This window comes from Bubalus kerabau, chromosome 7 (genome assembly GCF_029407905.1).
Source record: "Bubalus kerabau isolate K-KA32 ecotype Philippines breed swamp buffalo chromosome 7, PCC_UOA_SB_1v2, whole genome shotgun sequence".
Taxonomy (NCBI): domain Eukaryota; kingdom Metazoa; phylum Chordata; class Mammalia; order Artiodactyla; family Bovidae; genus Bubalus; species Bubalus kerabau.
The window spans coordinates 111,729,358-111,793,346 of NC_073630.1; the positions used below are offsets into that span (position 1 = coordinate 111,729,358).

Genomic DNA, 63,989 nt, shown 5'->3' on the forward strand with positions numbered 1-63,989 from the left:
ATCCATGGGGTTGCAAAGAGTTGGACATGACTGAGCACCTTTCACTGCACTTCACTTCACTTCAAGCTTAACAATTCCCTTCTTACAAAATGTTCCTTCCAAAAGGCCATTGAAAATATAAACAGCCTGCATTTACCACGTATGTGTGTATGCTCAGTCCCTCAGTTGTGTCTGACTCTTAGTGGTCTCATGGACTTTGGCTCACTAGATTCCTCTGACCATGGAATATTACAGGCAAGAATACTGGTCTGGGTTGTCATTTCCTACTCCTGGAAATTGTCCCAATACAGGGATCAAATTGTGTCTCTTGTGTCTCCTGCATTGGCAGGTGGATTCTTCACCATGGTGCCACCTGGGAAGCTCCTTGCATTTATCATAGTATTTCATTTTTTTAAGGCAAAAAACATCATAAGTTTGGGATGATAACAATAGACAGGGTGTATAAGAAAACCCCTATCTAGTTTTTCTATTGCTTCTAACTCTACTACTTCTCAAGTACGAATGATCTCCATCTCTCTAGGAAATAATTTAAGAATTAAAGGATGATTTTAAGCTTTTCCAGTGGTGCAAAAATCACATCAACACAGTGTTATTTCTGATCAACACTAAAAAAAGAATAAGTTGTCATCTCACTCTACACATCACATCTATTTATGCATCTCTCATACAAATCCGAAAGCATATTCTGTCATCATGTTAAGTTCACTAAATAAGAATGTACCGAGGAGCTAAGGGGAAAGACAGCTGCTTTCAAAATGGACAATGCATGGTGCTCTGCTTTATGTTACAAGATGGATTTCAAAAGTGTAGACTTCAGTTGGAACTCCTTTTTCTTCCTGTTGAAGCCCCTGAGGGGCCATATCAGCATGCAGAAATGTTGTTGATTTCTCCTGTTTACATGTTTTTCCCCCACCATTTGGGATCTCTCACTCTACAGCTGCTAAATTATGAATGACTTAGCTTGCAAAATAAGATGTTTGTAGTCTTGACTCTGCCCATCACACTGACTGCACCTCGTCTTACTCTCTCCATCACTTTCAAAGCTTGGGACACATGGGCAGAATCCTAGGATGAGTCAAACCATCTTTCACCTGATGGTCCCTGTGCATGTTGTTCTGTATGTTTGAAATACCCTTCCTCTGGGACCTCACATAGGTAACTTTCATTTTTATTCCCTCATGTTAATTTCACCTCATCTGAAAAAATCTTGACCTTCTGAAGTAGGGCCCAGCTCTTTTCTCTGTCATGTCTCACTGGCCCGTCATAGCAGTAACATTTGTGATGACGATTCCACATGACTGTTGGGGCAACACAAATACCCTGATAACAGTCCGCTACACCCACTGTTCTATTCACCTCATTTTGAAGTTGTCATCTCTTTAAACATCCTTATTAAGAACAGAACACACATTTTTGGTTCTAGAGTTATAAAACAAAGCATACAAGCACTTGCTATTTTGTCCTGGATGTTTTGGTTTTGGCATCTCTGTCAATATGAAATAGCAATATCAATCTCCTTTTGTCTCTTATGACATACTTATTGGGCCACTACCCTTATCCTTTGCTTGAACTCACAAAAAAGAAAGCAAATCATGAAAAACTCACCATCGTGATTCACTTTCCAAGCATTTCTTATGGAGCTATTTATGAAAACACCAACAAATAAATGAACACTCCTTCTTCTAATATTAAATTTAAAAATGTATCAGTGATATATTTATAACTTTATGGGAAAATACAATAAATAATTTAATAAAGGTTCCGTGAACGTCCTGAAGATGACAAAGCTTTGGGCAAATAATCAGTTATTGTATTCAAACAGTTCTTTTCAAAAAACATCTGAGTATAGGTAGTTAAATAGGTCAGCTGTGCCACTGTGCGGCATGTGGGACTTTATTTCCCTGACCAGGGATTGAAGCCCAGTCCTTGGCAATGAGAGTGCAGTGTCAGAAGCACTGGACCACCAGAATATTTTCTGTAAATTGTTGTAGAGCACAGAAAGTCATTTACCAATTCATTTTTCTAAATTAGGATAGCTCTGATATAAAAGTTACTAAAGAGATCACACATACATGACTGCAAAGTAAACAGTGAAACTGTTAGTCAGTCAGTCATGTCTGACTCTTTTGAGACCCCATGGACTGTAGCCTACCAGACTCCTCTGTCCATGGGATTCTCCAGGCAAGAATACTGGAGTGGGTTGCCATTCCCTCCTCCAGTAGATCTTCCTAACCCAGGGATCGAACCTGGGTCCCCTGCATGGCAGGCAGATTCTTTACCATCTGGACCACCAGGGAAGCTCCTCAAATATAAGCAGAAGTACACAGCTACAAGATGTACACAAATACAAGATGTACACAACTGCAAGTAAGGCTCAAACCCAGTCATATAAAGGCACCCAAAAGCCAGCAGTAAGTTAGATAATTATCTTCTATGGGTTTGCTTCTGCATCTGTAAATTCCAGATGGTAATATTTACCACTCAGAAGTAGTTATAAAAAATACCTGCAATCAAATTGGCACTCTATAATTGAAAAAGAATTTGACCTGCATTAACTTCTGACCTGTGCTTAGTGCTGTGTGTGTAGCAATGTTCACTCCTAGAAGAGCAGGGTTACCTTCAGCCAAGGCAGCTGACCTTTTCCATTAAATCACCCTCTGTCCAGATGGGCTGAGAGTGAGAGTTCCTTGACACAAATTTTCATTTTGTTGTTTCCTTTGTTTAAGAATAAAGGAAGGCAAATATCTTTGGTGTATGAAAGTGCATCTCTCAAGGAGGGGAGGGAGTTAGGCTTCCACCAGGGCTTATTTTTCTAGTTATGCACCTTGAAGTTCTTTGCCCACAAAGGTCCTCTTGCTGGCAAAAGCAGCGTACAGCATGGCATGCAAAATTATGTTCTTCTTAACCTGACTTTGTAGTTCATTTCTAAATCAAGCCCAAGCTCATTGTGAAAGGAAAAACAGTCAAGGTGAGCGATTCTGAAAACAAATGTGAATGGTGTCTTTCTTTATCCTCTGGCCTTTCCTGAAGTCAAGATGGTAGTTTTAGGGCTTTTATTACACCACTCATCATCAGGAAGTTCTGGATGCTAAATTATTTTATGAAAGTCCCTGGGTTATACTCCTATGTAATATGTCACTTTAATAGCCTCTCCTAGCTTTTACAAAAGTAGTTTTTAGCATTTGCTTTTTCACTTATTTATTTTCATGGGAGGGAAGGGAGTAGGTGTGGATTGCATAATAGATGATACATGAACATTATTAAGCACAAAGAAAAGGCAACAAAGGTATTGTTGACACTGAAAATACATGCATACGTTTATGAAAAACATTGCTGCAAGAGAAATGAACATTAGGAGTTCCCCTCAACATTCTCTATGGTCTTCTTTTGTTCACAGTGGGAGGACAGAGGGCAAAAACAGCCTTACGGTGCATCAGCCATGTTACATGCCAACCAACTCTAGCATGTAATACATACATATATTATTCATTCATTCATTCATTCATTCATTTTGGCTGCACTGGGTTTTCACCGCTGTGTGAGCTTTCCTCTTGTTTCAGTGAGCAGGATTACTCTCTAGTTGTGGTGCACGGGCTTCTCATTGCAGTGGCTTCTCTTGCTGTGAAACACTAGCTCTAGAGCACAGGCTCTATAGTTGTGGTGCACGGGCTTAGTTGCCCCAGGCGTGTGGAATATTCCTGGACCAGGAATCAAACCCCTGTCTCCTGCATCAGCAAACGGACTCTTAACCATTGAGCCAATGCAGAAGTCATCACACATATATTTTTTTTAACATTTATTTATTTATTCATTTTTGGTTGCACTGAGTCTTTGCTGCACACACGGGCTTTCTCTAGTTGCTGCTCTTCCCTGTGGTGCTGTTGCAGAGGAGAAGCCAATTATGACTATGTTGGAACTTCTTTGACTTGCTTTTAGTTGCTTTTGTTATTATAATCTTACAGAATGGTCTGCCTCAGAGAGTCCTGCTCTTCTGTCTGACTGCTAAACTGAAGTGCCTTGTTCAGAACCCTGCCCACCTAAAGATGGCAGGAAGGAAGAAATGAACACATCTCCTGCCTGAGGCTTGCCATTCTAGAAGATGCTTTGCAAGATGTATGGCCTTTTTACTTTGTTTCCTCACATGCCCATTTCTGATCTATAAAAGAACCTGGCATCCAGACTCCAGTAAGATGGTTATTTTGAGGTGCTCAGCAGCCATCCTCTTCGTCAGCTGGATCCCCAAATAAAGTCTCTTCCTTGCCTCAATCCCTAGTTTCTCAGATTCATTGGCCTGTGGTGGGGCAAGCAGTGCAAGCTTGGATTGGTAACAGAGTGGGTGCTTCTCTTGTTGCAGAGCATGGGCTCTAGACTTGCAGACATCAGTAGTTGCAGAGTGCAGGTGATGCAGGTTCAATCCCTGCTCTGGGATCCCACGTGCCACGGGACAACTGAGCGCATGTGCCGCAACCACTGAACCAGCATTCCAGAGTCCCTGAGCTGCACTCTAGCATTTTAAAGGTGTGATTTAGATTAAGCTTTGCAAAAATGCTGTGAAGTTGTCAGATGCTTATATTCTGTCTATGAAAGAATAAACAATACACCTATTTGTTGGAGGAGGTCATTGAAGGGATGTGATGGCTAGTGACCCTTGAGCCAGATATGGGCAATCAGAGGCTTCCCACCCTCTCCCCAGCCTTGGAATGTACATTCCTTTCACCATTCCCTTTGCCAGAGCCTTTTCAGGGATGCAGAGCTGGAAAAGTGAACAGTAATGTATGGGTGAGATGATGTGAATTGAATATGTGACTGAAGTCAGTTAAGAAGAATTAGTCACTCAGTTGTTTCTGACCCTTTGGAACCCCGTGGACTGTAGCTCATCAATCTCCTCTATTTTCCAAGGGATTCTCCAGGCAAGAATACTGGAGTGGGTTGCCATTTCCCTCTCCAAGGGATCTTCCAAACCCAGGGATTGAACCCGGGTCTCCAACATTGCCAGCAGGCTCTTTACTGCCTGAGTCAGTGGGAAGCCCAAAGAAGTCAGTTAAGCCTCTATATAAAATTTAAGTTTCTCTCAGGTGTGAGACCTACTCATCTTGATGCCACCTAAGATAAGTCCTGTATGTAAGTTCCCTTGCTTGTTAAAATTGCTACCTACCAGTCTCGAGTGACCTGCCTCTTTCTTATACAGAGTGAAGTAAGCCAGAAAGAAAAGCACCAATACAGTATACTAACACATATATATGGAATTTAGAAAGATGGTAACAATAACCCTGTGTACGAGACAGCAAAAGAGACACTGATGTATAGATCAGTCTTATGGACTCTGTGGGAGAGGGAGAGGGTGGGGAGATTTGGGAGACTGGCATTGAAACATGTATAATATCATGTATGAAACGAGTCGCCAGTCCAGGTTCAATGCATGATACTGGATGCTTGGGGCTGGTGCACTGGGACGACCCAGAGGGAGGGTATGGGGAGGGAGTGGGGAGGAGGGTTCAGGATGGGGAACGCAGGTATACCTGTGGCGGATTCATTTCGATATTTGGCAAAACTAATACAATATTGTAAAGTTTAAAAAAAAAAAAAAAAGACCAGTCTCAAATTTTACCCAGGAAACTCTTGAGGTTGCCACCTAACACAACTTACATTCCCAAATCTGTGCAGTGCTATAATGTACTATTAATCATTTTCTTTGCCCGGGGGCATGGTTCTATCCCACTCTGACTTCCTGAAGCAATCCTGACAGTTTTAAAAAATCCATGTAGACTTTTCTTTCCAATTATCTTCCCCTATTGTTACCCAGGAAGCAAGCTTCATTACTGAAATTCCAGGGGGTCCACATACTTCTAGATGGAGACCACAAGAGAAACCAATACCAGTGTGATGAGCGTTGAAAAAAGTTTAATTGTGATTCAAAGTAAAAAACAAACAAACAAACAAACAAAAAATTCTTACAAGGGAATCAAAATTTACCCTCAAACCAGAGTCATGAGAAGCAGATTTTAAATCTAAGATCAGAAGTAAAAAAAAAAAAAAAGTCAAAGAAAAGTGAGTAAAAGCAAGTAAGAGTGATTGCATAAACACCTTGGACTATTATTTAGATCTTACTTTTGCCCTTCATAAAGAAGATTTAGCTCTCTCCGTTTTTAAAACTTAAAAACTGGAAAGGGTCATTTAGCCTTGACAAATACAATGAATATGGGGACATCAGCTTGCCCGCAGGACATCAGGTTTTTCCTCACTCCTGCGGTGATAACCCAGCCCTGAATATTAGATGGTGCCTCAGTTTTCTGACTTGTCCATAGATTCATCACAGATGCCCTTCTCTGTAGCTCTACACTCTACGTTAGGATTCTGACAAATACTATCTCAGAGTTGCACTGCAGAAGCCTATCAGCAACATTTGATTTTCAGATTCATATTAATTTGCCCAGCCAGTTCTAAAAATGGATTTAGTTCCAACATCCACCTATCTGAAATTTATATAAATTTAAATCAACAGGCCACAAATATCTTGAAAAATGTCTGCTATATTGTAATACTTGCCCACTTCCCACAAAACAGAACTGGCTGAGGCTGAATTCTAGCTGACCTCTTCATAAAGGGTATGTGTGCAAACTCTGTGACATCACTGTCCTTCTCAATCCCTTTGCAACAACTTGTCTGCATCACTCATTTGCTCTAGCTGCCTGATCGCTATGAGAATTTGATTTATTGATTCCTCTTTCAGGAACATACCTTGCCTCTGGCTTTCATGCACACAGACCACCTGGAATCATGCCACCACCACGCCCTGACTTTGAGTACTCTTAAAGTCTGCACATGACTGCTGCTCCATCCCACCTAGTGGACTGGGAATCACTTTAATAAACCACGATCTGCAACATGCCCAGTTCACTGCACCAACTAAGCTTCCTGACACCCTTCAAAATGGTCATTGTGTCTCATCCATGCCATCACCTCCTCTGAATGCTTTTCTTGTCTTTGATCACCTTGGTTTATTTTCACCCTGACTGGCTGGTGTAAAGTCTCACTATGAGGGTCCTCCTCTTCTCAACCACACATATCAGAAGATTAATTTGCTGTCTACTTTTAAGAAGAAAAATGCGTACTGATACTCAGACAAAATTATGCAGGTGAGCCAGAAATTGCAATTACTACTTCACTGATCCCACATTTTATTAAATTCTTTGACTGGCAGACAGGAAACCTTTTCTTTTGTTCAGTTTAGTTCAGTCGCTCAGTTGTGTCCGACTCTCTGAGACGCCAGGCCTCCCTGTCCATCACCAACTCCCGGAGTTCACCCAGACTCATGTCCATTGAGTCAGTGATTCCATCCAACCATCTCATCCTCTGTCATCACCTTCTCCTCCTGCCCTCAATCTTTCCCAGCATCAGGGTCTTTTCAAATGACTCAGCTCTTCGCAACAGGTGGCCAAAGTATTGGAGTTTCAGCTTCAACATCAGTCCTTCCGATGAATACCCAGGACTGATCTTTAGGATGGACTGGTTGGATCTCCTTGCAGTCCAAGGGACTCTCAAGAGTCTTCTCCAACCCCACAATTCAAAAGCATCAATTCTTTGGCACTCAACTTTCTTTATAGTCCAACTCTCACATCCATTCATGACTACTGGAAAAACTGTAGCTTTGACTAGAGGGACCTTTGTAGGCAAAGGTTCTGTTCAAGTCCCCCAATTATATCCCTTTGAAATTTGTTCTTTTTTTCAAGTCCCCAATTATATCCCTTTGAAAATCTGGACAATCAAACAGAGAGGCAGATATTCAAATGTAGAGAAATCATTCACTTGCCAAAGGTATTAGGATATCTGGTCTTCCCTGTTAAAATTAAACTGCAATGTTCAACAAATATTAACTATCTAATATAAATAAATATTTACTTAAGTCAAGTTTGTGAGTGATAGCTTATCCAACCCTCAAAATCCCCACATTAATCCTTTCTGACATCTTTCCTAACACTTATTTTAGTAAACAACATTTTCCTCAAGCTTTCCACTTAATGATGGGAAGCGTATATCTCACATAGTATGTCCTCAGTAAATTCTTGTCCAGAAAATTAATGACTATCAATAGGATTACCATGTAATCATGCTATATTCAATATCAAGGAGGCTGAATAAATAGCCACATAAGGATTCTATGTCTTTTTTTCAGATCTGACACACCCATTCTGCAGTTCTTGAAAATACTTGCCATAAATAACTCAGATGCATCTCTGGTCCACCACTGCAAAGTTCCTGGGCAAATACAGTTGTACACTGACCTAATGTGTGTGTAGTTGATGTATGGGCTTCCCACATGGTGCTAGTGGTAAAGAACACACCCGCCAATGCAAGAGACAGAAGAGATGAGGGTTCAATTTCTTGGTTGGAAAATCCCCTAGAGTAGGCAATAGAAACCCACTCCAGTATTCTTGCTTGGAAAATTCCATGGACAGAGGAGCCTGGCGGGCTGCAGTCCATGGGGCCACAAAGAGTTGGCAATGGCTGAGCACTAACTTTCCTTACGTGAAGCTGAGGTGCCAGGTTGGAGATGGGTCATCATTCATGAAGATTGAACATATACCCTACATCAATAATTATTACATACTTCTTTTATAGGATGACTATATATTCTGCTCAGTTACTAAAAGTGGAAGTAAAAATGACCTCTCTATCACTCACTATTCACCTAATCAATTAATGTACACTCCCTGTAATACCAGTTTAGTCTCTGTGGGTTTAGTGATTTCAGTTCTTATAGGGGAAATATTTTCACCTGGTAATGCTGTAGAAGACCTATTGAACTTTAAGATATGGCCATCACTTGATTATTCCAGGCTCCTCATGCCAAAAGACTATTATGCAAGGAAAGGTCCCATCATACTGCTAGGAGTAATGGGCCCCAATAATGAAGATGTTGACTTTTCCAACATCTTGACAAATGAAAGAATATATCAGTTGGCACTCCAGCAGTAGAAACATCCTCATAATCAGTTGTAATGATAAATGGCCAAAGTCTGAAATAGGCATTGATTGAATTGAAAGTCTCTCGGTTGTGTCCAACTTTTTGCGACCCCGTGGACTATACAGCCCATGGAATTCTCCAGGCCAGAATACTGGAGTGGGTAGCCTTTCCTTTCTCCAGGAAAATCTTCCCAACCTAGGAATCAAACCCAGGTCTCCTGTATTGTAGGCATATTCTTTACCAGCTGAACCACAAGGGAAGCCCAAGAATACTGGATTGGGTAGCCTATCCCTTCTCCAGCGGATCTTCCTGACCCACAAATTGAACCAGGGTCTCCTGCATTGCAGGCAGATTCTTTGCCAACTGAGCAATCAGGGAAGCATGATACCCAAGAATTCAAGCTCCTCAAGGTTCAAGGTCTGGGTTGCCCCACTGCCAGGGTCCAGCCCCGGTGGATCCAGGGAATTCGAAGCAGGGATGGCATCGTCGAGGATCAGGAAACAACTGCTTAGTTAAACATTAATTAAGGATATAAAGAGTAATAGAATAAGGATAGCTCAGTGAGAAAATTTAGTGGAGAAAAGAGGCTGAAATAAGGATAGCTCAGTGAGGAAATTCAGTGGAGAAAAGAGGCTGAATAATTTAGCCAGAAGGTGAGAGAAAGAACAACATGGGGAGACCAAGTTTCAGTGAACAAGGCCCGCACTTTATTTTCCAAAGTAGTTTTTATACTTTAAGTTATGCATAGAGGATAATAGGGGAAGGGGTAGAGTCATGCAGTAAGCTAGGCTTTCTTCCTGCAAACTTATCATATGCAAAAGTTTAGGTGATTTGCATCATCTTCTGGCCCGGAGGCCTGTTAACATTTTAAGAAATTTATTTTTCTCTAAAGGTGATTATTCTAAAATCAGGCACCACCCTCCAAAAGCATTAGATAAAGTTGCATTCCTATAGGGCAAAGGTGTGGTGGGCTGTAACAAGAAAAAGAATTAACTCAAGGGTCCAACGTTAAAAACATTAAAGCTACTACTTACACCAATTATATTAATCAATACACTGCCAGGGACACAGCAGGTGAGGGATATGGAGACTTAGAAGCAAACATTGGCCCAACAAGTGAAAAACCCTTCACCAATACAATTTCTAATCAATCTTTTAACTGCTCAAAAGAATCTGTATTCAGACAGTTTAGAACATCTCATGCCTCTCACAGTTGTGAGGCTCTGAGCAATCACATGTGGCCGGAAAAACCTATTCAGGCAGGCTAGAGGACTTCCAAAGGAGTTTGTAGGTTGAAGCACTATCACACCCAGGAACTTTATTAACTGGAGCTATAAGTTAACTCTTTTTTCAGAGAGAGGTAGTGGGGGACAGCCCCCCATAAAGTCAGAGGTGTAGGCGAGAGCACAAAGCAGAAAGTAGGCAGACTCTGGTTTTGGGGGTAGATGCTCGAGAATTTCCAGGGTGACTCCTGAGGCTCGATCCCGCCTTTGCATATGCCGAGCCTCCTTCCTCATGACCTTTGCCATGGGCGAAGCTCCTGCTCCCGGCACCCAACCAAGCCAGTCACCTAGAAAAACAGAGGTGCTCACTGAGCTGGTAGAATATGTGGCAGAGGAAATAAAGGATGGGTATCAATTATAATCTCAAGATCAACATCAGCATCAAGACCTGTGGTTTGTCCTTCTACCTTATAATTTCCCATGATAGAACACCAATCAGAATCCTGGTGATGCTAATTTACATATGCGGTAAATTTACTGTAAGAAGCAAATGAATGTGAGAGCTACAATGCCTATGTATGCCTAGTTTCTAGGGAAGCAAAACACCTTTTGGGGGGCACAGGGATTGAGGGCTGATATCATTGCAGTAATATCTGAGTTTTATTTAACACTGTATGGAAAAATAAAGGAGCAGCATAATAATACTCTTCCAAGTCTCCAGGTTTCTTGGTGTCCTGAAATTCCAAACTGAACTCTTGCTTAGAAAGAACTAAATAATGCGTCTTGCCTACCCTAAATAAAAGGACATGACTCATGAATTTTGGCATTTGCTAAATGAGCTCTTCCTCAATTTCTTCATCAATAAAATAATAAATTGGATCTAGAAAATCTCTAAGAATCTTACCAGTGCTATATTTTTATAATTCTAATAAAATCACCAAGAATTGGAAGTCGCTTTAAGATGTGAAGAAGAAAATAGATTACATATCTCTTTATATGCCTTGTCAAACTAGCTTCTACATTAGTTGCTATCTATTAAGTTTATGACAGTGAATAATCCCAAAGAATCACTGAATCTCTCATATTTGCTTCTAAACCATCCAACAAGATTATTTTACTACTAAAACTATTTTGCCCTCTAATTATTACAGGTAGATTATTTTCTATAGTCTTACCACCTTCCCCTAAGCCCTGTCATTTGTAAATCAATCACTGTCTAATTTTTTTCAAATGTATTTTTGGATAAATTAAAGTTGGAAACAATCAATCCTATATTATTATAAGTGAAAGATGTCAACACGTTTTATTTCCTGTGGATCACTAACATCTGTGATAAAAAGTGTGATGATTTTTGCCATCAAAATGACAGCTAGTTGGCAATGAATGACATTACTGTCATGTCATTTCGACAAGATATGGTCCATTTTGTCAAACTGGAAGAAGAGAATGGTGACCCCTTGATGCCTATCACATGGGTATCATTTTCTGTTCAAACTGCCAGTTATTTCAGATCTTCTCTCCCAAAGTCAGGAGCATGGAAAAAGTTATAGTTGAGCATGATCCCCTACATGCATGCATGCCACATCGCTTCAGTCATGTCTGACTCTTTACGACCCCATGGACTATAGCCTGCCAGGCTCCTGTGTCCATGGGATTTCCCAGGCAAGAATACTGGAGTGGGTTACCATACCCTCCTCCGGGGAATCTTACCAACCCAGGGATCAAACCTGTGTCTCCTGCAGCTCCTGCACTGCAGGCAGATTCTTGACCACTGAGCCACCAGGGAAGACCATCCCCCACATAGCAGGCATGAATTGATTTGGGGAGTGGGAAACCTGACTTTAGATAGCTCTCCTGCTCCTGTAAAATCTACCCAGGCATCTTGAAAACATCACCCAAAAGAAAGTTGGGTGTTCCAACTCTGCCAAAACAAAGGCTCCAAATTTAGGTTTTCCCTCTTTGTAACACCAACTGCTATCTGCAGTTGTTTTGGCTTTGAACATTTTTGGCCTCACGTGTTTGGCTTGATCTATACTAGCACAATGTGCTTGATAGAAGAATTGTCATTCTTGCTTCCAGCAGTGACCATTTTCTCAGGAATGCATTTAAGCTCCAATCACTCTGGGCCATCACCTCTCTGTAAATAGTTCTTACTTCTTTGCTAACTCTCCACCTCCAGTTATTTCAAAGGTTGCACCACAGGATTATACCCTGAGCTGCACTGTCTAGATGGGGTTATGTATGAAGCACACTCATATTTCTTTTCATTTATTAAAGACCTTGGCTGCTGTCTCCATAATCTTTCTCCCCACCACTATGTGCATCACAATTTGGACTTGCTGATACATGAACAGATAACTCATACACCACCAGGCTTCTCAATGTTTTTACCTCTTCTATTTTTTTTTCTTTCTGATTCTACTATCTCATATGGATCTGTCTCACGTCTAGATCTTATACCATGAATAAGGGCACTCTCTCATACCATAATTTCATAGTTCCCTCTCTACCATCCCAGTTCACCTATTTCAGAATGCCCATCAAGGCAATGTTTACCTCTATAAATACATGAACTCCAAGAGAATGCACTGGTCATAACAAACACCTTCTTCCAACAACTCAAGAGAAGACTACCCATGGACACCACTAGATGGTCAACACCGAAATCAGATTGATTATATTTTTTGCAGCCAAAAATGGAAAAGCTCTATACAGTCAGCAAAAACAAGACCGGGAGCTGACTGTGGCTCAGATCATGAACTCCTTATTGTCAAATTCAGACTTAAATTTAAGAAAGTAGGGAAAGCCACTAGACCATTCAGGTATGACCTAAATCAAATTCCTTATGATTATACAGTGGAAGTGAGAAATAGATTTAAGGGACTAGATCTGATACACAGAGTGCCTGATGAACTATGGATGGAGTTTGTACATGACATTGTACAAGAGACAGGGATCAAGACCATCCCCATGGAAAAGAAATGCAAAAAAACAAAATGGCTGTCTGGGGAGGCCTTACAAATAGCTTTAAAAAGAAGAGAAGCAAAAAGCAAAGGAGAAAAGGAAAAATATAAGCATCTGAATGCAGATTTCCAAAGAATAGCAAGGAGAGATAAGAAAGCCTTCCTCAGGGATCAATGCAAAGAAATAGAGGAAAACAACAGAATAGGAAAGACTAGAGATCTGTTCAAGAAAATTAGAGATACCAAGGGAACATCTCATGCAAACATGGGCTCGATAAAGGACAGAAATGGTATGAACCTAACAGAAGCAGAAGATATTAAGAGGTGGCAAGAATACACAGAACTGTACCAAAAAAAAAAAAAAAATCTTCACAACCCAGATAATCAGGATAGTATGATCACTCACCTAGAGCCAGACATCCTGGAATGTGAAGTCAAGTGGGCCTTAGAAAGCATCACTATGAACAAAGCTAGTGGAGGTGATGGAATTCCAGTTGAACTATTCCTAATCCTGAAAGATGATGCTGTGAAAGTGCTGCACTCAATATGCCAGCAAATTTGGAAAGCTCAGCAGTGGCCACAGGACTAGGAAAGGTCAGTTTTCATTCCAATTCCAAAGGAAAGCAATGCCGAAGTATGCTCAAACTACGGAACAATTGCACTCATCTGACAGGCTAGTAAAGTACAGCTCAAAATTCTCCAAGCCAGGCTTCAGCAATACTTGAACCGTGAACTTCCAGTTATTCAAGCTGGTTTTAGAAAAGGCAGAGGAACCAGACATCAAATTACCAACATCCACTGGATCATCGAAAAAGCAAGAGAGTTCCAGAAAAACATCTATTTCTGTTTTATTGACTATGCCAAAGCCTTTGACTGTGTGGATCACAATAGACTGTGGAAAATTCTGAAAGAGATGGGAATACCAGACCACCTGACCTGCCTCTTGAGAAACCTGTATGCAGGTCAGGAAGCAACAGTTAGAACTGGAAATGGAACAACAGACTGGTTCCAAATAGGAAAAGGAGTACGTCAAGGCTGTATATTGTCACCCTGCTTATTTAAATATACGCAGAGCACATCATGAGAAATGCTGGGCTGAAAGGATCACAAACTGGAATCAAGTTTGCTGGGAGAAATATCAATAACCTCAGATATGCAGATGACACCACCCTTATGGCAGAAAGTGAAGAGGAACTACAAAGCCTGTTGATTGATGAAAGTGAAAGAGGAAAGTGAAAAAGTTGGCGTAAAGCTCAACATTCAGAAAACTATGATCATGGTATCTAGTCTCATCACTTCATGGTAAATAGATGGGGAAACAGTGGAAACAGTGTCAGCCTTTATTTTGGGGGGCTCCAAAATCACTGGAGATAGTGATTGCAGCCATGAAATTAAAAGACGCTTACTCCTTGGAAGGAAAGTTATGACCAACCTAGAGAGCATATTCAAAAGCAGAGGCATTACTTTGCCACAAAGGCCCGTCTAATCAAGGCTATTGGTTTTCCAGTGGTCATGTACGGATGTGAGAGTTGGACTGTGAAGAAAGCTGAGTGCCAAAGAATTGCTGCTTTTGAACTGTGGTGTTGGAGAAGACTCATGAGAGTTCCTTGGACTGCAAGGAGATCCAACCAGTCCATCCTAAAGGAGATTAGTCCTGGGTGTTCATTGGAAGGACTGATGCTGAAGCTGAAACTCCAATACTTTGGCCACCTCATGTGAAGAGTTGACTCATTGGAAAAGACTCTGATGCTGGGAGGCATTGGGGGCAGGAGGAGAAGGGAATGACAGAGAATGATATGGCTGGATGGCATCACTGCCTCGATGGACATGAGTTTGAGTGAACTCCTGGAGTTGGTGATGGACAGGAAGGCCTGGCATGCTGTGATTCATGGGGTCGAAAAGATTTGAACACAATTGAGCAACTGAACTAAACTGAACTGAACCCTTTCTTTGAGTAAGGCAAGGCTGTGATCCACGTGATCAGTTTGATTAGTTTTCTGTGATTTTGGCTTTCATTCTGTCCTCAGATGGATAAGCTCATTGCAGCTTTCTGATAGGAGGGACTGGCTGTGGGGGAATCAGGGTCTTTTTCTGATGGGTGAGGCCATGCTCAGTAAATCTCTAATCCAATTTTCTACTGATAAGTGGGGCTCTCTTCCCTCTATTGTTTGGCCTGAGGCCAAACTATGGTAGGGGTAATGGTGATAACCTCCTTAAGAAGGGCACTATTGTATTTAGTGACCCTGACCCTGTGGCAGGCCTCTGTCAACCCGCACCTCCACCCGAGACTCCTGGACATTCACAGGCAAGTCTGGCTCAGTATCTTGTCTAACTCAATGAAACTCAAGTTCAGTTCAGTTCAGTCACTCAGTTGTGTCCGACTCTTTGTAAGCCCATGAACTGCAGCATGCCAGGCCTCCCTGTCCATCACCAACTCCCAGAGTCCACCCAATCCCATGTCCATTGAATTGGTGATGCCATCCAACCATCTCATCCTCTGCTGTCCCTTTCTCCTCCTGCCCTCAATCTTTCCCAATTAGTCCTTATCTAAATCAATGAAACTATGGGGAAGATTGAAGGCAGGAGGAGAAGGGGATGGCAGAGGATGAGATGGTTGGATGGCATCACCAACTTGATGGACATGAGTTTGAGCATGCTCTGGAAGTTGGTGATTGACAGGGAAGCCTGGCATGCTGCAATCCATGGGGGTCTCAAAGAACCAGACACAACTGAGCTACTGAACTGAACTCAACCATTTCTTTACTGTAAATCAACTCCTCCTTCTTTCTTTCCCTCCCTAGCCAGTATACATTCTAATGTAGTTAACTCTTTACAAATATCCTGTTTCTTTTCCCTCTTCCTCTTTTATAAATTAAAGGAGCTAACTTTCCTCATCCAAGACTTCTCACCATGTCAAAGGTCATGATTCTCTTGATTATCCTCAGATAGTACATTTTTAAGGCTTTTTTCCAACTATATGGGATGCACTGTTTAATATATATTAGCTTGATTTCCTTGCATTTCCAAACTGGCAATCTTTTTATTCTTTAGTATTCCTATGAAAATTAAAGAAACTAAATGAAAAAGAAATGGTATGGAAATAGATATGTTAGTTCCCATTTGGAGTATAAAAAAATGTTTATCAAATACTTCAGATTTCTATGTTTGTGTGACCATGTTTCTGGACTTTGTTTTGCTTTCCTTTTGCTTTGGCTTTTCACTCTTTGCTTTTGCCTTTAAATTCTAAATCTTGAGTCATATTGCAGGCTTTGATGGTTAGTGATGCATGTCAACTTGACTAGGCTACAGTGCTGAGTTGTTTGGTCAAGCATCAGTCTAAATGCTGCTATGATTTTCTTTGAAGGTGCCTAACATCTAAATCAATAGACTGCGATTAATGAGGATTTGCCTACAAAAAGTGGGTGGGTCTCTTCCAAATAGCTGAAGATCTTAAAAACAAAGACTGAGTCTTCTTAAAGAAGAATTTCTGGCTCAGTGAGGCTGAAACATAGAGAACATACCTGAGTTTTCAACCTGCTGGCCTGCCCTGTGAATTTGAGATTTGTCTGCCCCACAATTACACAAGTCAGTGTTGTTTCTGTGTTTTAACTGAAGGATAATTGCTTTACAATATTGTATTCATTGTTGATTTCTGCCATACAACATCATGAATCAGTCATAACTATATATATATCTCCTCTCCTTCTTGAGCCTCCCTCCCGTCTCCCCCTCATCCTTCCCCCCTCCCCCAGGCCATCACAGAGTTCCAGATTGGACTCCCTGTGTTATGTAGCAGCCAAGTGGTACTCTTTACCAAGTGGTAAAGAATCTGCCTGCCAATGCAGGAGACATAAGAGATGCAGCTTCAAATCCTGGGTCGGGAAGATATCTTGGAGTGAGAAATGATAACCCACTCCAGTATTCTTGCCTGGATAATTTCATGGGCAGAGGAGCCTGGCAGGCTACAGTCCATGGGGCTGCAAAGAGTGGGACATGATTGAGTGACTGAGCACTCCCACTAAGTATCACTTTACGCATGGTAGTGTCTATATGTCAATGCTACTTACTCAACTCGACCCACTCTCTCATTCCGCCCCTGTGTCCACAAGTCTGTTCTCCATGTCTCTGTCTCCATTCCTTCCTTGCAAATAGGTTCAGTACCATTTTTCTAGATTCCATATATATGCTTTAATGTAAGGAGTCAGTGTCTTAATATCAATTCCTTTCTTGTTTTTCTCTCTTTCTCTATAATCTATATTTATCTCTATCTATGTATTTTATGTTCTCTGGAGAAACTAGACTAATTCTCAAAGGCAAAAGGTATAACAGGACCTGAGCTTGATTTCTTTCAGGACTGGAAGGCCGTGAGAGTTTGTCTTATCTGGTTACAAGTCCTAATTTAAAAAGCATAGCATATTCCAAGGTTGTTCTAATGGTGGAGCAGAGGTTTCCGATATTCTCAGATTGGCAGTGAGACAGCATACGGTAAATGAACTGAGCTATCCAAATGTTAGAAACATAGCAGTAAGGAAAAGGAAGCATGGACTAACAAAGAAGTAAGTACTAAGATGCATAATTCAGCTAGAAAAGAAAAGAGATTGATGATTACAAAATATAGTAGAGATACCTAGAATAATTGACAAAAATATCCCTGTAAAGGTGAGACTTGATAGGACCATATTTGTATATTTCATCAAATTTTCAATCAGCTTTTGTTTAAGACAGCACCAAAATTTCCAAAAGTCTAATTAGTTTGAAAATTAATGACATTGCCATAAATTATATGTTGCAATTCATTGTAATAGCTAGCTTATTGGTTTCCTATAATAGTTCATTAAAAATTGCATTACACTCCTTGATCTATTAATATCAGGGTCAAGTTTATATGTATATTTTATCTAAGAAAAATTCCAATTCTGTTGTAGCCAAGAAAATAAAAAAATAATTAAAGTCTCAGAAGGTTTCAAATAACTTTTAGACAGATAATATTATACTATTTTAAGTAATAAGGCAAATGATTTGGGGTTCTGAATTTGGGTATCTGCAAAGACAATTAATAGCATATGCAAAAAAAAAAAAATGAAGGCAATTTTCTCCGAGGAAAAACTGCTCAGTATTTAAAATGAAGAAACCCTCACAACTGTCCTTGAATTAAGATATTTTCTACCAAGCCATGGATACAGTCAAGCTTAGAAATAAAAAATGATGTTTGTAGGAAATAGCAAAACAAAGTGTTAAAACATTAAATATGCATAAATATTGCAGAATCTCACTTCTAAATGTATTTACATTTTACTGTATTATAGCTGAACATTTATACTGAAATCTTTTCTCTCAAACTTCATTAACAAAAATTGCTGCTCTGCTTTGAGGATACAATGTGATTATAGACATGAAGTCATTATGTAAGTTATAAAGTTGGATGATGGCAGTGAAATAAAAGAGGGAAAAGAAAATATTGAAAGGTAAATGGATCCCAATAAACATTTTAAAGAATACATTAACAGTAAATTTACAGGATAAACATGCCAAAATGAACTTGAATACATCAAGTGTGGGAGAGAGTATATAGAGAACGTGTTACTCATATTCATTGCTGATGAGTCTGAACCCATACAAATAATAGCAAGGCTTTTATTTTAACCCAGTAATGCTATCTCTTAGTGTCTACTTAGGGATATAGTCACATCTCTGCAGGAGTCACACGCAAAGGTATTCATTTAGGTTTGATGGTAAGTATGCAAAAGCTAGGAACAATAGCTAAATAAACTGTTTCTATCAAAGAGTATATATGTTTGGAATAAAGTAGCACTTTAAATGATGAGGTAGGTCTACATACACAGACATGCATAAATCTCTGAAAATAATTTCTAGGAAAAACTAAAAGTGATAAAGGTGCCCAGGTATAAATACATAAAATATACATACATATGTATATATATACATACATCAGTTCAGTTCAGTTGCTCAGTTGTGTCCGACTCTTTGCAACCCCACGAATAACAGCATGCAAGTCCTCCCTGTCCATCACCAACTCCCACAGTTTACCCAAACTCATGTGCATTGAGTCCGTGATACCATCCAGCCATCGCATCCTCTGTCGTCCCATTCTCCTCCTGCCCCCAATCCCTCCCAGCATCAGGATCTTTTCCAATGAGTCAACTCATTGCATGAGGTGGCCAAAATATTGGAGTTTCAGCTTCAGCATCAGTCCTTTCAATGAACACCCAGGACTGATCTCCTTCAGAATGGACTGGTTAAATCTCCTTGCAGTCCAAGGGACTCTCAAGAGTCTTCTCCAACACCACAATTCAAAAGCATCCATTCTTCAGCACTCAGCTTTCTTCACAGTCCAACTCTCGCATCCATACATGACCACTGGAAAAACCATAGCCTTGACTAGATGGACCTTTGTTGACAAAGTAATGTCTCTGCTTTTGAATATGCTATCTAGGTTGGTCATAACTTTCTTTCCAAGGAGTAAGCGTCTTTTAATTTCACGGCTGCAATCACCATCTGCAGTGATTTGGGAGCCCCAAAAAATAAAATCTGACACTGTTTCCACTGTTTCCCCATCTATTTCCCATGAAATGATGGGACCAGATGCCATGATCTTCGTTTTCTGAATGTTGAGCTTTAAGCCAACTTTTTCACTCTCCTCTTTCACTTTCATCAAGAGGCTTTTTAGTTCCTCTTAACTTTCTGCCATAAGGGTGGTGTCATCTGCATATCTGAGGTTATTGATATTTCTCCCAGCAATCTTGATTTCAGCTTGTGCTTCCTCCAGCCCAGCGTTTCTCATGATGTACTCTGCATAGAAGTTAAATAAGCAGGGTGACAATATACAGCCTTGACATACTCCTTTTCCTATTTGGAACCAGTCTGTTGTTCCATGTCCAGTTCTAACTGTTGCTTCCTGACCTGCATACAGGTTTCTCAAGAGGCAGGTCAGGTGGTCTGGTATTCCCATCTCTTTCAGAATTTTCCACAGTCTATTGTGATCCACACAGTCAAAGGCTTTGGCATAGTCAATAAAGCAGAAATAGATGTTTTTCTGGAACTCTCTTGCTTTTTCCATGATACAGCAGATGTTGGCAATTTGATCTCTGGTTCCTCTGCCTTTTCTAAAACCAGCTTGAACATCAGGAAGTTCACGATTCACGTATTGATGAAGCCTGGCTTGGAGAATTTTGAGCATTACTTTACTAGCATGTGAGATGAGTGCAATTGTGGGGTAGTTTGAGCATTCTTGGGCATTGTCTTTCTTTGGGATTGGAATGAAAACTGACCTTTCCCAGTTCTGTGGCCACTGCTGAGTTTTCCAAATTTGCTGGCATAGTGAGTGCAGCACTTTCACAGCATCATCTTTCAGGATTTGAAATAGCTCAACTGGAATTCCATCACCTCCACTAGCTTTGTTCATAGTGATGCTTTCTAAGGCCCACTTGACTTCACATTCCAGGATGTCTGGCTCTAGATGAGTGATCACACCATCGTGATTATCTTGATCATGAAGATCTTTTTTTGCACAATTCTTCTGTGTATTCTTGCCACCTCTTCTTGATATCTTTTGCTTCTGTTAGGTCCATACAATTTCTGTCCTTTATTGAGCCCATCTTTGCATGAAATGTTCCCTTGGTGTCTCTAATTTTCTTAAAGAGATTTCCAGCCTTTCCCATTCTGTTGTTTTCCTCTATTTCTTTGCCTTGATCGCTGAGGAAGGCTTTCTTATCTCTTCTTGCTATTCTTTGGAACTCTGCATTCAGATGCTTATATCTTTCCTTCTCTCCTTTGCGTTTTACTTCTCTTCTTTTCACAGCTATTTTTAGGGCCTCCCCAGACAGCCATTTTGCTTTTTTGCATTTCTTTACCATGGGGATGGTCTTGATCCCTGTCTCCTGTACAATGTCACAAACCTCCTTCCATAGTTCATCAGGCACTCTATCTATCAAATATAGGCCCTTAAATCTATTTCTCACTTCCACTGTATAATCATAAGGGATTTGATTTAGGTCATACCTGAATGGTCTAGTGGTTTTCCCTACTTTCTTCAATTTAAGTCTGAATTTGGCAATAAGAAGTTCATGATCTGAGCCACAGTCAGCTCTTGGTCTTGTTTTTGCATACATGTGTATATATATAAACTATAATAGCAATACTATCTTGGTCAATTCTGGGTGCTATAACAAATTATCATAAACCAGATAGCTTAAATAACAAATACTTGTTTCTCAAAATTCTGGAGGCTAAAAGCCCAAGATTAAGATTTGTATATGATTTTTCCTGGTTCATAAGCTTCTTATCATGTCCTCACATAGGAAAAGGAACAAGAGAGCTCTCTGGAATCTTTTTTAGACAGGCCACGAGGACCCTACTCTCATGACTTAATAACCTCCTGATGCCATCACATTGGAGAGTTAAGATTCAACATATGAATTTTGAGGGGAGGGGATACACAAGCATTTAGTCCACAATGCTACTGCTGCTAAGTGGCTTCAGTCGTGTCCGACTCTGTGCGACCCCATAGACGGAAGCCCACCAGGCTCCCCCGTCCCTGGGATTCTCCAGGCAAGAACACTGGAGTGGGTTGCCATTTCCTTCTCCAATGCATGAAAGTGAAAAGTGAAAGGGAAGTCACTCAGTCGTGTCCGACTCTTAGCGACCCCATGGACTACAGCCTCCCAGGCTCCTCCATCCATGGGATTTTCCAGGCAAGAGTACTTGAGTGGGGTTCCATTGCCTTCTCCGAATACCTGTATTTCTGGCACACACTTGCACGCATGTGTGTGTGTGTGTTTGCAAACATGAAGTACAGTGATTGCTAATAATGGTTATCTCTGAGGTTAGGGATTATATTAATATTTTGAACATACATCCAAGTCTGAGAAGCAAGAGAGGGTCAAGGTGATTATGGCAGATTGGGTTCTTTGGAAGTAAACACTAAAACAGAATTTTGGCTCCAAAGTCTGTAGAAATCCTCAACCAACCCTTCAAGGTGTTCTGCAATGTGGTTGACACCTCTGAATTATCCTGTCTTGGGCTGTATTCCTGGGGTCATCCTCAGTCACTGGACATGGGTGAACTTAAAAAAGTGTATGACTTCTTTTCACCTTGCTAATAGTTTCCTTTGATGTGCAGAAACTTTTAAGTTTAATTAGGTCCCATTTGTTTATTTTTGCTTTTATTTCCAATATTTTGGGAGGTGGGTCATAGAGGATCCTGCTAGATATCCATCAGCAGATGAATGGATAAGAAAGCTGTGGTACATATACACAATGGAGTATTACTCAGCCTTTAAAAAGAATACATTTGAATCAGTTCTAATGAGGTGGATGAAACTGGAGCCTATTATACAGAGTGAAGTAAGCCAGAAAGAAAAACACCAATACAGTATACTACTGCATATATATGGAATTTAGAAGGATGGTAACAATAACCCTGTGTACGAGACAGCAAAAGAGACACTGATGTATAGAACAGTCTTATGGACTCTGTGAGAGAGGGAGAGGGTAGGAAGATTTGGGAGAATGGCATTGAAACATGTGTAATATCATGTATGAAACGAGTTGCCAGTCCAGGTTCAATGCACGATACTGGATGCTTGGGGCTGGTGCACTGGGACGACCCAGAGGGATGGAATGGGGAGGGAGGAGGGAGGAGGGTTCAGGATGGGGAACACATGTATACCTGTGGTGGATTCATTTTGATATTTGGCAAAACTAATACAATTATGTAAAGTTTAAAAATAAAATAAAATTTAAAAAAAAAGTGTATGACCTCAACTGAGCCAGCTCTTAATAGAGAATTTAGCCTTAATGTTTGTAGTTTTTAAAGGCGAATGCTTTCATATGGTGTAAGCAGTAAACAAATACAATAGCCTTTTCAAAATCAACATATGGAGAAAGATATGTATGTGTATGTGTATGGCCTAATAAAAATTACAAACCATTGTGATAGCAATAGCTATATCTGTAGACTGGAAAATTACACGTGATTTTAATTTTTTCATTGTGCATTTTAGTGCTTATAAAACAGCATTCAACCTATGCAATAATATCAGAAAAACAGTGTTTTTTGGATATTTTGTCTGCTTGTGTGAAAAACATCTAGACTAAGTGAGCAGCAATCTAAGAAGAAGTATAAGTGGTACAGTGTGGAGGTCTGGATGAGCAGGAAACTTCTGACCATGTTCAACCTGGAGAGGCCTCCACAGGCAGGTGGCCAATACAAAGTAGGTGTGGCAGCCACCAAGCCTCAGGATGGTACTGAGGGACAGAACTCAATGCTGAAAGGGAAAGTGAGGGTCTAATTTGAGCCAGGGATGTCTCCATTTTATTATCATTGTGATAATGTGAAGTAGACAGAGCTTTGTCCTAGGAGCAAGGAAGAAGTACAACCTCACTGCTCACCTAAACACAGGGACACTCAATAGGGCTTTTTTGCCCGCTCATCCTTCACTCTGCACCACCCAAAGGATAAATGTGTAAAGCTAAAAACTTGATAGACTTTACACAAGAAAATAAAGGAAAACATTTCTACATGGAAGAAAACCAATATTTTTATATTGGGGGAGCACATTTGTATTGGCCTTATCTGTAAATGGCTCAGTCCGCTCTTCCCTTTTAACCTACAAGTTCAATTCTGGTAACTGAAATCTGTGCAGAATGCTACTGAGCCAAGCAAAGATTTGTTGTTGCTGTTGTTCAGTCTCTCAGTCACGTCCGACTCTTTGTAACCCCATGGACTGCAGCACGCCAGACTTCCCCATCCTTCACCATCTCCTGGAGTTTGCACAAACTCATGTCCATTAATTCAATGATGCCATCCAGTCATCTCATCTTTTGTCATCTCCTCTCCTCCTGCTCTCAATCTTTCTCAGCATCAGGGTCTTTTTCAATGAGTCAGTTCTTTGCATCATGTGGCCAAAATATTGGAGCTTCAGTATCAGCATTTGTCCTTCCAATGAGTATCCAGTGTTGATTTCCTTTAAGATTGACTGGTTTGCTCTCCTTGTTGTCCAAGGGACTCTCAAGAGTCTTCTCCAACACCACAGTTTGAAAACATCAGTTCTTTGGTGCTCAGCCTTGTTTATGGTCCAGCTCTCATATTCATACATCACTACTGGAAAAACCACAGCTTTGACTATAGGGACTTTTGTCAGCAAAGTGGTATCTCTGCTTTTTAATACACTGTCTAGGTTTGTCATAGCTTTTCTTCAAAGGATCAAGTGTCTTTTAATATCATGGATGCAGTCACCATCCACAGTGGTTTTGGAGCTCGAGAAAAGAAAATTTGTCACTGTTTTCCATTTTTTCCCATCTTTTTTGCTATGAAGTTTTGAGACTAGATGCCCTGATCTTAGGTTTTTGAATGTTGAGTTTTAAAACTACGTATATTTTCATAAATAATTTATTTATGAATTTATTTCATAAATTGAAATGTATTTTAAGATGTGTTTTTGCAGAATTGATTAACAGATTCCATGAAATCCCTATCAAAACTAAGTCAGCCTCTTTTGAAAATATAGACAAGTTAAGTCTCAAATTTGCATGGGAATGCAAAAGGCCAAGCATAGCCAAACAATCTCAAGAAAGAAGAAAAATGTTGGTGGACTTTTACTTCCTGATTTTAATACTTACTATGAAATCCTAATAACTCAAAACAATGTGGTATTACCTTCAGGATAGATAATAGATCAACAGAATAGCACAGGGAATTTTGACTGACCCACATAAACATACTCCACTGATCCTGACAAGCTACCATTTCAGTGGGAAAGAGGAAACTTACGGTTAAGCCAATGCTTCTGGAACAAGAGCATATCTGCATTAAAAAAGAGAAAACCTCAAATTCTATGTAACATGATTCAGAAAATAATAATTCAAAATGGATTATTACCTGACCTAAAACCATAGTCAAAAATCTTCTATAATAAAAAAAAAAATAGGAAAATATATTTGTTATATTGCAGTAGGGAAGGATTTGGGGACAGATCCAAAAAAAAAAAAAAGCACTAAATGTAAAAAGAAAAAAAAAAAGAATGTTATGTTAAGCTTCATCAAAATTAAATTTCTTTTCTTTTTTTGAAGTTTTATAAATGATAGACAAATGAGACTTGGAAAATATTCTCATTATGTATCTCCCTGTAAGTTATCAATAAAAATATAAATAATTATAATAAAGAGTCTGACTCCAGTTTTGATGTTTGACTGCTGAAAGTTTTAACCCCTCCCCAACTCGCTTCCTCGGCTGCAACCCCACTATAGGACATGCTGATGAGAAAGCCCAGATACTTCTCCCTTGGTGCTTGCAAGTAGTTCATTGTGCTAGGGCATCATCAGTCCAGTCCCACCTTCTCACCATCATAAACCCCAAGCCAGTCTACTTATCTTGTCCTCTCAAGCCATTTTGGATCCTGCTCTGACCTATTTAGAGAGTCTCTACTTTTCATAAATCTTCTCAGACTCTCTGAATACATGTGTGGTATCACCAAACCAACTTTTCTGTCTAGCCCATCCTCAACTATAAAGTATGACTACTATAAATTGATGGGGGGGTGGGGAAAGGCAAAGGATTTGAAACAGACACTTCTCAAAAGAGTAACAGATGTAAAGATTTTAAATATCTTGAGTCATCAGGGAAATGTCAATTTAAAGCCCTTATAAAAGAACTCCACATACTCACCTGAATGACTGAGATTTAAAAAGATCAATAAAAGCAAATGATAATAGGGAAGTTAAAAAAAAAAAAAAGAAAGAAAACTAGAATACTCACGAATTACTGGTGAGAGTTAAAATTTTATAACCACTTTGGGAATCCATTTGACAATTTCTTAGATCATTTTCCAAAGATCTATCCTATGACCCCAAAATATCATTGCCAAGTATTTGCACAAGAGAATATAACACCTAAGATCAGAAAGTATATTTACACAAGAGTTTTTTTTTTTTCTTATAGCTGCCTTATTTATAACACTCTTAGATTTTAAAAAAAGTTATAAACACATTTGTATGTTCATACAATTAACCAATAGATAGGAATAACTCTTCACACAGGCAAAAACATAGGATAATCTCAAAGAAAAATATTACATTAGGAAACTAAGTTAGACAAAAATAAGATACACTCTGAAATTTATGGTAAGTCCCTGTAGAAGGGTCACAATGGAAATCCCTGTATTTCTTGAGCCTAACCATGCTCTATACTTTAGAGAAAGGCATATATTTTGATAAACAATCCCTAGAATGCTACTGGGTCCTTGTAGAGATGGAAGACATGATTATAGTATACCAAGTGATGATGGCTATCATTTATAACACTTCAGAACTGCCCATCAGGAGTTTTGTCCTATCACCCCCAACAAGTCAAAATGTTGTGTGGCTCAGCACCATCCTATACTATATAAGTACATAAAAAATAGTATAAGAACAGATCCCAAGTATTACTGGAGGACACCACAAGCTTCATTAACATGCTATCCTGTTCACTTGGTACACCTACTAACCAAGATAATTGACCAGAACCTTCTTTCTATACACAGCTGCATAGGGTGTTGATAAAGGAGAAAAAGTGAAGACTCACTAGTACATGGGTTAATTCATTAAGTATGTGCTGAAAATGGACAGAATTCCATTATATCCATACCTAGACTTGAACTTTAAAAAGTGGAGAGAGGACATAGCAAGTATTCCCAGCAACTAGAAAACTAGAAGCTACAACTTCCAATGTATATTTTGGATTCTTTGTGTCTGGGGTCCAAAAGGTAAGAATAAGGGCCATGATCTGTGAATAAGACATGTGCAGAAAGTCTGGGCTGAGATGAGTATTATAACCAAGTACTTAGCCACCTCTAGGAATGAGAGTGCATATGACCCTACCAAATAGCCACTGAGATTAACAAAGAGGAGAGCTTAGGGCAAAGGGAATGTATGATAGTGGAAGAAATTGATGAATACCAGTTGCAGCCCAAAATCAATTAAATAACATGCAAAGGTCAGTACTGGGTCCCACTAACCTTCCAAGTTTGGCTCTTTTCAGAAAGCAAGACCAACAGAACATTGAAGGAGCTTTTCCCCAAATGTTTATGAAGCCATGGTGGATACACATAGCACAAGGAATGGCCTGCAACAGACTCGGTACAGCCTGTATCAGTACAGCTTGTACTGTTTGGATCACTCTTCAAAATTACAGTCTGCTCAGGGTGGGATAGTCCAGGCAATCTGATCAAGACTCTGGAGCAATAATCTACCCTTGTCTGCCCAATCCAGGATTCTTCTAACTGGCAATTTTGTCTGGAGCTCCCTGTTGATCTGGCAGAATATCAGATCTGCATCTCAACTTGATTAGATGTAGGTCTGATAACCATTGCCTAATCTTCTATTTTAATAGATTTTTTGGGGCTCCAAAATCACTGCAGATGGTGACTGCAGCCATGAAATTAAAAGACTCTTGAGAGTCCCTTGGACTGTAAGGAGATCCAACCAGTCCATCCTAAAGGAAATCAGTCCTGAATATTCATTGGAAGGACCGAAGCTGAAGCTGAAACTCCAATACTTTGGCCACCTGATGCGAAGAGCTGACTCATTTGAAAAAACCCTGATGCTAGGAAAGATTGAAGGTGGGAGAAGGGGACGGCAGAGGATGAGATGGTTGGATGGCATCACTAACTCAATGGACATAAGTTTGAGTAAACTCCAGGGTTGGTGATGAAAAGGGAGGCCTGGCGTCCTGCAGTCCATGGGGTCACAACAAGTCAGAGATGACTGAGCGACTGAACTGAACTGAATCTCCAAAACCCTTTTTGTAATGCTAACTTATTCCCTCTGTCACAGAAATTTCAAGTGATAAAGATATCTTTGTAGGTATAGATTTTTTAGGATGCAAAAAATGATCTATTTATCATCTATCTACTTATCATACTTACCATAAGCATATATTTATGTGTCTATATGTCTATGTATATATTTTATTTACTGTCCTACTCAGGAGACTCAATTAGATGTAAAAATTCTGCTCCTCAAAAGATTTAGTGCATGGGGATGAGGTGGGGGGGGCATGAATTGGGAGACTGAGTGACATATATATATATATATGTATATATATATCAGATTAGTCAGTCGTTCAGTCAAGTCCGACTCTCTGAGACCCCATGAATTGCATGATGCCAGGCCTCCCTGTCCATCACCAACTCCCAGAGTTCACCCAGACTCCTGTCCATCAAGTCAGTGATGCCATCCAGCCATCTCATCCTCTGGCGTCCCCTTCTCCTCTTGCCCCCAATCCCTCCCAGCATCAGAGTCTTTTCCAATGAGTCAACTCTTCGCATGAGGTGCCCAAAGTACTGGAGTTTCAGCTTTAGCATCATTCCGTCCAAAGAAATCCCAGGGCTGATCTCCTTCAGAATGGACTGGTTGGATCTCTTGCAGTCCAAGGGACTCTCAAGAGTATTCTCCAGCGCCACAGTTCAAAAGCATCAATTCTTCGGCGCTCAGTCCTCTTCACAGTCCAACTCTCACATCCATACATGACCACAGAAAAACCACAGCCTTGACTAGACGAACCTTTGTTGACAAAGTAATGTCTCTGCTTTTGAATATGCTATCTAGGTTGGTCATAACTTTCCTTACAAGGAGTAAGCGTCTTTTAATTTCACGGCTCCAGTCACCATCTGTAGTGATTTTGGAGCCCAGAAAAATAAAGTCTGACACTGTTTCCACTGTTTCCCCATCTATTTCCCATGGAGCCATGGGACCGGATGCCATGATCTTCGTTTTCTGAATGTTGAGCTTTAAGCCAACTTTTCCACTCTCCTCTTTCACTTTCATCAAGAGGCTTTTTAGTTCCTCTTCACTTTCTGCCATAAAGGTGGTGTCATCTGCATATCTGAGGTTATTGATATTTCTCCCGGCAATCTTGATTCCAGCTTGTGTTTCTTCCAGTCCAGCGTTTCTCATGATGTACTCTGCAGAGAAGTTAAATAAACAGGGTGACAGTACATAGCCTTGACGTACTCCTTTTCCTATTTGTAACCAGTCTGTTGTTCCATGTCTGGTTCTAACTGTTGCTTCCTGACCTGCATATAGGTTTCTCAAGAGGCAGGTCAGGTGGTCTGGTATTCCCATCTCTTTCAGAATTTTCCACAGTTTCTTGTGATCCACACAGTCAAAGGCTTTGGCATAGTCAATAAAGCAGAAGTAGATGTTTTTCTGGAACTCTCTTGCTTTTTCCATGATCCAGAGGATGTTGGCAATTTGATCTCTGGTTCCTCTGCCTTTCGTAAAACCAGCTTGAACATCTGGAAGTTCACGGTTCACATATTGCTGAAGCCTGGCTTGGAGAATTTTGAGCATTACTTTACTAGTGTGTGAGATGAGTGCAACTGTGTGGTAGTTTGAGCATTCTTTGGCATTGCCTTTCTTTGGGATTGGAATGAAAACTGAGCTTTTCCAGTCCTGTGGCCACTGCTGAGTTTTCCAAATTGGCTGGCATATTGAGTGCAGCACTTTCACAGCATCATCTTTCAGGATTTGGAATAGCTCAACTGGAATTCCATCACCTCCACTAGCTTTGTTCATAGTGATGCTTTCTAAGGCCCACTTGACTTCACATTCCAGGATGTCTGGCTCTAGGTCAGTGATCACACCATCGTGATTATCTGGGTCGTGAAGATCTTTTTTGTACAGTTCTTCTTGCCATGTCTTCTTAATATCTTCTGCTTCTGTTAAGACCATACCATTTCTGTCCTTTATCAAGTCCATCTTTGCATGAAATGTTCCCTTGGTATCTCTGATTTTCTTGAAGAGATGTCTACTCTTTCCCGTTCTGTTGTTTTCCTTGATTTCTTTGCATTGATCGCTGAAGAAGGCTTTCTTATCTCTTCTTGCTATTCTTTGGAACTCTGCATTCAGATGCTTATATCTTTCCTTTTCTCCTTTGCTTTTCACTTCTCTTCTTTTCACAGCTATTTGTAAGGCCTCCCCAGATAGCCATTTTGCTTTTTTGCATTTCTTCTCCATGGGGATGGTCTTGATCCCTGTCTCCTGTACAATGTCATGAACCTCATTCCATAGCTCATCAGGCCACTCTATCTATCAGATCTAGGCCCTTAAATCTATTTCTCACTTCCACTGTATAATCATAAGGGATTTGATTTAGGTCATACCTGAATGGTCTAGTGGTTTTCTTTCTTCAATTTAAGTCTGAATTTGGCATAAGGAATTCATGGTCTGAGCCACAGTCAGCTCCTGGTCTTGTTTTTGCTGACTGTATAGAGCTTCTCCATCTTTGGCTGCAAAGAATATAATCAATCTGATTTCGGTGTTGACCATCTGGTGATGTCCATGTATAGAGTCTTCTCTCGTGTTGTTGGAAGTGGGTGTTTGTTATGACCAGTGCATTTTCTTGGCAAAACTCTATTAGTCTTTGCCCTGCTTCATTCTGTATTCCAAGGCCAAATTTGCCTGTTACTCCAGGTGTTTCTTGACTTCCTACTTTTGCATTCCAGTCCCCTATAATGAAAAGGACATCTCTTTTTGGGTGTTAGTTCTAAAAGGTCTTGTAGGTCTTCATAGAACTGTTCAACTTCAGCTTCTTCAGCTTTACTGGTTGGGGCATAGACTTGGATTACTGTGATATTGAATGGTTTGCCTTGGAAACGAACAGAGATCATTCTGTCATTTTTGAGATTGCATCCAAGTACTGCATTTTGGACTCTTTTGTTAACCATGATGGCTACTCCATTTCTTCTGAGGGATATATACATATATGTATATGTCTATATACACTATGTGTAGACACTAATTCTATATGTATACACTATATACTCCTATATGTGTATATATATACACACATATATGTATATATACTAAGATGTGTAAAATAGATAGATAGGGGGACACTGCCGTATATAGCACAGGGAGCTCAGCTCGGAGCCCTGTGGTGACTTCAATGGGTGGGACAGGAGGAGAGAGGGAGGCAGGTCCAAGTAGGAGTGGACATATGTGTACATATAGCTGAATCAGGCTTTCCTGGTGGGTCAGACAGTAAAGAATCTGCCTGCAATGCAGGAGACCAGGGTTCAATCCCTGGGTCTGTAATCTCCCCTGGAGAATGAAATGGCAACCTACTCCAGTATTCTTGCCTGGGAAGTCCCATGAACAGAAGAGCTTGGTGGGCTACAGTCCTTATGATCATAAAGAGTTGGACATGACTGAGCGATGCCTAACACTGTCATAGCTGATTCACCTGGTTGTGCAGCAGAAACTAATATTGTAATGCAATTTTCCCCAATTAAAAACAAAAAAGCTTAAGAGATCATTAAAGAAAAAGACTTAGTGGACAAATGAAAACACATGTAAAGTGAAAGACTGATAAAAAGTATTCACAATACATATATGTGAAAAGGAGCTCATACTCAGAACATAAAAAAAGGTTTCTACAAACCAATAGAAAAAAAGTGCAAGCAAAACCTTCAAAAAATGGGAAAATTAAACTTCACAAAAGAAGATATATGAAAATTAACAAGCACATGAACACAGGCTTAACATGACCAGTCTTCAGGAAATTACAATTTAAAACTGTAAGAAGAAACCACTGGGTCTCCACTGGAATTAAAAACCCAAAAAATAGTAAATGTAGTGAGGATGCAGAGTAACTAGAATGTACATTGCTGATAGAAGTTAAATTGTCACAGGCATTTTGAAAAATGGTTTGCCAGTTTCTTATAACACCTGGTCTCTAATCGTTCATTTTGACCCCAAACTATTCATGTCCTCACCCAAAACAGTACAAACAAATATCTGAGATAAGACTTCAACAAGCAAGCATTATGGCCCAAACTGAAAACAGCACAAATATATCAACAAGACAATACATAAATAATAAATGCATGTGTGCTCAGTCATCTCCGACTCTTTGCGATCCCATGTACTATGGCCCAACAAGCTCCTCTGTCGAAGGGATTTTTTAGGTAAGAATACTAGCGTGGGTTGCCATTTCCTCCTCCAGGGATCTTCCAGACCCAGGGATCAAACTTACTTCTCCTACATCTCCTACATGGGCAGGTGGATTCTTTACCACCGAGTCACCTGGGAAGCCCTAAAATATAATATACTCATATAATGATGTATTGTTCAGCAATTATAGAATAAATTGTTGATAAAAATAACACAACTAATGAACTGAAAAACATTATGTTTAATTTTAGAACCCAGGACAAAATAATATAAATATTATGGAATTTGAGAGTAAGCTAAACTTACCCGTGGAGATAGACGTCAAGGAAATAACTGCTTTGGGGCAAAGGGTCACATGAAAATGAGAGAAATTTTGGGGGTGATAAATATGACTTTACCTTAATTGAGACAGTTGTTACCTGGACATACATATTTGTCAGGATTCATCAAGCTGTATGAATACAATCTCTGCATTTCCTTATATGCAATTTATACCTCAGATACTGCCTCCAAACTAAACTTAAAGTAGAAGCTAGTGAATTGCATTCTGCTAAAGGCAATTACATTAGTAGAGGAAAGAACATGAAGAAAAAGAAGGAATAGTAATGACTTAAGATAAAGGAGAAAAAAAGTGAGAATCGGGAGTTTGATAGAAAGCCAGGGGAAATATTGAGTAAGAATGACATTATAATGAATTTGAAAAGGATATTAGAAAAGAGAAATGGAAAAACAAAGATGACAAAAGATAAATGAACATTTCAACACAAAAGGTTGGGGAAAATGTTGATTTTATTTACTCTCCAGAGAGGACCATGAATGCTAAGAGAAAATTAATGCCCTGTAAATGACCATTTTATCCAATCTATCGATCACAGCTTGTATATTATTCTTTGCCCCTGGGACTTTTAAAAACCTTTTCACCTTCTTTTTCTTATATATTCTGACTCCTCAAGCACAAATATAAATGCTTTATTGTGTAATTTAAACCAAGGTCTGTAAAAGATTCTCAATACAGATAGAAAAATTTCCAGCCTTTAACTCTCACATAGATCTTAAATATATTAAACAGAGGCAAACAATATCTTAAGTAGACCTGTGGAATAAAAAGGTACTGGTGCTTACAGAAATTTGCTCTTTAAAAAAACAGAAAAGCAAGCAAACAAAAAACAACTCCCCAAAAAAATCTATGTTAGGCAATTTACATGTGATATTTCTAGAAATATCTTGATAGGAAAACCCTCCCTACTAAACACTTGAAGATGATATTAACCTCTTCTACTGGATCATAAGAGCAGATTATAAAACACTCAGGGAAGTTTAGGGCAATTTGGTAGCTTGAAATTGGCCATGATGGGAGTATATCTACAATAGGGATCAGTAGACATTATAAATTGTATTTTCAAGTTCATAGATCAATTAACCAGCACAACATTGCTTGCCCTTGTTCCTTGTGACAATACAATTTTATTTAATTATTCCATATCTTCTTCCTTAAATTATTCTCTCCATTAAAGCTGTAACCTTTGTTTTACTTTATTTTTTATTTTTCTTATTTGTCACCCCAGTGCCTAATAGTGAAATCAGAGCTAGAATAGTGAAATCTCCATTTTAGTGAGATTGAAGTGGGTTACGTAATTTAAAAAAATTTATAGAGCACGTAAGTGATGGGGCCATGAAACAAGTTTATCTTACTCCACTTTACCCACTGACTGTACTGCCCCTCCAAATAGTTAACAAATAATTTAAGCAAAGAAACAAAAGAATTAAGCACTGCTACTGCTGCTGCTAAGTCACTTCAGTCGTGTCCGACTCTGTGCGATCCCATAGACGGCAGCCCACAAGGCTCCCCCGTCCCTGGGACTCTCCAGGCAAGAACACTGGAGTGGGTTGCCATTTCCTTGTCCAATGCATGAAAGTGAAAAGTGAAAGTCTAGTCGCTCAGTCGTATCCGACTCTTAGCAACCCCATGAACTGCAGCCTACCAGGCTTCTCCGTCCATAGGATTTTCCAGGCAAAAGTACTGGAGTGGGGTGCCATTGCCTTCTCCGAGAATTAAGCACATCCTTTGATAAAGTCATGTGGAAACAATATAATATGTATGTGATTGCACATCAATCCAGGTGATATGATTTTAGTTTTGTCACAAGAATATGGAATGATCATTTTCCATACCAACCCATAAAGAATTCTTAAATATATTGTCAAATGATACTGAGATTTTATTTCTTAAATACTATAATGTGCAAAAAGTTGGACTCTGTGCATCTCAAACTCAAATTTCATCTTTGACAGCTTCCTGGTTCACTAGCAATCTAATCTTAAAAAGATATTCAACTTCTCTAAGCTTCAGTCTTAAATCTCTGAAAACTAAATAAGAAAATTTCATGTAATACCTAATGTGGAATGAAGTAAGTAGAGTAAATAATTGGAGGAATAATAAAAATAGCAAACATTTTTAATGAATGCTTATTCGCTTAAAAGTGGTATATCTCCATAATTTGAACTAAAATTAGCGTTTAGGTCTTAAATTAATGATAATGTGAAGCATCTATGTAGAATTAATTAAAAAGATTGTCTGCTGAAGCAGAAATTACTTTGGAGGAAACATTGTCTTAATTAGCATGACTAACATGATAAGAGAAAGGCATTTTCTAAGAAAATGTTCTAAGAGGAACGTTTAGTGATTATGAAAGGAGAAAGCAGAGAATAGGACTGTGCATACATGTGTTTAGTACTTTTTTAAGTGAAATTAGCCAGACACAAAACACCTCAAAATCTAAGAGGGGAGTGTTTACAGTGACTCATCAGGATGAAATATCCCTTGAGACCGCCATTTTCCTATAATCAGTAAGTAGCCTTCTGGTGATTTATGTGGCTCCCAGGATGTAACACAGTTGAGAAGACTAGATGATAGCTATCTCTAGAAAGCCGTCATTTATTATAAAGTTTCTTTTTTTTCATGTCTGTTTATTTATCAATCTCTTCTGAAAAGGAATCTTTCCTGGCTGAGTATACAACACGGATGTAGCAAATGTCTCGACCTGCAAAGCAGGAGAACATATTTTTGGAATGTGACATTCACTTTAGGAAATGGTCATTTGACTAGACCTTGGCCCTGAGACCAGCCAGACTTCTTCCTAGAAATTTCTGTGTAGCTTCTTTAAATGGACAAAGACTAAAAATGTGAAAGTTTTAGGCATGTATAAATGATAGCCACCCTTACCTCTTTTGGTTTCTGCATCAAAAGTATTTGGAAAACAGGGCAATGAAGGGTTAATATTCCAACTTTACACTTGAAGCAACTGAAGCCCATAAAAATGCAACAAATTAGTCAAGGTATCACAGCCAATGGGAATCAAATTCTTGACCATAAGTCCTTTTCTCTCCTGAGTCAAATCTAAGCCCACAGCATGTTTTGCCTCTACTGCTATCAATAAGGAGTGAAATAAAATAATGAATGTTTAATTCCTAATGATGTTTTCTGAAAAGAGCCTTAGAGGGATAAATGAATTAATGCCTGGTTTCCCAAAAGAGTGTGATATACCCAATAGGGAAAAAAGCCAAACATTCATTTTCCTCTCTTTCTTAACATATCATTTTTGTTTCATTTTTAAATTGCATTGTATATTTGGAAAATACTTAACTATCATTAAATAGTTAATGATTATCTACTTGGTTATTTATAATTTCAAGTGTAGGCTTTGTTACATTGTATCACTTAATTAACATGATTAATTTTGCCTAAAGTGAGCCTCCCTGGACTAGAGAAACAAATTAAAACAGGAATTTTTTTAAAGCTTACACCCTAAACAGATAAAAATACAGTAGTATTTTCAGACTAAATTAGATAATGCTGGGGTTCATTTCATTATTTTTTAATCATAGATGGTTGTATTCTCTAGTACATATAAAAGTATTTAAACAGAATCATATAAGAACAATGAACTAGAACTCCCCAACTATGAATTCATCTATTTACTGCAAAATGCAGTTTTCATTGACTTCCTTTATTTCACAATAGCTTAAATAATTATAGTAACCAAAGCTATTAGAAAACAATTTGATTATTTCTGTACATCTACTAAACCTTCATATTTTAGCCAAAATTATCTTGGTTAATGCTTTGAATAGGCTTTAAAAAGTGAATTTGACTCTAAGAACATCAAATAAGAAACTATATAGACACTTGGTAAATGCCACATTGGACTTGAAAATATGTGAGTTATTTTCAAATATCTTTTGATATTGACTTCTAACATAATTCCACAGTGATAAGAGAATAGACTCCATATGGTTTCAATACCTTTAGATCATGAAATTTTTGCACCTTATTTTATGTCCCTAGATATGTTCCAGTGTCTCCTAGTTTACAGTCTATGGGAACTTGAATAGGATTTGTATCCTACTGTTGTGTAAAAAAATGTATAAACCTTAATTAAGCTGAATTGGATCATAGCATTTTCCAGGTCTACTATACCCTTCTACTTTTCTGTATATTCTATTAATTTTTGAGAGATTAATATTGAAACTCCAACTAAAAAATCTTCATTTATCTGTTTAAAAAACAATTGTAATATATGGTGGAACTACATGTAACTTTCTTCTGTATTTTCCAAGTCTCCTGTAAATGTGTTATACTTTCATAATTTAAAAAAATAAAAAAGAGAAAATCAAATAAAAACAAAGAAACAACACAGTCAGTAAAATCATGACATGTATACAGTAAATATGAATGCTGATCATGGCCTGAGGAACTTTGACTTGACATCAAAGCAGCCAACATACCTTCACAGGTCTTCATGCAGTTGATTGCATATAAACAAAATTACCTTAAGATAATCACATAATTTTTAAAGAAATGGAGAGATGTATTTGATAATTTTGGTATAGAATTTTTTTTTTTTGCTTAGTTTATTTTAATTAAACACAAACATGCATATAGGTGTGCATATATAGGTGCATGCATACCTATAGAACTGGATACAGAATCATTAAACTCTAGAATTCTAGCAAATTTAAACTGCAGGTGATCTTATTGGTTTCCTTGTAAAATGAAGATAGAAATGAAAACCCATCTCAGATCATTTTAGGATGATTAAAGGTAACTGCAGCGATGTCATGCTTAGCACTGTGCATAGCACAATCATTCATTGTGCATAATCCACCATGCTAGAGTTTGGGCACACCAATGAGTGCATCGGAGAAGGCAATGGCACCCCACCCAAGTACTCTTGCTTGGAAAATCCCATGGACGGAGGAGCCTGTTAGGCTGCAATCCATGGGGTCGCTAAGAGTTAGACATGACTGAGCGACTTCACTTTCACTTTTCACTTTTCACTTTCATGCATTGGAGAAGGAAATGGCAGCCCACTCCAGTGTTCTTGCCCGGAGAATCCCAGGGACGGGGGAGCCCAGTGGGCTGCCGTCTATGGGGTTGCACAGAGTCAGACACGACTGAAGTGACTTAGCATAGCATAGCAATGAGTGCATCCAAGCCCTATATTCAAAGAACAGGGGATAGTGTCTATGACTTTTTCCCTGTACTATTCCTCCTTTTTTTCTCTAAAAAAATTTGTCAACTTGCAAGCCTCACTATGTTAATGTTTCCCAAATATACACTCCGGCTCAGACATTGCTGAGCTCCAAAGCCTATACCTTCCTCTACACACACTTCAATCCCACAAGGGCCCAGAATTATTCACTTTTAAACCTTTAAAAAAACTCTTTCTTCCTGTCTTCTTCATCAGTCTTACCAGAGGTATGGCATGGTTATGTATGAGTGGTCAAAAACTGTTCAGTTTTCAAGCAAGACACTTCAAGTTTTCTAAACATCCTGGTAGATTTATGTTAAATAGAACATCAGTTCACCTCAAAATGCTTCATATTTGTCCCTTTGATATTATTGTTTTTATTGCCTTAATTATGCCTTCCAGGTTTCCTACCAGGATTATTTACGTAACCCAGCTAATGTATATTTCCAGGTTTTCCCACTGCAGTCTAGCAGATAGGATCCAAATATACTTGAGGATAAAAGGAATTCACCCATTTGTTTAACTGTGATGTCTAGGTGGGACAATGTCCCAGAATGACTAGATCCAGAATTATGCTTCAGACTTCTGTCTCTGCAGGTTTCTTTCAGACAACTTGGGATCCAATCCCAGAAATTTTATTTTCTGAGTCCCAACTAATAGCTCCAGTAAAAAGAGAGCCTTTTCATGTTGGTGGAAGTGAAAGTGGTAGTTGCTCAGTCATGTCTGACTCTTTGCGATTCCATGGACTGTAGCCCACCAGACTCTTCTGTCCATGGAATTCTCCAGGCCAGAATACTGAAGTGGGTAGCCATTCCCTTCTCCCAGGGATCTTCCCAACCCAGAGATTGACCCTGGGTATCCTGTATTGCAGGAAGACTATTGTTTGAGCCACCAGGGAAGCCCCTCCATATTGAGAGCTACTAATATACAAGAAAGGTTCATGAATTGAGGCCCATCTGGCCAAGTGAGTTGGTGCAATATAAACATCTCAATATGAATCCATCATCCATCCCTCTGGACAAAGTAAAGGTAGGTGTGATGATCAATAGGTCCATTAAACAAGTTAATTGTGGAGCAAGGCTTTTCTTCAAAGTAATGATGTTGAACCAACAAAAATAACTTACTTACTCTACGATTCAAAATTAGGTTCCTCACAGATAACTCTAACATGCTACTCCAGTTGATAAGCCTTCAGTCTCCCTATTGTACCCACAGATTAAAGTGAAAACTCATTTGTGTGATATAAAAATAAAATGACAAATCTGATCTCATTTTTCCTTCACGCCTTTTCAAGTCATTGCCTTTCTGCTCCTATAAATACTGCAGATAATGAGTCATTCTCCTGGGAAAACACACACACACACACACACACACACACACACACAAACAAATACACACACACCTTAATACACAGCACTTCTTCCCATGGTGGCTTTGCTCATTATATATCTACTGATTTCTCTGTCTAGAAGGCTTGCCAGTTGTTGACATTCCTGTTACACTGAGGAACCCCTTATTATTTGTCAGTTCCAAGGAAAATGCTACCACTTTTGTATTATTTTAGGGAGATAAATTTATGTTAATTCCCTCTCTAGCATCTGCAAATGTCTTGTACATGCCTTTATTAAAGTATTAGTACTGGGCTTTCCTGATGGCTCAGATGGTAAAGAATCTGCCTGCAATGCAGGAGACCTGGGCTGGATTCCTGGTTCAGGAAGATCCCCTGGAGAAGGGAAAGGCTACCCACTCCAGTATTCTTGCTTGGAGAATTCCAGAGACAGAGGAGCCTGGTGGGCTATAGTCCATGGGTTGCAAAGAGTCAGACATGACTGAGACTATCACTCTCACTTTCACTGTTTGTAGAGTTACTATAAAGGATATATATATGTGTGTGCAATAAAAATATAAAAACATCACAAAGAGTTGTACATGATTGAAGTGACTGAGCATGCACAAAATGTAAATCATATCTCTACTACATGTGACACTGAGCAAGTTATTTACCTCCTAGAGCCTCTCTTTCCTTATCTATACACAGGAGTGTACTAATACCAACCTGACAGAGTGACTTTTGGGACAATTAAAAGGCACATACTCTTCTTTTAGTTTCCATTATCTTTACCTTGAGTTTTTCTCTGACCTCACAAGGCATTTTTTCTCCAGTCTCCTTTGCTGTCTTCTTTCTTTGATTCAATTTCTAAATGCTTCAAAGCCCTCAGAGCTTGGCTCTTAATTTTTTTTATCTTTATTTTCTCATACTTCTTCACTATAAGAGTTTACTTGATCTCGTATATTTAAATACCACTATATAATGTTAGTCTCATTTCTGTCACTACTACAAAATTTTCACTAATCTCCAGATTTGTGTATCTAAGAGGATTTTAGGTACAAATGTCAGAGTTACCAATTCCAAAACAAGTCTCTTGTTGCCTCTACTACTCAGCTCACTTTTCCACCACCAATCACAGCAACTTTTCCATGCAGTTGGTCAAGTCAAAACATAGTATTCATTCATGATGGCTCTCTTCCCTTTACCATTAGTGAGCTCTACAGGCTAAATATCCATATGGATCTCATATCAACATGTTTTCACTGAATATCATCAATATATCCAAGCTCTCATTGTTTTCTAGGAGGAATCCTAAAACCAAATTCTAACTCTTTTTCATGGTTCTCCCTGAATTGTTCCCCATACATAGCTGTTAATTGCATTTATATAATCTAAACTGTTCCATCATTCTCTTATTTAAAACCTCCCAATTGATGTCCATTACATTTTGAACGGCATCTACTTGCTTGCCATGAATGGGCAACTGTCACTTTTCCTACCTCTCTGTGTAGCTAAACACTCAAGCTAAATTACTTATGTGTTTAAAGTAAGAGCAATAAAAGACAGTTTGAAAAGCAATCTGCCTAGATTTGAATCCCAGTTCTGCCATATATTCATGTCTGTAACTTATTTAACACCTTTCTAACTCAGCACCCTCAAATGTAAAATGGCAATACATATAACAGTATCTTCTACAAATGATATTTTTTTATGATTAAATGGGTGAATGTATACTAAATATCCAGATCAGCCCTTCTGGCACATGAGAAGCACTGTTAAAGTGTGTGCTATTATTATTTATCACTCAACTGACTCATTATCTTTCACCCAAGAATGTGAACTCTATGAAGTTAGGGATATTTTCTTGTTTGGTGCTTTTTTTCCCAATATCTAAACCCAAATCTATCATATAGAATAGATCTATCATATTCAATAACTCTTTATTGGATATATAAGTAAATGGTCAATGCATGCAGTATTCATGCAATGTGGTCTATATCCATAATTTTATCAATTTTTAAAATTTTCATTTGTTCTTACCAATGTGAGCTTATTACAGCCAAGACAGAGAAAGTGGGCTACATTAAAGCACATGTATATTATAATCCAGAATCTATGATAGGCACTTTATGTGGTTAATTTATCCTAATTAATTCTCATAATAGCCATGTGAGACAGATGAATGTCCATTTTCACAAATAAATTTATATTGAATAAGTGTATAAGACCTTTCTAAAGTCATAGAATTAGTACAGCTAAGGCTTTAGCACTTCAAACTTATCATTCCTTTTCCTCATCATGGTAAAATGTCAGCTTATTCCTCCTTCTGAAATGCAGCACACACTATTGGCTACACTCATAATAAATTCTCGTGGAATGAAATGCATGTGGATGACCATGAACAAAGAAATGGTTTTGAAACAACATTCCAAAATTAACATAGTAATGGTGGTTTTCTATGTGAGATAAAATAATTTCATGAGATTGGTATCATTTTGATCCATGAAGGTGATAAAACTTCTACTGGACATTCAGAGATAAATACCAGATGTATTTTCACACTATAAAGCTAACATAAGTGTATATCAAAATTATTCTAATACTTCAATGCCTTACTTCTATTTTTGTGGTCCAATTACAGAAATTATTATTGCAAATTGAAGACAATTCCATTTTAACAGATCAGGGTGTTTGTGGGCTTCCTTTATAATATCAAAATGCCTAAATCTTAGTCATTGGAATTCATTCTCCCTGGACAAATGCATTCAACTGCCCAGTGTGATTAGAGCACTGTCAAATGTACTTCAATTCTGATATGCTTTTCCTCTGATTATACTTATCTTTGCAGATCTTCTATTACAATGCTTTAAGTACCAAAGATTTCTTTTTACTTACCATAAAGAATTTGAAAAAAAGAATGAGACTGACATGTATCCCATGAATTAGACCTTTTTTTTTTTTTAATTTGCAATTTTTTGGGGGAAAATCTTTTAGTGTTCATTCTCTGTAGTGTTTTTTAATCTAAGAAATCAAAATATCCATTTAATAGGCAATTTAACAAATAGTGGAATAACTACCACTTAAATGGGAAAATATCCTGATTGTCTTCCAGAAATTTCAAGCAATATGATGACTATTTTAATGCATGTACTGTAATTGCAACTATATATGGCATAATTGCACTGTTACGATAAAAGAATTGTTAATGTTTCCGTTGATGGGAATTTTCATGCATAGTTGAAAAAAGACAATTTATATCTGAGACTTCAAAATGAAAAGTAAAGCTTATTTAAACATCAAAATTGAGAAATGAGGAGGTAGAAGGGCATGAGTTTAGGAACAAATGGATTTCTTAATTTAGTGCTAAAACCGAAAGCCTCTCTCCCAGCTCTGATTTAGAATATCTTTCAGTTTTTTCTCAGATTGTCCCTGGGTTCTCAGTTTCTGCATGTGGAAACAATCCCTAACACAGTGGGGTGTTTGGGAGGATTTAATAAGGTCCCTTCTTCATCTTAAATGCATTCCTTGATTATTTTCCTCCCCTTTCCAATCTATTTCCCATGTTACAACTACAAATTTTTTTTTCCCATCTCTATAAAATGATGGTAAAGCATATATAACATAAAATTTGCCATTGTGATCATTTTTAAGTGTACCATTCTGTGTTAATTTTTTACATTCATGATATTAGACAACAATCACTATTATCTATTTTCAAAACTTCTTCAAAATATATATCAGGACAGTTCATGCTGTGCTTGATGCCCTTCAATATATGTCAGGAGTAGTGATGCCATTGGTTGGGGTCCCCCCCAGGACAGAGCAAGACAGTGCTAGGTTTTGAGAGATCAATTCCTAAGCAGGTTGATAAAAAATCCGGGGTCCCTGAGGAGGAGAAAGAGGTCTGGGGCTCTCAAGGAGGGGATAGGGGTCTGGAATTCTCAAGGAGGAGGAAAGGACAAACACTTTTTTTCTACATTCCTTAGTGAGGATTATATAACAAGGATGTATCCTGCTTGAGGACATGTTTCTCCTTCTTGAAAACCTTCTGACTAATCTTAAAATGTATTTTATGGAGGAGAATCTGGTAAGATCTTTCTATTGTTAGCTCTAACCCTGTCACCGTAAAATGTAAATTGTGGGAGTGGGTCTGGTAAATGTTTTACAACCTTGAGACATTCCTTTGGTTTGTTGTAATAGCTAATTACTGAGATCATGGCATCCAGTCCCAACACTTCGTGGCAAATGGATGGGGAAACAGTGGCAATAGTGGCTGACTTTACTTCTTGGGCTCCAAAATCACTGCAGATGGTGATTGCAGCCATGAAATTAAAAGATGCTTACTCCTTGGAAGGAAAGTTATGACCAAACTAGACAGCATATTAAAAAGCAGAGATATTACTTTGTCAACAAAGTTCTGTCTTGTCAAAACTATGCTTTTCCAGTAGTCATGTATGGATGTGAGAGTTGAACTATAAAGAAAGCTGAGCACAGAAGAATTGATGCTTTTGAACTGTGGTGTTGGAGAAGACTCTTGAGAGTCCCTTGGACTGCAAGGAGGTCAAACCAGTCCATCCTAAAGGAAATCAGTCCTGGGTGTTCACTGGAAGGATTGATGTTGAAGCTGAAACTCCAATACTTTGGCCACCTCATGTGAAGAGCTGACTCATTTGAAAAGACCCTGATGCTGGGAAAGATTGAAGGCTGGAGAAGGGGACGACAGAGGATGAGATGGTTGGATGGCATCACCAATTCAATGGACATGGGTTTGGGAGGTGGTGATGTACAGGGAGGACTGGTGTGCTGCAGTTCATGGGGTTACAAAGAGTTGGACACAGCTGAGCGACTGAACTGACTGACTGAATAATTACAAAAGTATATAGCTCCCTTGTTATAGACTAGCGAGGGAGGCACTCTCCATCCCCCTTCTGATGTCTATGTCAGAAGCTTTTCCTGTGCCTTTTCATAATTTAACAAAAGTAAAGTAAGTAAGTAAAGTAGCTCAGTCGTGTCCAACTCTTTGCGATCCCATGGACTGTAGCCCGCCAGGCTCCTCCGTCCATGGGATTCTCCAGGCAAGAATACTGGAGTGGGTTGCCATTTCCTTCTCCAATTTAACAAAACTCTGCTATAAAAAAGCTCTTGAGTAATTAAGCCCGGTCCCTGGTTCCGAGGCTAAATCGTCTTTGGAGATCATGAGTCCGACATCTTTCACCCTAAGCTCTGAGTTTCATCACGCTACTCAGAAGAGCCTGCTGTATAAAACAGGAATAGTTTATTTCAAAATTTTCGAATTAATATTTTCTGACAAGAGCTGAATGTGAGTAAGTAAAATCATAGAAAGTGAACCATGGTTAAGGGAAACTGCTGTATAGACCAGTAACTCCTCAATGCTTTTCTCCACCTCAGTTCCATCACATCAATACACATATATACCACATAGCAAGTTGCTGTTGTTGGTGTTGTTCAGTCCCTCGGTTGTGTTCAACTCTTTGCGACCCCATGGACTGCAGAGTACCAGGCTTCCCTGACCTTCACCATCAGCCAGAGCTTGCTCAAAGTCATGGCCATCAAGTCGGTGATGCCATCCAACCATCACATCCTCTGTTGTCCCCTTCTCCTCCTGCCTTCAATCTTTTCCAGCATCAGGGTCTTTTCCAAGACTTAGCAAGTTAAGAATAGTAAACACTGATAACCTGCAATTTGATTCTAGGCCCCCACAGGCAAAAAGAATGTTTTATGTGTTTTGTTGTTTTCTGTGTATTGTTTAATTTGTACTGCTCTTGTTGCTTTTAGTTTGTTCTGTATTTTTTTTAATTGAATTGAAGTGCTTTTAGGGAAGGTTCGCCCTCAGATAACCTCTGGTTTATGCCATCCCTACAATCATTAAGTGTAATTTTTTTTATATATATTTGTTTGTTAGTGTAGACTGAAAAAAAAAAAAAAAGAAGATGTACAACTTGAAAGTTGTGAATTAAGTTTTATTTGGGGCAAAATGAGGACTGCAGCCCAGGAGGCAGCATCTCAGATAGCTCTGAGAGACTTCTCCAAAGTGGCAGTGCGGGAAGGTCAATATATAAGGTTTTGGTGAAGGGGGAGTTCAGTGCCATGAAGCACTCATTTTACAAAAGGTTTTTGTTAGTCAGGAGGATCTGATGTCACGGTGAAGGGAGTTAGTGTTTCTCTAGATATAAGGAGATGTAAGGATTGAGGTCATAAAATCTGGTCCTAAAAACAACAAGGTATCTACTGACCTGTCCCACTTCCCTGGAGCACAGAGTGCCTCACTCTACCCTGAACTCCCTCAGGGATTGTTGGAGGTCAACAGCAACAGCAGCATGGAGTTCAATCTCCATCTAGGCAGATGGAAAAGGCCTTTGTTGTTCAGTTGTTGGCAATGCTCTTGGTAAGTGCCAATTTGTAGTTGACATTAGCTACTTGACTTCTGAAGACATTTGAGTAAGTTCATTGTGGACAATGATTAACCAAATCTAGATAAAGACAAATACAAAAATGTGACTACAGCCCTAAATTATACATTAGCATTGGTGGAAAATTTTCATCACTATTTGTACCCTAAATTCATGAATAAAAAGCAAATTATACACTTTAGTCAGATGAGATATATTCCAGAAATGTAGGTTGCTTTAACAGTCTAAGATCAGTTAATGTAATACACCATTTTAGTAAAGGACACAATCATCTCAGTAGTACTGAAAAAATATCTGATAATATAGCAAAGTGATTCACAATAAGAGATGAGGATTCGATCCCTTGGTCAGGAAGATCCCCTGGAGGAGGGCATGGCAACCCAATCCAGTATTCTTGTCTGGAGAATCCCATGGATAGAAGAACCTGGTGGGTTACAGTCCATAGGGTTGCAAAGAGTTGGACATGACTGAAGCAACTTAGCATATGTGCTTTAAAAAAAAAAAAAAACTCAAAATACTAGAAATAGGAAAAAAAAAAAAAACCTTTCTGAAACTGATAAAGGGTATCTATGAAGAATCTACAGTTAACGTAATTAATGGTGAACGATTAAATGCTTTCCTCCTAGGGTCAGGAATAAGACAAAGATTTCTCTCTTTTTAAAAAAGTCTTATTGCAGTATGGTTGATTTACACTGTTGTGCTAGTTTCAAGTGTACAATAAAGTGAATCAGTTATGCACACATGACTGATACACACATATACATATATCCATTTTATTTTAAACTCTTTCTTCCACGTAGGTCATAACAGAGTACCAAGTGGAGTTCCCTGTAGGCTCTTATCAGTTATTTAATTTTACACAGTACTGTGTTTGATGGACTTCCCTGGTGGCTCAGAAGGTAAAGCGTCTGCCTACAATGTGGGAGACCTGGGTTCGATCCCTGGGTCAGGAAGATCCCCTGGAGAAGGAAACGGCGACCCACTCCAGTATTCATGCCTGGAAAATCTCATGGACCGAGGAGCCTGGTGGGCTACAATCCATGGGGTCGCAAAGAGTCGGACACAATGGAGCGACTTCTGTGTGTGTGTATATATGTAACATCTCAATCTCCCATTTTATCCCTTCCCCTCTTCTTTCCCCCCAGTAACCATAAATTTCTTTAATAGTTATGATTCTATTTCTGTCTTGTAAATAAGTTTATTTGTACCACTTTTTAGATACCACATATAAGTGATATAACATATGTGCCTTTCTGTGTCTGGCTTACTTCAGTAAGTATGACAATCTCTACATCCATCCATGTTGCTGCAAGTGACATTATTTCTTTTTTTTTTTTTATGGTGGAGTAATACTCTACCATATATATATATACCACACTGCATTTACCTAATTGCCCATAGACAGAAGAGTAGATAAAGGATATTCTATTTCTGATATTTGGCTATCTGAATGAGTACACACTCTCTTCTACTTTAAGACATGGGACAAGCGTAATTGTAAGACATGTCCTTTAGATGTTGGGGAATGCAGGAGCAGGGCTGACAGGGTCTAGCATTGCCTGTGATTGGATGTGGAGGTCTTTTAAAATGTGGAGCTTCCTGTTTCACAGACTGATTGACATACCTAAGCCTTCTTTACCACCATGATCTGTCTCAGACACAAGGCTGCCATTTTGGTCCCCATTTGACTGACTCTAACTTTGGTGGCTTAGTGGGTAAAGAATTCACCTACAGTGCAGGAGACCTGGGTTCAATCCCTGGGTTGGGAAGATCCCCCAGAGGAAGTCATGGCAATCTGCTCCAGTATTCTTGCCTGGAGAATCCCATGGACAGGGGAACCTGGTAAGCTACAGTCCATGTGATCACAAAGAGCTGAACATGACTGAGCAGGTAATACTTTCACTTTTCCAACTTTCTGAATAATGATTGCTAACTCAGGCAAAGTAGGAGGTCTGTTCTTTATTTCCTGAATAAGATCTAAAGGAAAGAAAGCACAGGGAAGACTTCTCTGTAGTTTCTAGATTAGGTTTTAAACTAAAGAAGCCAGAGATGCTCAAGGATAAGGTATGACCCAGCCCTGCTCACCAGAGGATTTAGGGCTAATATCTCAAGTAAAACATGCAATCAGTTCATTTCAGTCATTCAGTCGTGTCAGATTCTTTGCGACCCATGGAGTGCAGCATGCCAGGCCTCCCTGCCCATCACCAACTCCCAGAGCTTACTCAAACTCATGTCCATCGAGTCCGTGATGCCATCCAACCATCTCATCCTCTGTCGTCCCCTTCTCCTCCTGCCCTCAATCTTTCCCAGCCTCAGGGTCCTTTCAAACGAGTCAGTTCCTCACATCAGGTGGTCAAAGTGTTGGAGTTTCAACTTCAGCGTCAGTCCTTCCAATGAATATTCAGGACTGATTTCCTTTAGGATGGACTGGCTGGATCTCCTTGCTGTCCATAGGACCCTCAAGAGTCTTCTCCAACACCACAGTTCAAAAGCATCAGTTCTTTGGTGCTCAGCTTTCTTTTTACTCCAGCTCTCAAATCCATACTGGAAAAACTATGGCTTTGACAAGACGGACATTTGTGGCAAAGTAATGTCTTTGCTTTTTAATATGTTGTCTAGGTTGGCCATAACTTCTTCCAAGGAGCAAGCAAACATCTTTTAATTTCAGGGCTGCAGCCACCATCTACAGTGATTTTGGAGCCTCAAAAAGTAAAGTCTGTCACCATTTCCACTCTTTCCCAATCTATTTGCCGTGAAGTGATGGGACCAGATGCCATGATCTTAGTTTTTTGAATGTTGAGTTTTAAGCCAGTCTTTTCACTCTCCTCTTTCACTTTCATCAAGAGGGCTCTTTAGCTCTTCTTCTCTTTCTGCCATAAGGATGGTGTCATCTGCATCTCTGAGATTATTGATATTTCTCTCAGCAGTCTTGATTCTAGCTTGTACTTCATGCCACTATATAATTTGTATGATCCTTGGGACTGCATATTTATAGTCCCATGGATCTAGCATTTGTGTAGATGGTGCACAAATAGAGAACTTTTTCATTTGATGATTTTTGGTTCTGCTGATGTATTTTAATCATATTCCAATGAAATGTGCATGTGTGTATGTCTCTGTGTGTTGCCTCATCTCATTATTTTATTGCACAAATTAGGTTTGTAAAATGGTCCTAGTTTTGCAGTATTTGAAGCTATATTTTAGTGGTTTTAATTTTTAAGGATCACCCCAATTCTCCTGAGGGCCCCTCAGGGAAGAGGACTATTAAGAAGATTAATGGTCAGAACTAAAATTATAAAATAAAAAGCTATTTGATTTTTATAATGGCTATGAAGTGGAAAGGTGGAGATTCTTGAAATCTGAAGCATTAACATAGCCCAGAAGTCAACTGAGACGATTTTTTTTTTTTTTATCATTAGAAGTTACATGACAATTTATTCTGCAATTTGGAAGGGAAAAGTTATATATTTCTGAAGTTAGTTCGAGCAGTAGAGGTGAAATAGTGGAAGTTTCCCTTTTTCTCACATATCTAAAGTCTAATATCATATGTTCCCTTATGCTAATCTTTGAGGCCAATGCATTTATTTTAATTCATTTCACTAGTCATCAGTCCAGCATTAATTCAAATGGCACTGTATTCATGGAATATTATTGAATATGCTTAGAGATACTTTGCCTACATTGAACTGATTCTATCTCTAATGTGTGAAAATGAAACTGGTCTCACTCATTTCCAGGCTATTCTCTGCATGGTCAGAGCAAGTGAACACCCTAAAATCTGAATCTGACCATATCATTTCCCAGTCTGAAATCCATCAGAGACCTCCTGTGGCCCATGAAATGAAACCTAAAATTGGGAATGTGGCAGAGAAGAATATCCACTGTTTTTTTTTCCATGGTTCCTGAAACCTTATCCATATTTTTCATCCCTCTCAAACTTTCTATACTTCATGAGCTTATGTCTTGGTATCTTGGAAAAAGCTATTTTCTCATCCAGAAATGTGTTTCTCCTTTTCCCTTATATACCTGCTCACATCTGGCACTCTTCTATACTTTCTTAAAGACACAGAACAAGCATCTTTCTTGTAAAGTTTCTCTGATCGCTAAAAAATTGTTAATCATGTCCACTTATCTGCCAGTACCAAAGCTCAGACTCAAACTATAATAAAGCTTCTCCCCTCATCAGTTTTGTGAGTTTTTAGGTAAATGACATGATCTCATAAGATACACTTTCATTACCTACAAACTAATAAGAATGATGATACTTAGTGTATTATGATGGTTTGCTGATGCGGTGCAGTCAAATTTCTTAGTACTCACGTTGCCTGGGACACAAAGAACTAAACAGATGTGGATGTTGTTATAATTATTACTCTTTTCACAGTTGGTCTACTCCCATATCTTTCCCCACTCCCGGAATGTCCTGTGTCAGAGGAACGATCTAAATAAGTAGCTACTAGTTTCTTCTTTGCATCTCTTGAACAGATAACTGAGAGAGTACGCTTTTGCAATGATTTAGTCCCAGGCTATTTCCAGGTAACTTTGTCATCAAATGGCACAGGCAACGCTGCGTGCTTTGCAGTTGTGTTACTTAATACTGATGCGGACTTTAATCAAAGTCAGTAGGAGGTAAAACCAATCTGTGCCACACCCAGAAGTTCTGGTATATTTAGATTTACTTTTAACATTTTGTTTAAGCTCAATGTTTTTTCCATAAGGCTTCATTATTTTTGTGACAAACATTTTCTGATGCCTTCCTTCAATGTGGAGCCATTAAGATCACTTGGTGTTCTTCTTTTAGTTAGCATTTATTTCATTTCTCTGTTTGTTTGTTTTTCCCTTAATAACGTCTTTGCTAAAAAGTGATGTTCTCATACGAAGACAGCTGGGAGGTAAGTGTGCCACTTAGCCCTTACCTAAAACCTCACTTGATGTCATGAAATTCTCACGATATTATTGTTCCTTCTCTCTTTTCTGGCCACAAGAAAGGACACTGTTTTACAACCATGGGACATTTTCTTTCTAGTCCCATTTTGGTTTTCATTGCATAAGGTTTTATATAAATTAACTTCTGAAACAATAATATTGTATAAGAAGTCACAATGCATCAGTAGTGTAACCAAAAATGAGTGCCTATTTGCTCAAGCATCTGGATGGTCAGACAGGTAATTCATCTGATTTTAGCTCAGCTGTTCATATGTCTGAGACTTGGCTGTCTGTTGGTAAAGCATATGGCAAAGAGTATGATTATAGTTAAAAGTGAAGAAATTGAGCCACTAATAAGAGTAATCTATCTTGGGGTCCATTTACATGTAAAATGTTCTTTTAATTTAACTCTTTAACTCATTTAATTATTAATGAGTCATGTTGATATTTTGTGTGTGTGCCGTAGATTATCTTTGTGAATACACAAACACTGTAATTAATACCTACATACCCATATCATACCTATTCTGCTTGTCCAGTATCTCTGTTTGTTTCTGAAGCTCCAGTACTTTGGCCCCCTGATGTGAAAGGCCGATGCTGGGAAAGATTGAAGGCAGGAAAGAAGGGAATGACAGAGGATGAGATGGTTGGATGGCACCACTGACTCAATGGATATGAGTCTGAGCAAGCTCCAGGAGATGGTGAAGGACCGGGAAGCCTGGCATGCTACAGTACATGGGGTTGCAAAGAGTTAGACGCAACTTAGAGACTGAACAGCAAAAACAATCTCTGTTTGAAAGGAAGTCCAAGAAATTAGAAACCTGGTGTAAGAAATTGTAAATATTATCTCTCCTGATGTCCCATGTAATGGCTCATGCCATTGAATCGGATATGGCAAGGTGTCGCCCATGGACCAAATGATTACCATTGCCTGTAATTATATGACTTATCAGCTATTTTTTTCTTAATTTTTAAGTGTCTAGAAAGGATAAAAATAAAAATAACATTTAGAAATGTGAAAATATTCACATTATTATATTCACATAATGATAATCACATCACATTATTCACAAAGTTTAATGTCCATCAATAAAAGTTTACTGGAACACACCTCACACATGTATTACCTTTGGCTATTTTCCCATTATAGTAGAACTAATTTGCACAGATTGTATTATTTATAAAGCCTAAAATATTTACTATCTGGCCCTTTACAGAAAAAAAAAAAAAAAGCCAACTCCTGTTCTTAGGCAGTTTGCTTAAATTTCTCACTTTGCCTTTACCCAAAATGTTCTGCTTGTTTCATATAGAAGAGGGCTTCACAACTGAAAAATACCATAGTGGAGGCGGTTTCAAGTTCTGAACTAATAACCTGAGGTTTTTGTCCTGGTTCTTCTACCTTGGGCTTTACTTTCCTCCCTGAAGTTTCCATTCTCCTTGAGACAAGATGCTTGCCCAAAGCTCTAGGTTTACAGTCAGTGCTCACTGTAATCCCCTCACCAGGAGAGAATTTTACTTTCTTAACATTTCACCAAAAGCCTTACACTGAGTTAAGTTCTTATCTACTCTAGTTGGATCACGTGTAACTCTTGAACCAATCACAGGAAGGGGTATTGTATGATCTTACTGAACATACTTGGGTTACATATAAACCCTGCACAAAGGGAAATTGTCAATTCCATATAAAAAAACTAAGAAAATAAAAGTGTGCTTATCCAGTGTTTACTGGAAATTTATACATGAAAGAGGCAGAATGTATACTGTTTAGAAATAAAAAAACAGTTTTCTCTAAATCATCTTAAGGTAATTTTTTTTTTAAGTATGCCATCATTTGAGATAAAAATGTAATTAAATTAATGTAAAATAGATCTATGCTGAAGGACAAGTTTTCCTAGTTGTTAAAACATAGAATGAGTTTTGTAATAAGAATGCATTAATAAGCAGTTTTTTATATAGAAAACAGACAAGAATTTATAAAAAGCTACTTTACATCTAAATTTTGGAATCTCTATTATTGATTTTTGTCACTAAAAGTGTTTATTTTTATCTTTATTGAATTCAATATATAATTCAGTAGCCATCTGAAAACATGCTAGATATTATGTAATCTCTTAGATATTCAGAAGAAAACTACGACTTGACCTTGTTTTCAATTTGGCTACTCTCAAGGGACAAAGGCATAATATTAAAATATGTAGTAACAAATAAAAATATTCAAAGGCTGCAATTATAGGATCAAGAAGAATAAACCTCATTGTCCTTTAGGAAAGAGTACGTTTGTTATACAGGAGGTGATGTTTACCTGTCTTAAATGCCTAGAGGATTTTTCCAATCAGACCCCTTTAGGCATGAAAGGAACTGATGTGTTTGGAAAACTGTTTTACACTGCTGTTCGGTGTGACTTCAGTTTAGGGAATGTGCAAGGAATATTCGAGGATTGAGATTAGGAAGTAGAGTGGCAAGTGATGAGGCCATAAATGAGTCAGAACCTATAGCATCTTTAATATCAGATGAATAAATCTACATTTTATTTTCTGCGTCAGAGAACATATAAAGATTTAAGAAAGTAAATAATTTCAATGGACATTCTGGAAAAACACAACTTTAAACATTAAATTTAGTTTAACAGAGACTGAACTATAAAGAAAGCTGAGCGCAGAAAAACTGATGCTTTTGAGCTGTGGTGTTGGAGAAGACTCTTGAGAGTCCCTTGGACTGCAAGGAGATCCAACCAGTCCATTCTAAAGGAGATCAGTCCTGGGTGTTCATTGGAAGGACTGATGTTGAAGCTGAAACTCCAATACTTTGGCCACCTGCGGTTCACGGGGTCCCAAAGAGTCGGACACAACTGAGCGACTGAATGGAACTGAACCCGTTATAGGTAAGATATTGTCCAAGAACAATTATAAGAATTTCTTCATAAATCATTTTTATGACTTCTCAGACAACTTTACTTCTAATATTTCAACAGGATCTTTCAAGTATTAAGTAAAGCAATGTGTCTATAGCAAAAGTGTAGCTCTATTATGCTCTCATTTATGTAAAACATGAGAATAGAAAAAATATGTATGTGTCTGTCCATTTGTGTGAAAAGAAACCCAGGACTGATAAAAGAAACCCAGAGAACACTAAGATTTCTTGTCTACAGAGATAAATGAAACAGTGAGATGGATGAGAGGATGAAACTGGGATAGAAGGGTTGGTTGTGAAAGGTGGCACTTCTCTGAATATAGTGTTTTGTATCATTCTACTGTTTAATATTTTTATAATTCAAAATGCCTAAAGTTAGCAACAATGAAGAGGGAGCCCAGAATGAAATGTCATAGGAAGCAAATGGACACAAATTGTATTACAAATAAGCAGCAAATAAATTAGAAAAAAGAGACAACTTTGGACCTTTTTTTATTATATACTCAATGACTAAAGATCAAGAAAACTGTGCATGAATAGCTTATGTTAATTAGTAGGCAATGTTCATATTGATATGGGTTAGAATTCCTAAAACTATTTATTTGTATTTGATAAAGCAAATGTATTGCAAATAATAAAAGCCACCTTTCTCACTTTCTGGAAGTCATAAACAAGGAGAGGGGAAGGGGTAAAATCTTTTGGTGTTGTGTTAAAATCGGAGGTATGTATATTAAATATTCTTTTCAAAATAGATAATCTGAGAGAGAGTAGATTTAGAAATATATATGCATGAATGTTTACTTATATTTCTTAACTCTTTGTACTGATAGAAACTAGAAGCAATGATACCCCAAAACCATTGAGCATATTTGCTTCTAAAGTTGGTTTCTAAATATCATTCTCAAATAAAAACTAGGACTCTTTGGAGAGGAGGCTCATTCCAGGGTCAGGGCAGAGAAAGTACTAGTTGAGTCTAGAATGTCATGAAGTAGCAGAAAGGAAAGGAGGTGCTCAAAAGTTGGTTCACGGACTCTAAAAATGCATAAAAGGCAACTTGAAGGGGTTCTCAGTGGCTGCATATGGTGCATACTGAGCAAAATAACAGTAATAATAATGATGATGATGATGATAAGGATGAAGAAGGAGGAGTGGGAAGGGAAGAAGAGAAAAAAGAAGGAGAAAAGAAAGGAGAAGAAGGAAGAAGAGGAGGAGGAGGAAAGGGGAAAATAGAAAACTAGAAAAAAAATCAATTGTTTTCAGTCTGTGTTGAAATCAATGAATAATTGAATACACAAATGCATAGAAGATGAGGGAAAGCTCTTCTTTATAAAAGAATTCTAACTGACAAATGTGTTTTTTACTTGATGGAAACAGGAAAACAACATTGACCAAACTCTAAAGTAACAGCTTTTTGTTTTTCAGGCAATAATCATTAATGAGTACTATAATGAAGTGATAAACATATGATGAAATATGGGATACTTACATAATCTGAAAGTAGCTATCATAGAATGCTTAATTACAGAGAGGAAGATGGTTACATTGCAGTGAGGAAACCTGGAAGACATCATCTTAAGTGATCAAAATTAACATCCTCACTAATGAAAAAAAAAAAGAAAGAAATTATCTGCCTCTTGCTATAATTCACTAAGATGGCCTATCCTTTCTGTGGTATTTCTATCAAAAATTAATAATGTGAATTTTCAAAATACATTCTACAAAAGCAAGAGAAGTTTTTATCAAATATCTGGTCAATATTCTTCAAAAGTGTCAGGTCATGAAAATAAATGTATTATGTTGCTCTTCAGTTGCTAAGTCAAGTCCAGCTCTTTGCAACCCCCATGGACTGCAGCACACCAGCCTCCTTTGTCTTCAATTGTGCCTTAGAATTTGCTCTAATTCATGCCCATCAAGTCAGTGATGCTATCTAAGCATCCCATCCCCTGGCATCCCCTTCTCCTTTTACCTTCAGTCTTTCCCAGCATCAAAGTCTTTTCCAATGAGTTGGTTCTTCTCATCTTTGTACTATGGCTGTATAAGAAGTTAACATTTGAGGAATGTGGATGAATGGCAAATGGCAGGGTTTCCCAACTCAGAGCTATCAATATTTGGGACTGGAGTTATCTTTGTTACAGGGTGCTACCCTGTGCATTGTAGGATGATTAGCAGCATCCTAGGCCTCAACCCACTAGATGTCAGTAGCAACACCTTCTTAACTGTGATAACCAAAAATTTATCCAGACATTGCCAAACATACTAAGGGAAGAAGACATAAAATCTCTGCCAGTTAAGAACCTCTGGTATATGGGAATTTTTTTTGTACTGTTTTCACAATTTTTTCATATGACTGAAATTATTTTAAAATAGAAAGTTTTTAAAAATGTGTGAAAATGTCTAACACAGTGCCAATGACATATTGAACACTAAATATGCAATAGTTCTTTATAAAATCTAGTAAATAGACCTCTATGGAGATTCATATGTAGTTTTAAATTCTACATCTCAATGAGAAATTCAGAAAGCCTATTTAATTGATCACAGATTTAATGAGGGACTCTTTAAGTGCAAAAACTACTGCATTTCAACACCTCCATCTCTATATTTACTCACTCTGCATCCAAACAAAATCTATCTATGTGGCAGGTCAATCCTGTCTTTGCAATTTAATGCTCTTTATTCTTGCAGGCCTTTTGAGAATATAAACCTTTTCTATTTGGGTTAATTTCACACTTAGACTCTCACCAAAACCTCATTATTTTTTTTTTTTTCAGGGATCAGCTCTACTGAATGCTAGGTGTGATGATAACAAGAAAATCTGTAATATTATTTCATAGAACTTTAAAATACAGTGTGATCTGCAGGAAAATGGAAACAGAATGTGGATAAAAGCAGGTTTTGTTATTCTTAGATTTGACATTTTTACTTTAGTGTTTGACTGCCTGACCTTGCTACTCATATTGCTCACAGCTGGCAGTAATTCAGTGACAAAGGGGAAGAGTGGTAGTACATTAATAACAGGCCCTTGCTTAGTGATACACGTGCCGGGGTCCAGCCCCAGTGGATCCAGGGAATTCGAAGTGGGGACGGCATTGGCAAGATCAGAAAACAACTGCTTAATTAAATGTTTATTAAGGATATAAAGAGTGGTGAGATAAGGATAGCTCAGCAAAGAAATTCAGTGGAGAAAAGAGGCTGAAAAAATTCCAAAGCAGGGAATTAATGTCACCTACAAAGGCCGCAGGCATCCTCCCGTTCTCCCGAAGGAGAGGAAACACTAAGGCCTCCCCGGTCAGATCTTAGAAGCCCAGGCAAAATTAGTAGGCTTGACGAGCTTCCCTGCCTCAGAGGAAAAGTTCAGCTAGAAGGTGAAAGAAAGAACGACATGGGGAGACCAAATTTCGGTGAACAAAAAAGGGGCATACTTTATTTTCCAAAGTAGTTTTATACCTTAAGTTGTGCATAAAGGATAATGGGGGAAGGGGTGGAGTCATGCAAGGACAGCAGTTCCTGATCCTTATCGAAGCTTATCATATGCAAACTTATCATATGCAAAAGTTTAGGTGATTTACATCATCTTCTGGCCAGGAGGCCTGTTAACATTTTAAGAACCTTATTTTTCTCTAAAGGTGATTATTCTAAAGTCAGGGGCCAGCCTCCAAAAAGCACTGGATAAAGTTGCATTCCTATAGGGCAAAGGTGAGGTGGGCTCAATCAAGAAAAGAATTAACTCAAGGGTCCAAGGTTACAAACATTGAGGCTACTACTTACATTTCTATACACCCATTATATCAATCAATACACTGCCAAGGACACAGTAGGTAAGGAGTATGGAGACTTAGCAGCAAATATTGGCCCAAGAAGTGAAAAACCCTTCACCAATACAATTTCTAATCAATCTTTTAACTACTCAAAGGAATCTGTGTTTAGACAGTTTGGAACATCTCCTGCCTCTCACAGTTGGGAGGCTCTGAACAATCACATATTGCTGGAAAAACCTATTCAGGCAGGCTAGAGGACTTCCAAAGGAGTTTGTAGGTTGAAACACTGTCACACCCAGGAATTATTAACTGGAGCTGTAAGCTAACTCTTTTTTCAGAGAGAGGTAGTGGGGGACAGCCCCCCGTAAAGTCAGAGGTGTAGGTGAAAGCACAAAGCAGAAAGTAGGCAGACTCTGGTTTTGGGGGTAGATGCTTGAGAATTTCCAGGGGGACTCCTGAGGCTCGATCCCGCCTTTGCGTATGCCGAGCCTCCTTCCTCATGACCTTTGCCATGGGTGGAGTGCCTCACGCTGGCCCCCGGCAGTGATAGAATTCTAGTTGAGCTATTCCAGATCCTCACTCAATATGCACTATGCCGGCTCCCGGCATACACGCTTGGTAATATAGGGAAAAGACAAAGGGAAGAGAGTAATCAGAAGATAGCAACAGTGATTGAAAGTGTAAGCAAAGGAAGGGGCAGAGATAGGAAGTGACAGCAGCGGCAAAGTTTAAGAACAAACAGTCTGGAAGGGCAGGAACAGGAGAGTCGGCTGTCTCTTCTTCAGAAATGAAAGAAGAATAAAAGGAGAAAGACAATTTAAACAATAAAAAAAGAGAGAGAGATGTGAAATGTATATTGGAAGAGAACAGAGATACTCAGATTCTGAGGTATCATTGGTGATTTAGAGTTCATCCATGGGAGTGTGCTCACCATCATGAGAAATCTGGAAATGATAAATTACAAAAAATAATAATAATAATAATAATGTCATTAGGAAAATATTGTGCAAATGAGAAGACTAAAGCAGAATATATAGTGGTCTCCAAATATTCACAGGAATTCTACTTCAAGACAAGGAAAAGTAAAAATGGAATCAGTATGTGTTTGCTTTGATGGCTCTGGAGAATAATTGGTTGCCAGGGAAGAGGATTACAAGGCTGTGAACTTTCTAGGGTGTGAGTTGTTCAGCGATGGACTAAGGCATATAATGCTTTCCTGAGCCCCCATCATGTGGCCATACTAGGGAAGAGCTTTGTTTGTTCTACAACAGACAATAGGACTAGTGTCTCATATCATTTATTATGCAAACTCATACATCCTTGAAAGTAAAAGGGGGTTCATCTATAATTACTTTTAGACAATAATTTTAAACCACAGTGCTTCTGGGAAATATGGAATATATGGCAATACTGAGGAGGACTGGCTAATTTCTGAGAATATTTCTAATGCCTTGACCCTAATCAGTTTTTTCCATTCTTGATTGGTCATTTCACCAGTGCATTTTTCAGTCATTGGAAACTGCTGAGGGGACCAAGGATTCCTATGTTTTGCTATAATAAAAATACCATAACTAGAGAACAGTGGAAATTACTTTCTGAATGTCAACTTATTGATTACAATAATTACTTAATCGAATGATATTGACTATGCCTTACATACCAGTCATTGTGCATTGTGTTAGTCCTGCTTATATAAAAAATATTTCTGGAGCAACATAAACAAATATTCCTAAAGGAAGTCAGCCCTGAATATTCACTGGAAGGACTGATGTTGAAGCTAAAACTCCAATACTTTGGCCACCTGATGCGAAAAACTGACCCATTTGAAAAGACCCTGATTCTGGGAAACATTGAAGGTGGGAGAAGGGTATGACAGAGAATGAGATGGTTGGATGGCATCTCTGACTCAATGGACATGAGTTTGAGTAAACTCCAGGAGTTGGTGATGGTCAGGGAGGCCTGGCATGCTGCAGTCCCTGGGGTCACAAAGAGTCAGACATGACTGAGTGACTGAACTGAACTGAACTGATAAACACATATTACACTAAGTAAGCAGCAAAACTCAGATATGAACCTATGTTCTATCTACACCAATTTTTGTCTACAGATATAGATAGATGAGAAAGAGAGATCTTTTGGCTTAACAAGCAGAAATTTATTTTTACATGGTAATGGGAGCTGGAAGTCCAAGATCAAGATGTTGGCAGAGTTGGTTTCCTCCAGGGTCTATGAGAGAAGGATCTGTTCCAGGACTCTCTCCTTAGCTTATGGTCAACTATCTTCTCTGTACTTAGTCCTTATATGACCATCCTCTGGTGTTTCTGTCTCTTCTTATTCAAAGGCATTTCTGGAATCTCTTTCTCTTTTTATAAGGACACTGATCAAATAGGATTAGAGCCTCATCCTAATGAACTTGTTTAACTTTTCCATCTTTTTAAAGGCATATCTCCAAATACAGTTATACTCCAAGGTACTAGGGTTTGGAACTTAAACATATGAATTTTGAGGGGCTACAATTCAACCCATACAACTTATTTCTTTTAGGATAAAGAAACGTTCCATAATAAATAAGATTGGCCCTTATTTTTCTCTTTGGCCAATACCCGTATGACAACCCCATCATTACCTGCATTTTAGCCACCTTAACCATCTAGCTTTGCTCCTAAGAATTATGCCCTCTCCTGCCTTAGAGCTTTTGCATTTGTTAAAAAATCTCTTTCCTTCTACTTTAGTCTAAGAATTTTGCTGCATAAAAGCAAATCACTGTCAGGGATCCTCAACCTTCACCTCCTTAGAGAGGATGTAGGTTTTGTCATTTTCCTTTATTTTTATCCAGCATGCCTTGGGATGGACATGAAATTCCCTTGCCCACTAGCATTTAACTATTTGAGAGTCCACAGTCAATTCTGCCTTCATATTGCTATTTGCCATTATGTGTTAAATGTAGCAAAATTATTTTTTCCCCACAATCCCCGATTACTTTTATTTTATTGAAATATATTTTATGCATAACATTTTGCAAGTTTTAGGTCTACAATGGGTTAATTTGATATATTTATATACTGGAATATAATTGTCATTGTAGCATTAACTAACACTTCTATCATGTTGGGCTTCCCTTGTGGCTCAGATGGTAAAGAATCTGCCTGCAATACAGGAGACCTGGGTTCAGTCCCTGGGTTGGGAAGATCCCCTGAAGAAGGGAAAGGCTACCCACTCCAGTATCCTGGCCTGGAGAATTCCATGGACTGTATAGTCCATAGGGTTGCAAAGAGTCAGACACAACTGATCAACTTTCACTATCATGCCACATAATTATCATCTCTTTCTTTGTGGTGAGAAAAATTATATTTAGTCTCTTAAGCTTGATTCTTATAATACAGTGCTAGTGTCTATAATCATTATACTGTGTGTTATATCTCCAGGACCTATCTACTAGTTGCGCATTTGTGCCCTTAAATAATCTCTCTTCTTTTCCTTCATTCAGCAGCTCCTGGTAACCACCATTTTGCTGTTTGTTTTCAGAACAGCAATGTGATCCAGCAATCCCATTTCTGGGTATACACCCAAAGGAAATGAAAACAGGACATAGAAGATATATCTATACTCATTACATTGTTATTCACAATAACCAAATAAAATGGAAGCAATCTAAGTATCCATCAAGGGATGAATGGATAAAAATGTGGATTCTCATTCAGCCACAAGAAAGGAGAAAATCCTGCCACATGTTACATTATGGAAGGACCTGGAAGACAGGCTAAATGAGCCAAGTCAGAAAATGATGAGTACTCTATGATATCACTTACTTATGGAATCAGAAAAACCTGCATCTGGAGATATATTTATAACCATTCACGACAGAGAGTTGCAATAACTTGCATGTTAGAGTTGATGGATCCCAGGGTTTGGGAAACAAAAGGAGTGACAAGAAAGGACGTAGTTGAAGAGTGTCCATGTAGAAGAAAATCCCTTATGTTGACTAATTATAAAAGATGGAAAACATCTCCAAACCAACATCATTTAAGATAAGCTTTGGCTGTCTACAAAATTCAAGTGTGGTCCTGGGTTATCTCTTTCCTACACACAACAGCTGAAAGGCAGTTGAATCATTGACATTATATTTTTCTGCTTCAAGGTCTGATTTCCTTTAAGATATTAATAAATGTTTGAAATAATTACATAATTAATTTCATAGTTCTGCTATATGAGGTCTCCAGCAGCTCTTGGCTCATGTCTTCACAGCACTGAATCCAGTAAACAATGTTGTTTGTAGTGGCAGCAATTAATATCTAATCTCTTAATAAATAAGTTTGATGTTTATAATGCACTTCTGTTATCCATAATTACTATCCTATGCATTAGATCTCTAAAACTTATTTACATACTAGTATCAAATTTCCCTTAAACAGCATGCTTCCTCTTCCCTCTTTCCCCAGGAATAAATTTTAAAAATAAGAAAAGAGAAAGGAAGCGAAAGAAGGAAAGGAAGGAAGGAAGCCTTCAGTTTGATACTTATTGCCACAAACTGGAAAGCAAAAGCATTCTTGTGACCCATATGATGTCACTGCCATAAGGATGTGCAAACAGAATTCATTTCCTAAAAGTACTGGTGCCCGTAGAACAGTGAGAAGTCTGAACCACTGAACCCACACAGGTTACAACTCAAGGAAAGAAGGATTACCAAGGAAGATTGGAGAGACTTGTATCAGATGAAAAGGGAAGAAAAGATGGACAGTAAAATCTAACACATGCTGACCTCATCCTTTATCTTCCAACGTCATAAGATCAAGTGTTTAGTAAGATGGGAAAACAGAAAGTATACATTTACTAGTTCGGTACTTATACTGAGGTCTAGGACTATTTGGAGCATAATTTCTTGAGATTTTTAAATACAATGTTGATTAGAAGGTAGATGCGTACTGCATAATGTAGACGGTCTATCAAATTCTCAACTCAGAACTTCTGAGCAAATTACCAGAAGCTTAGAGATTTGCATGTGTAAATTCCTTGGTGCACAGGAGAAGCTTACTAAATATGAATTTGCCATTCTGTTCCTCCTCTTCCTTCTCTCTGCTTACCCATCCTTTTCCTTTCCATTAATCCTGGACCCTCTGGATATCACAAAGAATGGATTTCTCTCTGCATGACATTCAGCATTACCTCTTCTCCAAAGTAAATGTCTAAAACTCCTTCAAGTGTTATTTCCATAGCTAGTTTCTAAACCTCTTGAAAATGTAATCGCCCACTTCTGGATGCATACTGATTCATCACGAACATAAAAGGACTCAGTGTTATAAATGATACTTCATTTTAAATACCGTTTAAGTATCGTTTGTATCCATTCCTGAACTTTGAAGTCTTTAGATTATCTATTCTAACTCCTTAAAGTTAGAAATTTGTCCTTTCTATTTATTTTTCTCCTTATTTTATAACGATAGTATTGAATTTTAATTAATATACAAACAACTGCACATATTTTATGTGTGCAATTTGATTACACTTGGATGTATGTGTACACAGTGATACCATCACCACTACCAAGATGACAGCCGTATTCAGCACCTTTCAGTGCGACCTCCTGTCCCTTTGTTGTTGTTATTTAATTTCTGTGGTAATAGGAGGGCAGTGACATGAAGTGAAGTCCCTCAGTAGTGTCCGACTCTTTGCCACCCTATGGACTGTAGCCTACAAGGCTCCTCTGTCCACGGAATTTTCCAGGCAAGAATACTGGAGTGGGTTGCTATTTCCTTCTCCAGGGGATCTTCCCGGCCCAGGGATCAAACCTGGGTCTCCTGCATTGCTGGCATACACTTTGCCATCTGAGCCAAATAGGAGGGAATCTGCCTTCTTAATACTATTTGAAGTCCTTCAGCAATAGCTCAGTTGGTGGAGGGGAGGATTTGACCTTTCTCTTTTTAAAATCTATTTAGGATTTCTCCAGTGTTCTTTATGGGCTTCCCAGGTGGCTCTGTGGTAAAGAATCCACCTGCTAATGCAAGAGATGTAGGAGCCATCGGTTTGACCCCTGAGTCAAGAAGACCCCAGGGAGGAGGAAATGGCATCCCACTCCAGTATACTTGACTGGAAAATTCCATGGACAGAGGAGCCTGGAGGGCCGCAGTCCAGGGGATAGCAAAAAGAGTTAGACAAGACTGAATGACTGAGCACACATGCAGTGTTGTTTATATAACAACCTCGTGTAATATCCTTGAAAATGACTCATCATTTGTGAAGAAAGTCTATGAAATCAAGAGGGATAGCATGGTACAATGGGGAGAGAATAAAACTGAGGCAAGAAACCCTGTGTTCAAATTTAGCTCCGTTATCCACAGGGGGAACTACCTTTGGTAAATCATTTAGTTGTACCCACCGTGAGGGGGTAACAGGCAGGAAGGCCAGGGGTCTCCAAGCAAAGGAAATAGGCTGCAAGTGTCTCTTAAAATTCTGTGCTGTCGTGATGACACCTGATTCCACCTGAACTTACCTTTATTCAAGCCTGGAGCTAACCAATGCGTTTTTCTTATGGAAATGTTTTTCTTAAGCTATGTTAATGAAACTACTTATATGTTTGGAATTGCCTTTCTTCAAAATGGTTCCACCTAAGACTAAAAAAGGCAGAGCAACCAGAGATCAAATTGCCAACATCTGCTGGATAATCGAAAAAGCAAGAGAGTTCCAGAAAAATATCTATTTCTGCTTTATTGACTATGCCAAAGCCTTTGACTGTGTGGATCACAATCAACTGTGGAAAATTCTGAAAGAGATGGGAATACCAGACCACCTGACCTGCCTCTTGAGAAACCTGTATGCAGGTCAGGAAGCAACAGTTAGAACTGGACATGGAACAACAGACTGGTTCCAAATAGGAAAAGGAGTACATCAAGGCTGTATATTGTCACCCTGCTTATTTAACTTATATGCAGAGTACACCATGAGAAACACTGGGCTGGAAGAAGCACAAGCTGGAATCAAGATTGCCGGGAGAAATATCAATAA

General features: G+C 38.6%; 1 long non-coding RNA gene across 1 annotated transcript; it reads left to right on the plus strand.

The window, feature by feature from the left end:
• The first annotated feature begins 50,104 nt into the window (after positions 1 to 50,104).
• On the plus strand, positions 50,105 to 60,677 carry LOC129657317 (uncharacterized). The gene is made up of 3 exons (XR_008716679.1): positions 50,105 to 50,288; positions 52,944 to 53,203; positions 60,478 to 60,677. It is a non-coding gene; the product is annotated as an uncharacterized LOC129657317 (long non-coding RNA).
• Positions 60,678 to 63,989: the final 3,312 nt, after the last annotated feature.